Here is a 60,948-nt window from a genome sequence, read left to right on the forward strand (position 1 = left end):
GGAGAGAAGGAAGGGCAGGCGTAGGGAACTGTGACATAAGACACGGATGACGGCGCTTGCGTCCCCTTTCCTCGACATTTCTTCTTTCTACGTTTTTCTTTTTAATTTCTTTATTTACTTCCTCTCTCACTCCGCCGTCACGGCGGGCGTTTTCAAGGGCTTTTCCAGCAAGGCGTTACACGCCGCATCGCTCCACCCACGCGAGTTCCGCGAGCCTCTTCCTTCCTTCCTTCCTTCCGTTGAGAAAAAGTCGTGATGGGAAAGAAAGAGACGATGCGACGTCCCGAGTCACATATATCATCGCGTAAGGTTGCGTGACGAGGCGTCGTGCATAGCGCGCGCGCGCACGCGTTGAAATGGGGTCGCAAACTATTGGGCATGTTTTCTCTATGGAATGCCGCGTGGCCCACAACTCTGAAAGGTATATGCGGATGTGTATTCATCCAGCCCGAGGTCGTTGCGGTTTCATTGACGGCGTGGTGACGTACTTAGGTGACGCCGCCCAGTTGTCCAAGTTCGCTAACTAGCTTCGGCAACATAACTTTAGCTAGCACTGGCGCAGCTGGGGAGGGGTGGGGGGCGCCATCTCTCTTGAAAATTTTCGATTTTGCGTGTGTATGTATACATGCACGCATACAAACGCACGCGTGAACATACATGAAGTATGGTTGAACCTCGCACTACCCCCCCGACTCCTCCCCCCCCCCCCCCCCCCCGAAAAAATTTCTGGTTATGCCCCTGCTAGCTAGCTAGCTAGAGTCGAAGCTAGAGATAGATAGATAGATAGATAGATAGATAGATAGATAGATAGATAGATAGATAGATAGATAGATAGATAGATAGATAGATAGATAGATAGATAGATAGATAGATAGATAGATAGATATCACTAACGATGACTGAGCCCGATTTGCTACCCTATAGGATGGCAGAGAAATGGGAATATACAAATTGTTGGGGTTTAACGTCCCAAAACCACGATATGATTATGAGGAACGCCGTAGTGGAGGGCTCCGGAAATTTCGACCCACCTGGGGTTCTTTAAATAAGTACACGGGCCTCAAGCATTTTCGCCTCCAACGAAAATGCGGCCGCCGCGGCCGAGATTCGATCCCGTGACCTTCGGGTCAGCAGTCGAACAACATACCCACTAGAATACCGCGGCGGGTAGAAATAGGAAGATAAGATAATCAATAAAAATGAGCGGGCAACACGGAGGTCAGGTAAGCTGGAGCAACGGAAGAACTGGAATGGTTATCACTGTTTCACAAGCGGTGATTTAGACAGGCTGTCTTCGGAAACCGCAGCAGCGCTCTCTCGTGACTCATTCCTTCTGCGTTATACATACGAGGCCGCGGTTCAAAGCCCTCGCTCTCGGCGAAAGAGTCTTCGATCTACGCGGCAAGTGGGGCGAGACATGCAAGTCGTTGATCTTCAAAGGAAGCGAAGTCAGTCGGTTGTTGTTCTATTGTTTCTTCTCAACGAACGGCGTAGGGACTCAGCGCTGTAGGCCGTTCTGATCAAGCGTGACTTACCGTTCGTGAATACAACGCCACGGGGCGCAAGCGACTAAGCCGAGTTGCTTCGCATCGTGGAATACTGGGTAACAGGTTCGGTTGCGTCTATGGGTCGAGTGAGTGCAGGTTGACGATCGGTAAAGTCAGGCCAATGGTGTTGTAACAAGGTCATACGATGGGTATGCTAGCTCCGTTACCATACCGCAACTGCCAGTACAACACAGTTGCATCGTAGTAGGTTCATTTGCGTACAGAACGAACGCCTCTGTGTGTACAGCCGCTGCCTGAGGTACCTCCGTACAACCATCGGTCAGATACCAGCATACTCTCAGTACCAGCATACCAAGTATTCCATAGGTCTAGTATGGAATACTTGCTGAATGATAATGTCTTCTAATCTAACGTCAGATATCCCTAGCTTTCTACTTACACCCTTTTTGCTGTACTTGCCATTGTTCTTGATGTTAATCTACTTTGTTCTTACTTTGGTGTACTTGCCTTTGTTTTTTATATGTGTTAACCTACATTGTTCCCACTTTTGCATATGAACCTCCCTACAAAACGCCTCTATGAGGCCTGTGAGATATTGTGAATAAATAAATAAATAAATAAATAAATAAATAAATAAATAAATAAATAAATAAATAAATAATAAATAAATAAATACATTGTCACTATAACACGACAGTGCGACCCTTTCCGATATACTGTTGGGGACGTATCTATAACAGGAGTAGTTGTTAACCAAGAATTCTGGGCGGTCTAGCTGGCATGACATACTACAAGATGTGCGTGCAGAAATTAATTCTTTAATAGATGGCTATCGCATTGCAGAAAGCGTAACATAACCAACTGTCGTTCCAGCATGGAGTGAGCAATGCCTTGCAGCGTGTCATGCGGACATGTTATCTACCCAGCTTCATTGACTCATATGGGAGTGACGGGCGAGTGACACGGAAAAACGATCCGAATTAATGAACATGAAAAAATGCACGCAGTTGCTCTGCTCAATGAAGACATAAGAAAGATCTTGCAGCAGTTTTCTATACAACTTTTTTAGCGACGTGATTCGACGTTGGAGCGAAACAGATTAATATGCTGTGGAGTCGACCCATGAAGCTAAACTTCAGACTTCATCATAGTTTGCCGAGTAATTGCGAGGAACTTCGCTTTACAAAGTTCGAATTTAGCTGCAGCCGTGACCAGTCGTCCCCTGTACGTGTACAATTCGGTGCACTGTATGTACCGACTATGAGCTCGCGGCGCACGATAAGGGCGGTCCGCATTGTTGCTATCGCTTGCCTCCTGTTTTGTGTCCTGATAATAATAAATATTGAGGTTTTACGTCCCAAAACCACGATATCATTACGAGGGACGCCGTAGGAGAAGGCTCCGGAAATTTTGACTATCTGGTGTTCTTTAACGGGCTCGTAAATCTAAGTACACAGGCCTAAAGCAATTCGCCTTCACCGAACTACGGCCGCGCGTCCGGGATTCGATCCCGCGACCTTTTTGGGTCAGCAGTCGAGCACTGTACCCCTAGACCACCGGGGCGGGTTGTTTTGTGCCCTCAAAGGCGTGAACTATCAAGCTTAGAACCCCGGGGAAGCATATACCTTCTTTAGCGACGATTCTTCGTCCACGGTCTTCTCTAACCAGTCTAAAAGGGAATCGCATTTGTGAAATTTCGTTCTTCTCTCTCTCTCTCTCTGTTACTCTTGTTACGTGTGACCTAAATCTGATGTACTGAAATCTTGCACGTATTGGTTAACTTCGTTAAAAGGTTAACCATATTTTTGTACCTAGCCTTTAAGGTCACATCCGCGCCACCTTCGCGCTGTTTCCTATTCGTTTATTCCTACTTACTAATGGTTAACATCCCTGCATTTCCTTTCTCTCCTGTTCCTTTCTTGCTTCCTTCTACTTACTTCATCGTCAGGTAAACACACTTAACATTTTTTAAAAGTAGAATAAACCGTAAATAACTCTTAAACAAGTATCGAAGGGTGGACTGCGGGAAAAAGCGAATGTCAGTTCCTCCAGCCTGATACGCGAGTTGACCGTGATCCACTTTAACCACGCTACGCGGGAGCTATAGATGCAGAGGAATTCGATCTGTTTATAATAAGGTAACTTGCGAAACAGCCACGCAGCCGCTTAAGTCCATACCTGACCTGCAGCTTCTTCTACGACCAGGCCTGATTCTCTCGCCTGGCAAAGTGCCCGAGGGACGTTCGCAACACCGGAATGCACTTTCGCGAATCTGTGCGAAGAAGCAGCAGCTGGCGCAGCGTATAGCGCGCGTAGAGGCCAGCGTTTCCCACCTTGCCGCAATTATTGCATTACAAACAAACAAACGAAGAGCAAGAAAAGTTCCTCAAAAAAAAAAAAACGGTTGCCCACGGTTGCGCAAAAATGACGACACGAAAGGAAAAGTTGCACCGCTTGCTCCACTTTCGCTGAGATTCACTCGAATAAACAAGAAATAACAAACAAGAAAGAAGGAAAAGGAACGTACGTAGAAGGTACCACCGATACGGGAACGTCGACGGCACAGGCATCGGAATCCGCGGAATGAAAGTAACATGACCTCAAACGTCTTTCGTTGAAAGTCGCCCAGAGAAACCAAAGAAAAAAAAAACATAAGGCACGCGGGTAAAAGACGATGCCCGATACGAGCGCCTCAAAGCATAGGCACATCGGAATCTGCGGAATCAAGAGTGACATGACCCAAAACGTTCCTTAGGCGATCTAAACAAACATTGCGAGTATATACCCTCAAAAGACAGGTCAACGACAAGCGGCCTTTATAGGACTTGTCTATATATATAAAAAAAATTCTACTGTCCCACGGTTTTGAGTGGGTGAGGCTACATGCCTCCCGAAAACACGCAGCCGCCACGCCCTCGTCTCCGATAATCCGCTCGAGCTACGCAAGCAATTCGATTAGAGGGGGCGCTGGAAGCTTCGCCCCTGTACAACGCCAGCCGCAGCCGTATCTATTTGTCAACTGTTACCTTATTATCAGTGTATACTGTCCGAATAATCTCTTCCGACACGGGCACTCAACTTTTCCCGAACGAATGGCAACAGGCTTCTTTTAAAGCAGAAGAAAAAAAACTGCGAAGGCGAGCTTTCTCCTGGTTGCTCCAATTTCGGAGTCACGCACTTCCAGTGGCGACGAAGCGGCCACAAATCACTCGCCGAACGGGTCCGTTCGTAATCGCGGACATGACCCGTCACGGTTCACTCCGTATTCGAGCGGTATACGGCTGCCTCTCCCTTTCGGCTGGTACGAAATGATACAAAAACAAGGACCAGCCAAAATTACCCTCCCGTACTTCATCTCTATGGCATGCGCGCGCCGGAGGGGGGTATGGAGAAGGGTGGCGCCCCCCCCCCCCCCCCCAATACCTCGTTTTTTCAATGCGTTCTGATCGTAAGGGCCTCAATGTGAGGCGGAGGGGGTTCGCCGATGAAGCTTCGCCCCCTTCCCCTCCTTTCTAATGGACAGGCCTGCGCACTCCTATGTTCATCTCGACGCTATCTTAGCACCCTCGCAATTAGTGTTCCCGAGTATAAAAACGCCGTGCGCGCGAGTGCCCTTGCAATTGACAATTTCCGTCACTTATCTGCGGAGGTTGCGTCTACCGCAGCGGAGGCAGTGGTGGCAGCGGCATTTGACCGATTATCTAGGCGCTACATACATTCCGCGCCAACTCCGCGCGCCAGTCCACCTCGCACCGTCCGATCACCTGGACACGGACGCGTTTTCACTGTCGTATAATGTCGCCCGCTGGTTCCACCACGTAACGGTTTGACGAGCGTACTTACCAATTTCGACGGTTGATTAAGGTACGGCAAGGATCTCAGGATTCTACTGTCAGCTTCTCGAGCCACTTTACTGAAGATTCCTGCAGGGCAAAAAATATTATTTGTTGGGTTGAGCGTCATTTGATATATTTCTCACTGCAATGACACAAGTACGTGTGGATCAGTTCAATATCCTGAAAAATCTTCTCTGATCGAGAAAATAGAACATGCCAGAATCAATCTTTCCATTAGATTAGATTAAGGCTTGGCCAAGCACGACAATATCTGATGTTTGTAACCAGCTGGAGTTAGAATTACACGAAGGGCCTCACCTGCCTACGCGTCTCCGTTATAACAGCGTGACCAGCATCGTCGGGACGCTGGAAGTTAACAGTCCCATTTATATGCATTGTGAATTCTCGCCTTTCCGACCTAAAGGACTGGTTGACATTAGTAAACACATATATCTGAGTCAGTGGGCTAAACATAATGCGACTAATTACGCAACAGTCGACAATATATTTATTGGGAGACTGTTAACTGCGTCGCGTGTTCGGTCATACATTCTTCCGTCCACGTTTCATAGGCGCGCAATGGTTCACCTCACATTTGTCCGACGTAACTTTCTCTGCAAAAAAAAAAAAAAAAAAAAAAGAGAGAGAGAGAGAGAGAGACATTACAAGACCATGTGCATTCGCTGTTCCAGCTACTCAAGAAAAAGAGGGCTACAGCTTCGACCAGCTATCCTTGACAATGTTATTTTGGCATCCCTCTTCTACACGTAAATAATGACTGTCAATGAAAGAACTGATTTGATAATGCGTCTTTAATGGTCGTTAGCTTAGCGTCAGCTCCACCGCCGTGCCTGTTAGGGCGTGTTGGTGAAACATGATTGAAGCTGAAAGAATAAGTCAAGCCGAGAACCGCAGGACGCGTGTTTCAAGTCTACGTTTCGATGCTCGCTTTGCAAGCTTCAAGTAACCTCTACACCTTCCGGAGCGCTGCACAGTTTCACATAAGGCGAGTCCGTGCTTGAAACCGTATGCACCTTCTCAACGAAGGCCGGCACAATGTGCGGGCTATGCTAAACAAGCGTGACCTTCCAAAAATACACTGCCGAAGCAGAGACGTCAGCGTGCGTCAGCCTCTGTACTCCAATGCCGCAGTCCAGAAAGGAAGTGCTCCCTTTCTTTGTTGAAAAGCTCTACAGGTAGAAATAGAGCGAGATAAAGAGAAGGAAACAAGCGAGGATTGACTTCTGGCCTTGTTGGTTAGACATACTCTTAACACAACCTAATCAAACCAATGGACAATGAAGCTAAAGAATGTATAGAGTATTTCTCGTAAACTTTAATTAATTTCCATTTATGTCATAATTATTAGACTAAAATTAAAACGTACAAGTAATGTCCCCTACAGCTTCCTTAGCTTCAGTGGCTGTTGGTTTGACTAGCTCGTGTCTAACGAAAGAAACGCGCCCTCGATAAAACCTTACGGTGATCGACTGCTGACCCCAAGGTCGCGGGATCGAATTCCGGCCGCGGCGGTCGCATTTAGGTGGACACGAAATACTCAAGACCCGTGTAGTACCTAGATTCAGATGCAAGTTAAAGAACACGTCAGACGGTCAAAATTTCCGGAGCCCTCAATACGGCGTCCCCCATAATCATATCGTGGTTCTGGGACGTAAAAGCCCAACAATTAACATCGATAAATTCCCCCTCTAGCGTTTAGCGCAGAAAATTATGAAGACGGGGACAGCAGGAACAAACGTACGCAAGCGCTTTTGAATGTCAGCACTCGTGTGTGCGTGTTTCTCCTTGTTGCTGTCTATAACTTTCCAGCGCTAAATGCTAAGAAGAAAAATCAGCTTCCCGGTGACGGTGCAGTGCGCGGCGAAGCTCTGCTTTCAACATTTGTTGTCGTCAACAACAAAACGTCGCCTGTCCGGTGGACCGGCCGGTAAGCGGCAACAGCGGCGGCAGCACCATAAGAACCGGGGGCGAAACTGTTTTTCTGCATCGACGGCCTGTTATCGCACAGCTCAATTCAAGGACGCCATTCTGGGTCAGTCAGCGGGGGGAATCGAAGCAGCGAAAAGAAAGAAAGAAAGAAAGAAAGAAAGAAAGAAAGAAAGAAAGAAAGAAAGAAAGAAAGAAAGAAAGAAAGAAAGAAAGAAAGAAAGAAAGAAAGAAAGAAAGAAAGAAGCGTGAAACAAATTTGAATCGATATCCAGTTTCTGGTCTCCGCGTTCTGCTTTCACACCGGTATATCAGAGAAGAATAAAGATAAAAGACGAGGAGGAGGAAGAAATAGCAGGAAAGGAGGGGGAAGCGTCAGCATCACACACGAGTGCACGGGTAAGAACTCTCTGCAAGGGTTGACGCTTGGGCAAGTTGGTGTGGATTCATTTCAAAAAGGTTTACAGCGCAAGAACGATTAGGAAGGGACGAGACAACAGAGGTAAAGAGCGCTGACTTCCAACTAGTCTTTATTTCGATAAGAAGTGCATATATACATGACAAGGGAGAGGGCGCTAGACAAGAAAAGAAAGAAAGGATGTACAGGTGCTGCCATCGTTGCCTCATCATCTCCAATACAGCGCGCATATCACCACGTGTGCCCTAAAACCCAGCCAGGTAATCAATTTCTTGATTTACAAGCGCAATAGAGGGAGCACTAACGCACTTATCTCCTAGCTTATGTATGAAATCAGCTTCAATAACTTCGCGAGTTAGCTGATCCCTATGTCTCGCCATCACTTTGCTCTGATTGAAGCCGGGTGTACACCCGCAGTCACGGCAATGAATGCCGATGTGACCCTGGACCGTGTTGAAGACGTTATTGTGGTGTTCGCGCAAGCGGTCATCTAGGCATCTGCCCGTTTGACCGATATAGCTTTTCCCACACGTCAGTGGGATTGAATAAACAACCCCCACTGCGCAGGAGACGAAACGTGTCCTGTGGTTCACAGAACACACAGGAACCCGTGAGGGCTGAGCGTTCACCATTTTGCACAACTTCTGAAGCTTCTCGGGAGCCGAGAAAGCCACCTGCAAGTTGGCACGCGCTCCAATCTCCTTCAGCCTATGTGACACATTGTGCACGTACGGCAACACAACGAGGCGCTTTTTGTTGGTGTTTTCACGCTCTTTGCGTTTGTCTCCTTGCCGAACCTGCTTCAGTAGCTTTTTAGCGACAGCAGTCAGCAAAGCCTTAGGGTACCCGGCGTCTTCGAGCCGGCGTACTTGCGCTTGAAAACTACGTTGCAAGGCGTCAGGGCAAGACTTTTTCAGAGCACTGGCAAGGCATAGGTTTGCAATGCTGCGCTTGATTAGTTTCGAATGCGCTGAGCTGTAGGGCAAAAGTGGTTTACCATTTCTTGGCCGATACATCCAGCATATATGAGAAGAAAAACATGAAAGTTCCAAATCAAGAAATCTCAATGAATTGTTTACAGGGAACTCGGAAGTCAACTGCAACGGTTGCAGAGAGCTCTGGAAAGTGGCTACAGTTTTTTGCCCTATTTCATGAAAATGTTCTTGTGCACAGTCAACAAGAATTAAGAAATCATCCACAAATCGGCACACTTTGACAACAACGGAATCATCTAGTTCGGATGCTATGACGCGGTCATGATGCGCAAGGTAAATATCGCTCAGGATCGGTGCCAAACATGACCCAATGCAAATCCCGCTCTTTTGGATGAATTTTTGATCATTCCAAGTGACGAAAGTTGATTTCATGTAAAAGTGCAAGAGTTCTAATAATCTGCTATTGTTGATCCCTGAGCAAGTTTGAAACGCCGACGACCCAAACGTGTCGATGCATTCTTCAACGTATAAAAGCAGTTTGTCATGCGGGAGCGAGTAGTATAAGTCTTTAATGTCAATTGATAGTGCTTGAAGCCGTCTATCATTAGTCTTTAAAAATTCAATCACAGTCTGGGAGTTCTTCACCAAAAAAGGGTCGTCTACAATTAGCAAGTTTAGTTTTTCTTGTAAAAACAAGCCGACCGACTTCTGCCAGGTGCCACGTTCGGTGACAATAACTCGTAAAGGACAATCAGTTTTATGGGTCTTGGCGGTGAAAAACATCTCTAAGCAGAGCTTATTGCTTTTGTCAATAGCTTTTGAAAGCTTGTTAAAACCTAGAGCACTGCATAACTTTTTTGCTTGTGATTTGACTTTGTCAACACGCGTAGCATCGTCACGATTAAAAACAGATTGCACTGCCTCTAACTAAACTTGCTAATTGTAGACGACCCTTTTTTGGTGAAGAACTCCCAGACTGTGATTGAATTTTTAAAGACTAATGATAGACGGCTTCAAGCACTATCAATTGACATTAAAGACTTATACTACTCGCTCCCGCATGACAAACTGCTTTTATACGTTGAAGAATGCATCGACACGTTTGGGTCGTCGGCGTTTCAAACTTGCTCAGGGATCAACAATAGCAGATTATTAGAACTCTTGCACTTTTACATGAAATCAACTTTCGTCACTTGGAATGATCAAAAATTCATCCAAAAGAGCGGGATTTGCATTGGGTCATGTTTGGCACCGATCCTGAGCGATATTTACCTTGCGCATCATGACCGCGTCATAGCATCCGAACTAGATGATTCCGTTGTTGTCAAAGTGTGCCGATTTGTGGATGATTTCTTAATTCTTGTTGACTGTGCACAAGAACATTTTCATGAAATAGGGCAAAAAACTGTAGCCACTTTCCAGAGCTCTCTGCAACCGTTGCAGTTGACTTCCGAGTTCCCTGTAAACAATTCATTGAGATTTCTTGATTTGGAACTTTCATGTTTTTCTTCTCATATATGCTGGATGTATCGGCCAAGAAATGGTAAACCACTTTTGCCCTACAGCTCAGCGCATTCGAAACTAATCAAGCGCAGCATTGCAAACCTATGCCTTGCCAGTGCTCTGAAAAAGTCTTGCCCTGACGCCTTGCAACGTAGTTTTCAAGCGCAAGTACGCCGGCTCGAAGACGCCGGGTACCCTAAGGCTTTGCTGACTGCTGTCGCTAAAAAGCTACTGAAGCAGGTTCGGCAAGGAGACAAACGCAAAGAGCGTGAAAACACCAACAAAAAGCGCCTCGTTGTGTTGCCGTACGTGCACAATGTGTCACATAGGCTGAAGAAGATTGGAGCGCGTGCCAACTTGCAGGTGGCTTTCTCGGCTCCCGAGAAGCTTCAGAAGTTGTGCAAAATGGTGAACGCTCAGCCCTCACGGGTTCCTGTGTGTTCTGTGAACCACAGGACACGTTTCGTCTCCTGCGCAGTGGGGGTTGTTTATTCAATCCCACTGACGTGTGGGAAAAGCTATATCGGTCAAACGGGCAGATGCCTAGATGACCGCTTGCGCGAACACCACAATAACGTCTTCAACACGGTCCAGGGTCACATCGGCATTCATTGCCGTGACTGCGGGTGTACACCCGGCTTCAATCAGAGCAAAGTGATGGCGAGACATAGGGATCAGCTAACTCGCGAAGTTATTGAAGCTGATTTCATACATAAGCTAGGAGATAAGTGCGTTAGTGCTCCCTCTATTGCGCTTCTAAATCAAGAAATTGATTACCTGGCTGGGTTTTAGGGCACACGTGGTGATATGCGCGCTGTATTGGAGATGATGAGGCAACGATGGCAGCACCTGTACATCCTTTCTTTCTTTTCTTGTCTAGCGCCCTCTCCCTTGCCATGTATATATGCACTTCTTATCGAAATAAAGACTAGTTGGAAGTCAGCGCTCTTTACCTCTGTTGTCTCGTCCCTTCCTAATCGTTCTTGCGCTGTAAACCTTTTTGATAAGAACTCTCGCTGAACTTTATTCATCGTACCGGCACGGCGGCCCAGTGGTTACGGCGCTCGACTGCTGACCCGAAGGTCGCGGGACCGAATCCCGGCCGCGGCGGCCTCATTTCGACGGAGGCGAAATGTTATAGGCCCATGTATACTTAGATTTAGGAGCACGTTAAAGAAAACCAGACGGTCGAAATTTCCGGAGCCCTCCATAACGACGTCTCTCATAACTATATCGTGCTTTTGGGGCGTAAAACTCCTACAGTTATTACTTTATATTCATCGCTGTTTCTCCTCCCCGGAGCAATAGTATGCGGCGTCGGTACAGAGCAACGATCTCAGTGCGCACAGGCAGCGGAGGGGCACACGCCTCGGCTAATTGGTGCACCAGAAACGGGACTGCCAAACGATTTCCCTCTCTGTTTCAAGGCGAACGCCACGGCGAGGCGTTCGCATAAAGCGGGGAACCCGAATGGACACTGCTAGCGGGGTCCCGGTGAGAGAGGGCAGGTGGGTGAGGGTAAACGGCCACTGGCGGGCAGCAAGAAAAAGTGAAACTACATAATTTCCCTTCTCGCTCCCATTCTTCTTCTGCCGCTCTGGCGGCGATAACAACGTCCTTCGCTCGCTTCTTCTACGCGGGGCGCCGGCTTGCGCAACACGCGTAACACAGCGGTGCCCGGCCAGCGGCCGGTAATGGGCTGAAGTTTACACGTATGCTGTTCCTTGGCGCCCGTCGTGGCAACGTTTCCCAGCGGGACAGTAAGGGCCCGTCGAATCGATTCGAGACGGCCGAGACACGTAATACTATGCGGCCGCACGCAGTTCGAAAAAAAAAAAAAAAAAAGACCGTTTCAACGGCAGTGCTAATTTTTCCACGCTGAAGTAATGCAAAGATGTAAACACCGCGTGTTAACTCCTAAACCGAGGACGCCTCGACAATACACTTTTCTACGGTAAAACAGTACAGATACGCGTAATTTGTACAATTTCAAAAGGAGATTCTGCTGGATTTTTCTTTCTTTGGGGTTTATTTCGCTTAATACATTATTTCTTTACAGCAATTCGTCTTACGCGACGGCTCACAGGTTCTCCGTTGACTATGCATAGAAATGCATGGAAACAGCACAGATTACTTACAGTATATCCGCTATGGGACAGTGGCAAGCTGTCACCTCGGATCATACCATACGAAAAGAGAGCATCGAAGTAAACTGTAGCTGGCATTGCTAACTGAGCCAGAGCGTGAGAGTAACACCAGGATGCACTGTGCGCCAGTATATCCTGGTGCATTACAGCACTCCCATAGTCGAGTACTTATGTACTCGTCTATGGGAGTGCGGTAAACTGTCACTTCGAAAAAACTACATACGAAAAGAAGGCATCGGAGTGCTAACGGAGCGACCTCCGTTTAGAAAAAGTTTATTATATCACAGGCGGTTAACATCGATAACAATTCAACATAACATTTGCTTGCTGCACAAATGTTTACGAGAATGACAAAAACAGACTTCAGTTACGTGGACACAAAACATGAAGTGACACGGAGCGACCTGAACACGGGGAATTTTATTGGGTACTGATAACAACGGTTCACACCACCGTAACCGCATGAGGTAACAAACAATGTGCACTGGACACGCATACATAAACGAATACAGAGGTTCCGTCTGTCTGATTGAACTAAGTGTCACCATGGCAGGTTACCACTGCCTATTCGTGTGTTTCGAACAAGCTGTGAACTCTATGGGAGAGCAAAAAGCTGTCTCGGTACTAGCCAGGGAGGCGAGAACGCTACAAGTTAAATGCACTGCACTTAGAACCATTGCACGCGCTCTCCAATACAAAATATCTTCTTTGCAGCCCCAACAGCGGCGCAAATATTTTCATAACTCTACATCAAAACGAGTAATGCGCACTTAAAAATATTTATACTTTTTTAATATAATGAGTCCACGATCCTCAACGAGCGCGGTACCTTTTATTAAGAAAGTTGTTATTTTGTGATGATGGATGATTACGACGATGATTAGTGGCTTGGAATTTCACCCTTCAAGTTCCTATCATTCGTAGGTGTCCTCCATGTTATATTGCGGGACAATTGCCTCCTGCGGCGGCGAGTCCATGGCACGGTGGTCCATGGTATCGAAATGTGGAGAAAAAGAGAGGGAGAGAGAAATAAGCTCATTTTAACTTAACACTACCGCATCTCAATACAATGCTTTGTCTACACTCGGTTATAACTTTAAAAAACTTCATCTCCGCCCACAGCCATCCCTGTCCCTCCCACAGATAACTTACATAAATGCTCCGTCCAATGGCGCTTACTCATTTTCGTGACGTCAGGCGTTTCTCGAGCGCGTTTCAGATAGTTCGCTTTTCGATACAGACGCACGTTTGTGTAGTCGGTTTTACGTCGGAAACTTGAGCGTCCTGGTAAATTTCTTCGGGGACGCTGTCATCGCTTCACAGTCAAACGTAATGCTTTGGGTAGTAACGAGAAACCCTTAACTACTAATATGCCTAGTATTTACATTGAACGAGAAAAAGTATTTACTGTTCGAGAGGAAGCCAGCTAGCACGACACTCTTTCTCAGGCGAATGGGCGGAGCCTACATTTGTTCTCTTAGCTCGTCACTGAGTATATAATATTAATATTCATTCTCTGAGGCGGTTCACGAATAAGTTCTTCGTTGCGTCTTCGCGAATCGCAACAAATGAATTGCATGTTCCAAATAGAGGAAAGGGGGGGGGGGGGGTGGCTCGGCTTTGTAATTAGCAGAAATTCTTCGATGTTATCGTTATTATTATTATTTGGTCTGGCAAGTTTCACTGAAAGAGCAATATCAAAATAGCAAAAAAAAAAAAAAAGATTGAGCGGCATTTTCCTGAATCGGAACTGTCCAAGATATCCTCCCTTTTTTTAAATTTTCTTCGTTTACCGCGACAATCATTTGAGGGAATTACAGAGGCGAAGGGGGGAGAGAGAGGGGGGGGGGGGGAGAATGCATAAACAGACATATATGATAATTTAAAAAGACATTTAAGAAATCTCCTTCATTATTTAGACAAATGTTCATTCACTATTTCGACCCCGCTGCGCCATCGTCTATCCTCCAAGCCCGCCTCGCGTTCCTTTCGGCTAGTGCAAAATCTGAAACGTTTGAAGCTTTATTTTAACCCTATTTCCAACATTCGATATGCTGAGGGCCGCGGTCAGAAAGTCCCTAATGAGCTTGACTAGGACCGCGACCCCTTACTAATGAGCGGCACAGGCAACATGTTTATTACAATAAAAATCCATAAATTCAGTAAACTATCTTAGTGACAGTTACAACAAATCTAACCAGAGCATAAATATTGAAAAATAATAAATTGAAAAGTTCAAACTGAAACAAATGATCTTAATGACTATTGTATTGTATTGTATTGTGGTTAGGGTGCTGGACCGCTGACCCGAAGGTCGCAGGATCGAATCACGGCAGCGGCGGCCGCATTGTCGGTGGAGGAGAAAAATGTTAGAAGCCCGTGTGCTTAGATTTAGGCGCACGTTAAGGAACCCCAGGTGGTCGAAATTTCCGAAGCCCTCCAATACGGCGTCCCTCATAATCATATCGTAGTTTAGCGACGTAAAACGCCAATTATATCTATTATATCCCTTGTACATACGAAACTAGGCCTTGAGACGGTCGGTCAGGCGCGCCCACTCAACCAGTACCTAATATAACCTCGCTTCTCACTTCTACTTCGTTTTTTTATCGCTTCGCGTTTCCAGACTGCGAAGACGGAGCAGCGACAAAAAAAAAAAAAAAGAGTGCTGTGAGTCGTGCGTTATCGACCAGAATGGGAGTCGAAAATAACTTGAGTAAGGAAGGAGACAAACAGAAGGAAAAACTGAGCGCCCATCCATCTTCTACGCGTGTTCTTTTAGACTCGTCCATGGCGTAGCCAGCATGCTAAGCAACCGCGGTGTGGTATACAATATCCGCCTGTACCAGTGGTCGTGTCGCCGTACACGTGTGTGATGTAGCTATATGAGTGAATACCGAGATTTTCGAATTACAGGCAGCGTGCGCTGCGTAGCAATGTGGGTCCGTTTCGCGAAAAGAAAGAGGCAAATTTAGAATACAAAAGAAACACATTGCTTACGTATCTACGGTGAGATACGTAAGCAATGTAAGATAGGTAAGAACGTAATGTAAGATATGTAAGCAATACGTAAGATAGGTAAGAACTACGGTGGGAATTGAGGACGACGCAGCGAGCAATGGAAAGCAAAATGATAGGTGTAACCTTAAGGGACGAGAAGAGAGCAGAGTTGTTCAGGGAAAAAACGGGTGTTAAGGACATCTTATTCGAAATGAAGAAGAAGAAATGGACATGGGCAGGGCATGTAGCGCGTAGGCAAGATAACCGCTGGTCATTAAGAGTAACTGACTGGACTCCAAGAGAAGGCAAACAAGCGAGGGGAAGACAGAAAGTTAAGTTGGCAGATGAGATTAAGAAGTTTGCAGGTGTAACGTGGCAGCAGAAAGCACAGGACCGGGTTGAATGGCAGAACGTGGGAGAGGCCTTTGCCCTTCAGTGGGTGTGGTCAGGCTGGTGACGATTATGACGACGGTGGGTATGTGCTGAGGTCATCATGCCATCATTTTGTTCCATAGCTAGCACGGTCAGTATCGGCTTATCTCCAGAAGCACAGTGGAAGCAGCGCGCGGCGCTGAATAACGTCGCGTGCGTGACGTCACTTGAATACTCCCGTACTTTCACGAGTGCCGTGAACTCGATATTTGAGCTTGTAAATCAATCATATTCGTAAAATGCCCCGCCCCCAAACATATGTTGCGATGCGAGCGAGTGAGATGTCCCGATGTAGCGTCTTAGGGGTCAATCACCCCAGCGACTCTCGAAGTCACGTGACTAATGGTTTTAATTTAATAATTGTTGGGGTTCTGCGTCCCAGAACCACGACGTGATTATGAGAGACGCCTTAGTGGAGGACCTCGGAAATTTTGACCATATGGTGTTCTTTAACGTGCACCTAAATATAAGTACATGGGCCTCCAGCATTTTCGCCTCCATCGAAAGGCGGCCGCCGCGGCCGGGAATCGAACCCGCGACCTTCGGGTCAGCACTGGAGCACCATAATCACTAGACCGCCAAGGCGGGTTAATTCACAGCTGATATTCCTCGCATATGGACCAATCGTGGGCTCATTTCCTCGTGACGTCACGCGAACTGACTGAAATACAAAAAAAAAAAAAAAAAAAGACGCGTACCACCAAGGAAGGATTCAAGACAGAACAGAAAAGGGCATCCTCTTTCGCTCTGTTTTGAATCCTTCCTTGATGGTAGGCGTCTTTTTTGTATTTTAACAAGCGTGTAACAACTATCCCAACAGCAAGTTTTACTAAGATGAACAGAATGCTGGCGTCACGAACTGCGCCGGAAAGACAGGAAATGCCAGGACAGAACTAACGCGGTCGTTTTTTTTCACTTTCAGATGTTGTTTAAGGGCTCTTTAACGCATTAACGGATTCCCTTAGTCCGACGCCTGGCGTGGGAATCGTGACAACGCCAAGCTATTCAAGTTATGAGCCGACGCTGGTTTCTATGTCTTCGCTTGCTGCATTTAGCCCCCCGGTGATTTTCTCTTCCGCCTTCCCCGGTTCTTTCTTGTCTTCCGAGGTCCGCCTCAGGCAACTCCGGTGGTCCCGTCTCACCACGGCTCGTATTTATGCCACGAGATTTCCAGTAAACACTTTCGCGTCGGCGAGACCTGCTCGTCGTGATCGATGAGTTGGCGCCCGAGCCTATTGTGTTTGAGCTCTCGTTTAGCGCGGCGTACGCCTCGTGCGACCCGCGCATAGACAGCCACCGAGTAAACCCCGCGGGTTATAGAGTATCTTAACCAAAAGCTTCGCTTCAGAAGGAGTAGTCTGCAGTTTTTTTACAGCACAGCTTTTATGCTCGAGGTTGGCCGTGTGTCGTAGATAGAAAAATTATCCTCATCATGAACCGGCACGTCCTCTCTTCTTCATTATCATCTTCTCCTTCGCTCAAAGAACACGTGCGCCGATTTTTCCGGCGTGGGATGCAATAACTAAGATGAGTGAGAGAACGAGTACAAAAAGAGAAAAATAAAGATAGAGAAAGAGAGAAATTCTTGGTGATAAAAACTGCTTGGCGACAGCAAGCGCAGGCATGTATAGTATAGTATAGTATAGTATAGTATAGTAGTATAGTATAGTATAGTATAGTATAGTATAGTATAATATAGTATAGTATAGTATAATATAGTATAGTATAGTATAGTATAGTATAGTATAGTATAGTATAGTATAGTATAGTATAATATAGTATAGTATAGTATAATATAGTATAGTATAGTATAGTATAGTATAATATAGTATAATATAGTATAGTATAGTATAGTATAATATAGTATAATATAGTATAGTATAGTATAGTATAGTATAGTATAGTATAGTATAGTATAGTATAGTATAGTATAGTATAGTATAGTATAGTATAGTATATAGAAAGGGGTGGGAAAGAGATGTTGGAGGGTAATAGCCTAGCCAAGCCAGGACCAGCCAGGTGCGCTTCATTTCTGCTGTAGCCCGGACTTGCGCGACTTAGTGCAAGCTGGGCTCACTTTTAACGATAATTACACTACGAAATGAATTGTCTTAACCTACAAGAGAGAGAGAGAAATGCCCACAACATCACTGTACGCTGTATCTTGATGTTGAAAATAAAAACTGAACTGAACTAAACTAATCTTTTTCTTTTCTCTCTCCCTCCGGACACCTGAATTCGTGTAGCTCTGATTCTAAAACTCCACAGAGAACGGTGCACGAGCGTTGAACTAACGAACGATGCAGTGGTTGACCCTTGCCCCGCTGTAGCTAGTCTTTAAACATGGACGACCGCGAAGCGGTCGCCTGCTCCCAAGCACCGTGGCTATTGACTCGTAGTCTCCACCCCCCGGAATCATTATCAAATCATCGTGCAAAGTCACGGCGTCCCTTCCAAATAACGGGTACACTAAGCCGTCCAGCTCAATCTTGAAAAACAGTGCACGAGGCATCCGCGACGCGATATACAAAACCAAACAATATAACGGAAATCGCTAGGAGAAACCCACTCGCTTAGTTTAGTCGCCAGCAGTCACGTTCAAACGAACGCATTGATCTCGGCGCCCCGGGACGGCCTCGGCTCAGCTGCGGTGCTCATCCGGCTGAGACGTAAGTCGCAGGTTCGATTCCCTCCTACTGTGCACTCGGTTTCTATACTTATCCTCGGTTTCTACGTATCTATATGTGTTACGTGACACCAACAGGCAGAAAAAGAGTGTTCCACACTCGCCGCCATGGCTGCGATCGGCGCCGACTATCGCTCTTAGGCTTACATGCACATATATATGCCCCAAAAAGTGGACGTGAGGATGACCGCAGCCGTAGCTCAGTGGTAGAGCATCGGACGCGTTATTCGAAAGTCGCAGGTTCGGTCCCTGCCGGCGGCAAGTTGTCTTTTCGTCCACTTTACTTTCTTGACATTTATATCCTAATTACTACAAATAGAATCTCCTATACTTTCCTTGGCATTATTGTCCGCTAATTCTCATTACATTTTATAAGAAGTGACCGTTGGTATTGCATAACGCATGTCTTTTCGGTAAAACGACCGGTCAAACGGTCGAATCAGAGGCGAAACGACAGAATCAGAGCGACACAAATTTGATTCCCTCTTACAGCGAACTCAGTTTCTCTAGGTATCCATTTTATAAGAAGTCCGTGTTGGCACTGCATAACGCGCGTTTCTGATGTATACAACCGGTCGCTCGCATGAATTAATTCACTTCGAAGAGCTGTTGTGATCGATTTCGGTTGGTTGGTTTGTTGGGTGTAACGACCCAAAGCGACTCATGCGATGAGGGGACCCCGTAGTGGAGGGCTCAGAATAATTTCGACAAACCGGTGTTTCCTTAACGTGAACTCGCATAGAACAGTACATATATATATATAAAAGGAGTATGTGCTACTTTTTCGCGGTTAAAACTTTTTTTTTGCCACGTATATGACTCTCATTAAAGAGAATGAACGAATGGGAATTGTTAGAGGGGCTCATCTCCTTGTTACACATAACTAATGAAGCCAACATACATTTAGGTATGAGGCCATTAATTGTTGTCTTTAACTGTGGTGTAGTAATAATGACGTAAATTAAAATTAAAGTGGACGAAAAATTACCCTGTCCGTCGGTGGGATCCGCATCCACAACCTTCGAATCACGCGTAATTTGAAGGTTGTGGGTTCGCATCCCACCGACGAACAGGGCGATTACTCGTCCACTTTAATTCGTTGCAATTTCCGTCAGTATTACCACACTACAGTTAGCGACAACAATTAATGCCCCCCATGCTTTCCCTCGATTAAATGTCTGTTGGATTGATTTAGTTGTTAACTTCCATCTGGCTACCACGACTCTCCGACGAGAGTATAGATGATCTCCAAAGAGAGTTTCCGCGTCTTTCCAAAGGGAGTCAAATGGTCTTGGTCATATACGTGGCAAGCCAGGAGTCATAATAAAGGAGTCAAAGGAGTCATTTTTATTTCTTAGAGTGTACAAGGGCCTCTAGCATTCCGCCTCCATTGAAATGTGACCGCCGCAGCGGTGATCGAACCCACGTCCTTCGGGTCAATGATTGATTTCAGCCATCACCCCTGAAAACGGGTAGAGAAGTTGTGTGACCTGGCACGCAATTTGCGTTCGCCTGCTATTCTGCGTCTTCTTAGTTTCATTTATTTTTATTTTTTTTTAAATTTCGAAAGCCTGCCCTCAGGAATAGTACTACGCGGTGTCGTAAATACACATATAAATTTTGCTTCAGCTCTCGAAACACCGATTTGCGTGCAGGTGAGAGAAAGCGATCCAATGCGAGATACGATGCGAGATGTACCTGAATCGTGCGTGACACCTGTGGCTCCACGCTGAACACTATATCTCTATAGCCGGTCTTTCTATTGGATTAACACGATATTCAGCGCTGCATGTTTACCCAAGCATGGTCTTTCTGCATTCGTAAAAATTTCGAGGCCGCGGCAGCAACGGAAGCCACGTTTCGTAGGTGAAACAGATTGCCCGATACGTCTCGCTTATTTCTAATACCGAGTCGACCGCTCAAGAATCTCGATACGCGAAAAACTTTTTAAATTATATGTTGGTTAGGAGAGGTCGGCGCTTTTGTATATCGCCGGCTACTCCTTTTCACAGATGATACTATACGTGAAAATCACACCAAAGAAAAAAAAAACTACATAGAAGAGCAGCGGAATTTATTCTTGCTTTCCTGAAAAGTACACTAAAGTGAAACAATGAATCTGTTTAGATTACTAAGTTGTACTCAGAGAACTGCAACGTCGTTAATTTCACCCTCAAAGGTTTATTATTAAAGGAATGAAATCAAGGTCAAAGTTTCATTTATAAATTTCGCGCCGATATCTCCGCGCGTGACGTCACGGATTTCAAAGAGCATTTTTTTCGTATTTTGGCCGCGTTGGCTCGACGAAATTTTGCGAAACGTGGTACGAAGTCAATGGACCCCTCAGAGGACAATGTACTTCATTTTTACCGATTAGGAACAACGTAGAACCTAGTAGACGCCGTCAGAATCTATGACGTCACGGCATTTGATGCGGCAACTTCAAGGTGGCGTCGCCACCCTCGCTTTCGTTTTGCGCTTTTCTCGCTTGCCAAGCGTCTTCTCGCAGCAAGTGCGGTGATATTGGTGTCGTGAAAGACTAGTTTGTTAATACGTGAACAATCGTTTTTTTCTCTTGACTGTCCCTTTCAGGCGGCTTTTCTAACAGCGCAGGCTGTTCAGCGGCGGCGTTGGTCGATTAAAAACAAACAAAAAAGGGACGCGAAGAGATAAACTAGCGTATCGCCGTTGTTTACCGAAGTGGGTGCTGCTGCTGCCCGAGGGCGTTCGCCGAAAACCTGTGATTTAGCGGGCGGTGCTCGCTTGTCAGTACACCTATCGCGTGGTCTTTTCTTTTCTTTCTTTTTTTATTGCTCGTTTCGTCGGGCCAAGGTTACACGCAACAAAGTGGACGCCGCGTACGTACGCGTGCACTTTCTTCGCGCATAGACTGGAACTATGTTAATCCCGCGCCGGGCTGTTTGCTTTGGAGACCACCACACCGAAACCAAGGACCTGTGTGACCAAGCATAATCTTTTCTTTTCAAGAGAACCGGAGAACACGTGAGCCTATCAGTACAACCGGTGTTGAGTCACTAGTTTTCAAATTAACGCATTTCAAGAAGATGAAAGACGTGGTAAAAGTCATTCCCAACTTTGTTATTTAAACTCGTTCTCTAAGCCTTCAGAGTGTCGCTTGCGTTGCTTTGACGCTTAAGCACATATCTCTGATGTTTATTTCGTTGACTTATTCACGTTTCTGCAGAGCACTGGAGCTTAAAAACATTTGGTAGGCTTATTCTTTCGCCAAGGATAACGGAGAGTAACGGGCCCCTGCTTCATCCTTTCATTCATACCTGCTTAGTCGTCGCGATACTTTCGCCGTTTAAGCGCCTTCAAGTTGCTGACGCTGCGCCGTGTTTGTGCTAGAATTACGATAATCGCGTTAATCACACCACCTTCCTTGTATTTCTGTTCATTATCATAACGTGTTCGTCGTAACTTACAAGTTTTAAAAATCGTTTGTAGATCTTCACGGTGACTCAAACTCGTTTCGCGTGTTCCTTGCAGGAAGGTCATCCACAGCGGATACCCGGCGAGCGCTCCGTGACTGACGAGTTGTTTCCGGAGAGGATCTCGGAGTCTCATGTCTGCCCACGTGGCACAAGGTATGCGCATGCGCGCTGTTCCTGCGTTCTTCCTTCCTTAGCATGAAAGCTATTCTTTGAGAAAGTGTAGTATTTAAGCTTCCGTTGGTAAACGCGTAGTCTCATTACCCCCTGTTAAGACGTGGTCGTCTTATCACTCTATCAAAATAGCAAACATGATTATACTAGAGTAACAAAACACCCGCGCCTCTAGTCTATATACTACTCTACTGAGGGCCGAAGGGGAAAGGAAAATAATCGGAAAGTATAGGAAAGGATGAGGAGTGATGACGGGATGATGCAACGACAATAGATGCACCCCCGTCCGATGTAGTAATCGGTCAGTGACCCTGACAAGGGGCGCAAAATTATACACACTGTAAACATACTAAATGTACGCACACCATAGGTCGGCAAACTCACACATGAGTTAACTCACTCAGGCTCACATCGAGTCGTGAGTCTGAGTCTGAGTGAGTCCGGGTGAGTAATATTTTCGTGAGTTTGAGTCCGAGTGAGTCCGTTTGAGGAAAAGTTTAGTGAGTCTGGGTCCGAGTGAGTCCAGTTGAGGAAAATTTTGGTGAGACCGAGTCTGAATGATCCCTTAGAATAAAATATATTTCTTGAGTGTGGTCTGAGTGAGTTCTATTCGACTTAAGCATTACAGCCTTATGTCGGCTCACGTGTGTACAAACGCTTACTCGCACAAGTTTCAACGCACTAGCGTTCATACGCCAGCTCAATACTTATAGATCAGAGGCGTGAGTTACAGAGGGGGGATTTTGACCTACCCCCGAAAACTTTTTCTCGGGAAGTTATTGATAGAAATATCTCGCGTGAGTCGTGTCTTTCAACAAAAATCTTCTTACTGAATTGCAACCGCTGATAACTCGTACTTGAACGCAACGATCAAAAGTCGTCGCGTCGAACATCGATTATGTGAGATATCGGCGTTAAAGAGCATTGACACCATGATCGGAAAAGCCGATTATACGCTACCGCACTCACGAGTCAACTCACCCAGACTCAGATATAGCCGTGAGTCTGAGCCTGGATGAGTCCACGTCGGTTATATTTTGGCGAGTTCGAGTCCGAGTGAGTCCGGTTGAGGAAATGTTTAGCGGGTCTGAGTCCGAGTGAGCCCTCGGAGCAAAACATATTTCCTGAGTGAGTCTGAGTGAGCTCACTTTTTTTTTTGCCGACCTATGGCGCACACTATATAGTCTATGTAAGCAGTGTCGTTTATCGTATTATTGTTCTTTTTTTTTCTTTCTTTTTTGTAACATCTCTTTTCTATCATCTTTCACTCCCCCTTCCTCTTTCCCCAGCACAGGGTAGCCAGCCGGTCTGAGAACTGGCTAACCTCCCTGTCCTTCCGTTTTTCTTCTCCTCATCCTCCTTCTTCCACACTTGCGAATGAATAAAAGCGCATGCGCACACAAAGTGTCCACATCTGTCATAGTTTCGAGAAGCACAAGTAAGAGCAACCGGTCGGCGGCATTGCATCAACACACCACCGCTGCATATCCAGATAAGCTTCATACAAAAAGTATAAGACAGGTTCTGCTACATGTAGCCCATTCCTGGCATCTTCCCAGGTACGTGTGAGAGCTTTCAGAATAAATAAAAAAAAACAAAGAAAAAACTATAGAGCGTCGAAAGAACACACAGTCGCTTGAAGTATGTTCTGTGAGGTATGCAGATCTGTAGTTCTGTCGTTGACACATTTCAGCTCAGCTAAGCGTAGACTGGAATATAAGCGTTTATGTTCTAATACGAAATGCAACTAAAAAAAATGATGGGAAAGATGCTTGGGTATAAGCTCACGTACGTAATGTAGAAAGTGCTCGTACCGACGAGCTAAAGAATAAGGCGACACTGTAATGGGACACTGATATTATCACAAGTGGGAAGCAGGAAAATTAAATCGAGATGATGTCCGGACACTGATATTGTTACGTAATTCGTGTTACGTCAACGTGACAAAGCGAATACGGCACAATGTTGGGCGCAGGGATTTCGTCAGGCGCGGTGATTTCAAGCGCACACGCGAGGATAGAGGAAAAGCCCGATCGAAAACACTACCAGGACTAGACGATCGATGAGATAATAGAGAAGTCGACGTAACATCCCGTCTGGTCATGCACCGAGTTGCGCAGCCGTAACGTGCACAGTCCAAAGCGGGCAGTTGCGCCGTGTTACCCAACCAGCAGCTGCATAGTAATGTGTCGGCTCAAACAAATGAGATACAAAAACAACAAAAAAGCTTTACCTTTGACGTTTAACCCACTCTACTCCGTGACCTACAGACCTAAATGAAAAGCGCATTCCGCATTCCGCCACCTCCGACCTTGAACTTCCGTAACGACCGCCGAAGGAAAGCAAACAGCCAGGAACGAGAGGGAAAAGGCACGCAGAACCGGGAAACGTTAAAAACTATCAGCCGAAGTCCATCTCTTGTGACGCAATAAGTAACGCAAAGAGAGGAGAGAACCAGTGGGGTAAGGATCGTTCGCTTCACTCAGGGCGAGAGGGACGTCGGAATAGTACGAGAGAGAGAGTTACGTCCTCTGCATTTCGTACACACCTGGCAGACACCAATTAGCGCGGAGGGGTCGCGCTCCTGAAGTACGCACGCGGATGTGCGCGTCTGGTCCGCCTACGCAACGGGGGCACGCGAAGGGGTCAGACGTCTTCGACCCCTACGACGGACAGGCTGCCATCTCGTGCGCGCGTGCCTAATGAGCGGTTGTACGTGTTATAGCGAAGCGCATTCAAGGAGTGGGTTTGCCGCGGTGTTTCCCAAACCGCTGACGTCGAAGTCGCGCGCCGCCTGCCAGAGGGCGTCTGGCACGGGTCCGCGGTCAACCGCGGGGAAGGCGTCAATACCGACGACCGCGTCACTAGCCGTCACTATGCGGAATGATCCTTAGACACGTGCGCGCGGTTTCGCACTTATAACGCAGGTACGCCGAGGGTACGGCGGCCGACGCAGCAGTGCGGAGTTGCGCGGACGGCACTGAGGACCACGACGAGCTACACGTTGGCGGCGCGACGAGAAGTCCGTGCACCGGGCAGGCCTTGACCGTCGGTTTCTCCAAGTGCGCCCTTGAATCGCCGAGGGTTGCGGCGTCGTCGTCTTGAACGTCGAAGCGGTAGCAGCAGACCGCCGTCAGACCAACCTGGCATTGACAGGCCCCGTGCAGTATCATCTTGAGGACGTCGCCGCCTACACTTCGGCTTCGCCCGTCTTCGCAAACTCAACCAACATGCCGTCCATTGCAAGGTGAGTGACACAGTTCTTTCGCGACGGACTGCTTCTCACATCGTTTGTCACTCCCCTCCTCACCTGCCGGCTCCACATACGAGCGTTGGCATCTTCAAGTTACACGCGTAGCGCCTCTTCTTCTTGGGCATGGGCAGGACATGAATCGCGAAGGCATGATAACCGCTGGTCATTAAGAGTGCGTTAATTAAGACTCCAAGGGATGGCAAGCGCGCGAGGGGCAGAGAGATGACATTTAAGAAGTTTGTCGGCATAATGAGGGCGCAGCAAGCACTCAACCGGATTATTTGGAGACACATTGGAGATGACCTTGCTCTGCAGTGGGCGTAACCAGGTTGATGATGATGATGGTGGGTACATCTTGATCTCGCTCAATTACTCCTCGAGCTATGGCGCTAATCTATATATGTACGCGGGGTACAGATCCAGAAGCGGGCCGGTAAAGAATGTATAAGAGACAGAAACCTAAATAAGAAAACAAGACAAGCTAAGGTGAAAATTGTAAAATACATCGATACCGATTAATTGATAACGAGACTGACATTACTGAGAAAGCGAACGTACGGTTTACAAAGGGACAGAAGATTTGGAGGTGAAGCTTGGCAACCCATTGATATGTTAACCTTGACGTATTCGCGTTGGAGCCGTGTCTTTAATCCACTCTGTTTTAGTTACGACCACGCGGCGCTGACTTTTAGTCAACGTATTTTCCCGTTTGTGTTGTTTTTGTTTCGGCATCGTGTTTTCTCGGAGAAGCACGGCGGTCACGCATAGCTTCACGGTGGGCGAGGCACCGTTCATCGTGTTGACAGGCTTTTGTAAAAGAACGCGGTCCGTAACTTTTCTGGCGTGGGCCGCGGGGAAATCGTGGCCTCAATACACGGATCGTATGTGTCCCATATTTAGGCGGCCTCGCTCCGAATTGAGAAAAGAAAGTTCAGTAAACCTTAAGCGTAGCTCTATAGCGTTACGGTAAGTTGCTGCCCTTCGCACACGAATACGCCTAGCCTTCGCTCTTCACGCTGTTCTCTTTATCGCCCTCTGCTGTAAATCCCGAGCAACGAGCGTGAAGAGCAATTACGGGGAAACATTCGTAAATTATCATAGAGAGAAAAACTACGACAAACCACGCATACGAGCTCTCTGTGATCTCTCTTCTCGTGTCTGTTACTAAAGTGAGAGACAAATTAAAAACCACCGACTATCTCGAGATTTCTCGTTCTTTGCGAGAACTGTTTTTATATCTTTTCACACAATAACGCGTACTATCAGAGGATCGGCAGGCGATATGATGGTCGTAACGAACGGCCTTTACCTTTAGGCAGAGGGGAAAGTAGAGATGCATATTTTAACAATGTCCTTAAAATGTTAGCCTGGTTGATCGCTTCGCTTGCTACTCCGGTTAACCCCCTGCATTTACCTTATTTAGCTTCTTCCCCCTCTCTCTCTCTCCTTCAGGTGGCATCGTGATAAGTCTACTTGCGTTGGCTATACCTCCATTGACGTCGGTGTCGGGCGTTGAAGGCAGCAGTCTCGACCTTCATTCGTTGAAGGCTGTAACATTCTATGGTAGTCGACCAGTACATTTTCAAGTATTCTCTCCAACGAAGCATTCGCGAAGGCAAACAGAAGTGATGCTCAGAGGTCTATGAGTAACAGAAATGAATTGCCGCTACGTAGTGCATTTATAGGAAGCACGTGCTGTACAGGCTCAACACTCATATGACTTTACGGGGCCCCTGCGGGGATTGGCATTCGTGCTGCAGGCCGTTAAACGCAATTTTATGCCGCAATTGAGTTCCGGGTATATAAAAACTTCGCGGTACCGGGAAGAAGCGAACGGCCGTCAGCGGGTTCAAAAGGTCATTGCCGGTCATCCGAGGCTGCACGTTCATCATTGCCGGAGGCCCTTTCGTGAGTGCCGCGTGTATCCGTGACTGCGACAATGTGCCAGCAATCCTAGGGCGTATACTATAGCCCAAATGGTCTCCGTTGAATTCGTTGAAGCATCGCTGTCAGTACGAAGCGTTGCAGAACAACAGATAGGTAGGCCAGTTGGCTTGGGTTCATAATGAACGGGCAAAGGGCAGCGCTAGGACTAATACAAAAGACGAGAGGACAGCGCATGTCCTGTCTTCATCTCGTCCTTTGTATTCGTCCTAGTGCAGCTCCCTTGTCCCTTCATTAAGTACGGAGCGTGTTTTTAAAAAGCGCAGTAGCGGAACGTGCGCTCGCCGACACGTGCGGGGGGTCACGTGTTGACGTCGTCGTCGTCGTCGCCGCCGTCGTCGTCGTCGTCGCCGTCGTCGCCGTCATCATCACCATGATCAGCCTGACTGCGCCCACTGCAGGGCCAAGGCCGCTCCCAAGTTTCGCCAGTCAACCCAATCCTGTGCTTGCTGAGGTCACGTTATACCTGCGAACTTCTTAATCTCATCTGCCCACCTAACTTTCTGTCTCCCCCTCGCGCTCTTGCCTTCTCTTGGAATCCAGTCAGTTACTCTTAATGACCAGCAGTTATCTTGCCTTCGTGCTACGTACCCTGCCCATGCCCATTTCTTCCTCCTGATTTCGACTGAGATGTCCTTAACATCCGTCTGTTCCCTGACCCACTCTGCTCTCTTCGTGTCCCCTACGGTTACACCTATCACCATGGCTCGCTGCGTCGTGCTCAATTTAATGGTATGACGTCATACGACCGCCCAAAATTGAATTATAAGACAAAGGTTTTTCCTGGCGTTGCACATGTACCACTGTTTTTCCAGTGTCAATGATCGGTCCGTGTCACTGGCGGGACCAGTAACCTACGCCGTGAGGCTTCACGCTTCTCACTATTTTGCCGGCATCGCTACTGCCAGAACCAGAGTTGACAGCGACGTGCCGCTCTACCATGCGACGTCATACATGACGTTGTTGCTCAGGTCACGTGACGGCGACCGGAAGTTCCGCTACTGCGCTGTTTAGGGTATGGACGCGCGCGCATAGCGAAGTACTGTATGACATGTCGACAGCTATGCAAACAAACCTTCCCTAACAGTATGCCCATCACTCCAATCGCCTTCCTGCCTTACTTTTATGGCTTTTCTCTTTCTTTGCATCATTACAAATTGCTGGCATCTACTTTTAAAAAATATTTAGCGTAAGGACTATTTCGCGACTACTGGCTCACCCAGAAGTTATTACGCTAAAACTGTTCGTACGAGAACGTGGCAGCCAATCGGGATACGGGACATTCAATTATCGACGACGGCTGGCCAATGACAAGTAACACTCACGAACTGAACGCTCTATAAATTCGGCCTCAGCATCGTTTACTCCATCTCTAAGCTCTCCAAATTTCGGCTTACATTTAGTAAACCACTCGGCTGGAGTCAGTCTACGGCAATGTCAATTTGCCTCAGTACTCTGGTACTGTCTACATGTTCGTACCATCTGTGACATTACCTTGATGTTCGGTGGACTGTTACGATGTGACATCTATCCGCCTCCGCACCATAGCAGCCAGGTGTCAGTGCATGTGCAACTGTTTCTTGAAACGAACATCGAATCAGCTACGTTAGCTGCGTTTACCTGAAATCTTGCCCAAATAATCAGTGCCATCGTATTCCGACGAATCTCCTTCCTGCCTGCACGTTATCACCGTCCGCGAGGAGAGCATGATAGGAGACGATAAGAATCGACCGAACGACATCCTTGAATTCTGTTCGGCCCTGTCGGGATCCAACTTTCTTTGTCGGCACGCAAGCAGCCACGCGCGGTGCAACAGGTTTTCAGTGTGTTACACACACCGTGGTATTGCTGCTAGGCCCGCTCAATTCTCATGCCGGGTAGCACGCAGACTGTGTCTCCACATGTCGCACTGTGTGTGCCTGAGCGTGTGTATTGCAAGCGGGACCTTGTCGCAAACCTGACGCGGAGGCGAGCACACGTTGCCTCGGGCCCGAGTATACGCAGAACGAATTCAATTACGGGAGAGGCGACCAGTCTTGTGTGCAGACGCAACGTGAGCTTCGCGGACGCCCTTCCAGCAAAGACGACCTTGACGCGCGAATGAGGACTACACGCATTAATGATAGGTGGCTCTTCGTTGGTGACCTTATGGCACCCACCGCTGTGTGCGATGAGCACCCGTGGCATACCACGCGCTATAGTAACAAGTTCGCTGGTTCGATTGCCGCCTGTGATAGCCGCCATTCTACGAGAGGGGGGGGGGGGGGTATGCATGCAGGAAAGCCACTTCACGTGCCCGATAAGGAAGCCTTCGTCACACGCCGTGGTAGTCTTGTCGTTATGGTACTCGTGTGCTGACCCGAAGGCCGCGGGATCGAATATCAGCCGCGGCGGCCCCATTTCGAAGAAGGCGACATGCTAGAGGCCCGTGTACTTGGATTTAGGTGCACGTTAAAGATGCCCAGGTGGTCGAAATTTCCGGAGCTCTCCACTAAGCCGTCCCTACTAATCATTAGAACGTTTAACTGGGCAAGTTGGTGTGATTCCATCTTGAATGAATAAAACGCGCAAAGGAACGAAGACGAACAGAAGAAACAACAGACCACGGCGCTGGTCCACAACAGACCACGATACTAATCATATCGTGGTTTTAGGAAGTAAAATCCTGACTATTACCGTTAAGGAAGCCCCCGTCATGAAATGTAACCGGCATCCTCCAACTGATATACCCCTTAAGCTAGCTAAGCCTCGTTGAAAAGAACACTTACAAGCTCCTTCCCAGGCTCCCTTGATTTCAATAAGCTATTGCTCCAGCGCGAACCGGCCGGACGGTAGTTACTGGAGAAAGCTTTTTGTCTTTTGTGCGTCCGTGTAAGTTCTTCTAAACGCGCTAGAGAGCTTCCATTTCAAAAGCCCGTTCGTAGATTTGATAAGTGATGACGAGAACGCCCGTCGAAGAAAATAAAGGTTTAGCAACGCCATAACTCTATCATCCGAAACGTTCACATTACTAAATATCTTGTGCTCGATGCTTGCGTTCATTCTTTATCACGTTCCGTCCCGACCAGACGGGATTCGCTCATGTACTCAATCTCAGACACAGCTTATGGGACGTAAGGACTCTTGAACTAGCCGCTAGCACAACGTACGCATAAAGTGGAACGACCTGTTTTTCTTGCTTCGAATTAACGTGTTCCGTGGGGCAGGTGGCATACCCTCGAAACGTATTCGTGCGAGAATTCGTTTCCAGCGTCCCAAAGCTACTCTAGATCTATCAAACACGTCGAAGATTGGAATGTAAAAGACCGCACCAGACCGTTACGGGGTATTTTCTTTCGCATGCATCCAATAAGCATCGAACGAGTCGCATTCGCATTCAGTGTGTGATGTGGTTGGGAATCGAGACCTCTATATGCACCCCGCGTTCAGTAGTGGGACACCTTAGCCATTGAACCACAGAAACCGATTAGAAGATAGGGTAGGCTACGGGGAGTAGTTATTGCTCTACAAAAAAAAAAAGCGGCGCCGTTTTCTGCAACCCTTCAGGGAGCATGGCTCAACGTCACAGGGGAGATAGAGTAGGGGAGTAAGATACAAGAGAAGAGGAGAAAGGAATTGCTGGTGACGCGGTATCACGCATGTCGAAGCTGGACGCCTCCTTTTGTTCGGCCAGGCGGAAACTGAAGCGCGCTCGCGCTCGAAGGCCGTACCCCTGACAGAATTCCTCTCTGACAGCCGCGCCAATCTAATTGTTTGCTCGAGCGAGGAAAATTGCAGCACGCGCACGATCACGCGTGCTACCTGCGCAGCGCGTTGTTTCCATCTGAAAAGCCCCCGTCGGAGGCGCTTTGACCATAGGCCTCCACTACCAAAGATGATGAAGACTGAATTGACCATCGGACGGTAAGGACGACAAAGAAGGCAAGAAATTCCTGAGGCCCTTCGCCGTCGCTTGCTAAAGAGTCGACGCGAAGATTCACCTCGCGTCGACTAAATAGACTTCCAAAATAAAGGAAAGTGCGTTACAAAAGTCGCAAGCGGAGCTCGTCAATGTAAGCGCCGGTGCGCATCCGGGAGTGGACGTTTGTATCTCGAGGCGGCAGACGCGTAATGACGTCACTTTGCGAAGTCCGGCGCAAGTGAGTCAATGCCACGGATTGACCTTGTGTACTACAGTGATCGAGCACCTAGCTTCCGAAAGAGACTGCGGGATTCAAAGAATTTGTAGACAGATATGTTCTTATACGCATAGCCCCCGGGCGTTCACAACTCGACAAGGTCTTGCGTAAATACTTGAGGGAGCCGAAGCGAACGGCTCGACGATAAACTACCAAGTCTTAAGCCTCTGAATACCGTCTGTGGGTGCTTTAGTTTACCGCTTACTTCGACTTGCACATCACTCGTTCCCTCTGTACCCCTTTCCAAGCTCCTTCGCTATATATTATCTCCCACCACTCACCCACCCCCGGACAATAAGGACAACCGGAACCCTACTTGTGGTTGACATTCCTGAGTTTCTAAACATTCTCTATTTTTCTGCATTTCGACTCGCAAGCCGTTAGTTTCACGCACAGTTACGCAATTACGCAACCCGCAAGTATATAGGCAGCGAAGTATAAGAAATAATCGCCGTTCGCAGCAACATAAAGCTTGCTATAACTCACAGGGCAAACTGCGTGCCTGACTGCTTTGGAAGTCCAAGACGATCGAGCTCTTCAATACTAAGGGTTGAGCAGTTTACCGTTGGTCTCAAAAGCCTCGCCACGATCTCCAACAACGTTTTTTCGTAAGAGGTGCGAATGACGCGTGTACACGACTTGTGATGACCATTGGCATTTATTCCTGTTGAAGAAAACGTTGTTCGGTGCGTCACATCTGATTGCAAACAGCCATCCTTTGTCGAACGGGAATGACTCCATCGGATATTTAAGCAGTACTACTTGAGGTACCGTCGCGTCGATGGAGGGGTGGATGCAAAACCTTATTGTAAGTCCTGATGTGCGAGACTTAGCGCGCAGCGGGCCGCTCCTCCCACGTTCGGACAGTCAGGCCAAGCCCGACTGCCGCATCGCGGGCCCTCTGGACAGCCCATAGTTGAGCCCAGGCATCGGGGTTCCCAATAGCAGATAGCCACTACTTGTCCTCCATGGTTGATATGGTCCGTGCTCGTAATGAGGGGCAACGCCAGAGCATGTGGTCTAGGCTGGCGAAGTCGTTGCAGCGCGTGCAAGAGCTACTGGTATAAGTGTCGGAATAAATCTCGTGTAATAAAGCCGGGCTGGAATACGAGCCCGTATGCAATAATCTCAGAGTCAATGCCCACGCTCTAACTTCTTGCGAGGAAGCGGAAAGTCTCTCCTGCTGAGATAAAAGTGCTGAGCGATTTCGTTATATGTGGTCGATAAACAAGAAATACATGCACACACACATTCATCGGGCCATGGTATATTATAGCCACCCATGTGGCGCAAGTTAAGTACATGTATTGACACAAAGCTTCAAGCTCGAGAAAAAACGATACGGTCATCGTATACGCCACATAAATTTTTTTCTCGACTGCGTCGCGATACTTTGCCCGACCGCTAAGGCAGTGTTGTTCCAGACAACGAGCTTTCGGCTGCAGATGACCACTGTGCACCGGTGCAGTGCTTATCGGTTCGATTTTAACTGCGTGCCACGGGGTGACGCCCATTCGAACGCGAGAGAGTCGTAGGCTTTGTAGCACAGTTGCACCACAACGTTCGAGCGTAGGCCTCTCTCCGTTCCCTGCACTCCACCCCACCTCCACCGATTCACGCATTGTTTTTTTTTTTACTGCTACACCGTAAACTGTTTGTCTGCCGCCGATAGCGCCGGACGAATGCAGTGGACACAGGCGGACTGACCACGCGGCCCGGCATACTGCGATAATGGGCCATTGTTCGAATAGGTTGTCCGCGAAGCGTACTTACGACCGTATTCGGAATGGAGTGACAAAATATCACGAGCTATTGTATAGTGCGGACTGCGGAGAGAGGATGTCTTCATACGGCTGTTGCATGAACGCATTCTGACAAGTGGTTTGTCCGGTCTCTTGTTGGTTTAGTGTCAATGCCCTGTACCGCACAAAAATGACGAAGGACTATTAGAAATGCGCTATAGAAGTAATTCCCGTCTTCGTATAACTATGCCATAGCGCAATATTTGCACGAAATTGTGCGAATAAAGGCATTTATACTTTAAAAAAAATTTCATGCCCGACACGTGTTTGTACGAGCAGCCGCTGGCCAATCGTTGTGTTACGCCTATCGTTAGCGAAGGCGGCCTCCACTAACCAATGGGAAGCCACACGAGTTCGACGTCGCGGGTTTGATTCACGAAGGTTTTTCATTCGTTAGTGATTTTGCAATCGACCAGCCGCCTTAACACAAGTTTGGCTCGCATATGCTGCAATGAAACTTTGTTATAAGAGACTTTCTGTCATACGAGGGTCTGGGATTCGAGCTCATAAAGCTTTTCTTGCCATTGGGCTGTAGGTTGTCTTTGTTAATACGTTCAACACCATGGTTGGCTTAAATTTTCCTTTCCGAACAAACTATTTTGTAAGAGGCTTTTACCAGTAAGCGCCTAATTTACGGCAATAATCAAGAGGCGAGGTGCCCTCACGCTACAGTCAGGGCGGATGACAAGTTTTCATAACTAGCACAGGAATAGCCAACCGGTACAACCTACGTCCATGGGTCAACCACGTGGTTAACTGTGCGTACTATGGATATATGTGATCACTAGATAGATACACATCGTAGTCATCGCATGGCAACTGCAGTAGCACGCCAGACGATAAACCAGGCTGATATCTTCTGTTATTCATTATGAACTCCTGGTAGCGAAGCCACCTTACTACACATCTTCTGCGACTGTCCTGGCTACAACGTTCATAAGCGATAACCCCAAATCGCTCTAACTTGCTTCAACCACTAAACGATGCCGGTAGCAGCCATTCTGGAACGTCGTCCTGAGATGTCATCACAGCTGGGGGGCGACGAAGGCATTGCTGATTTTTTTTAAGACAACAGGCTTGCACAAGCAGTGGCTGTAAACGCATAGTGATGTTGTACACTGCCCAAGACTGACTACCTGACCATGGCGTTGTGAACGTGCTCTCTCTCTCCTTACAACTTTAACTTTCAAAGTACTCCCTTCATTTCCTCAGTGTAGGGTAGCATATCGGCTATTCTAAACTGGTTAACCTCCCTCCCTCCCTCCCTCCCTCCCTCCCTCCCTCCCTCCCTCCCTCCCTCCCTCCCTCCCTCCCTCTCTCTCTCCACCTATATGGAAGAAAAGACAGGGTGGCCTACCATGTGGTCAGCCGTCCTTGTATTTCCTTCCTGTGCCTATTTCTTTCTCTGGTGTTTTCTCTGACACAGTAAAACCTCATTATAACGAAGCCACATCTGACACAGAAATATATTCGTTATGTCCGAAAATTCGTAACAAATGTATCTTAATAACACTGTATGAATGACAACGGAATTCCTCATATACTTCGCTGTACACAAAGTAGTGACGCAACGCAAGAAATAGGAGGCGCAGGAAAAAGAAAAGAGCGTACAGGCAAGAGCGTTTTACAGGAAAGAGCGTTTCTTCGCCTTGCGCCGCGTCATTACCTTTTGCACAGTATGAACCAACTAGCCCAACAGCACGTTTTATTCGTTATAACCAATAATGCCCTATATCCAAATTTGTTATATCGTGGTTTGGCCGTACACGGCGGCCTCGCCTGACGTAGTACGTAACAACGTCATCTTCGTTCCTTGCAGCCACCTGCTCCCCGTGCTCGCCGCGGTGATGCTTCTCGTGCCTTCCACAACGGCCCAGCGGGGTCCCGGAGGGCGTCCCCTGTGGCGTCCTCGCATCTCGTTCCCGCTGGACCCGAGCTCGCCCACGGTGTCCCGAGTGCCCGTCGACATGCTCGACGACGCGGCCAGGGAGGCGCACCGCATCATCGTCAAGCAGAAGGCCGTCGAGAAGAGCCACGCCGCCAAAGGTGACACAAGTCTCGAGTGTGCGACTCCTAATAGAGTCCTTCACGTACTCTCTTCCGCTCGCAGCAAGGCGGAGAAGTATCCAATGAGATGTACGTTCTAGAATACGGAGCTTAAAACAAGAGTACATATATAGTCGGATCAAACTTTAGAAGTCCACGGCGTTTCCTCCTCAAAGGCGGATAAATGCGAGCCCGCACCAGTGGGCGTGAACTCAAGACTGAATTCATGAGCCGCACGGCCTGTGACTCCGCCGTCCGGCTTATGAGTGGAACTATTTGTTTAGTCGCGGAGGAAATTGGCCTTCGCTTTTTGGTCGTCTGGGCGGGGCTTCTCCAGACTTCTCAAGTTGTATCCGACTATAAAATAATTTTGCTAAAACACCGCGGACGAGAACATAAATAAAAGCATTGAGATCTTTCTTTGCACTTTATTCTCATAAGTGCATTCTACGGCTGATACACCTTATATTCACCCAACTACCATGCTTGTTGTAATTTTAAAACCCAGCAACCACCACTAAGATGCAAATACGCTTCATCTTCGGACGGTGGTGCGCTCAAAAAAGAACGAAAGCACAAGAAGAAGGAACACGGACACAGCTTAAGGACATCTTCATGTTTGTCTCCGAGCTTTCGTTTAATCTAGTCGTTCGGATATAATCGGAGAAGTATACCAACTCCGAGTTCGTGCCTCTGACGTTAAACTGTCGTGTTCGTATCGTGAGCCGGTAGTTGACACCCGTCCTGTCAATCTGTTTTTTTTTTTCTTCTGTCTCTCATAGTTGTTGGCTCCCACATACTCGTACCACAAAATTCGTCCACTTTCCGTATTCTCTCTGGTCCGATTATGCTATATGCGGGCAATCATCCCAACTAAGTTTATACCCATCTTTAAAGAAAGGAGAAGCCAAAACTCGCACAATGTGTGGTTATTAGGCCAACACAGTGTTGGGTCATGTGCACTTTTGCGGACGCACAAGCCGGGGTCACGGCAATAGCCCAAGAGGTCGCCTTCAGCACAGACTGAGGGCCATCTGGTGGCGTCGTAGAACCCACCGCTCCCAGTACCGATATTTTTAAGCTTTGTACTACAACCAGCAATGCCACGTTTGTGCATCAGGGACTTAGCCAATTATGTTTAAAATAGCTAAAAATAAGACGAACAGCCCCTTGGCTAAGGTTATCTGGGACACTCCGCATTACAGTGAGCTAACTCTGTCATCTCCGTGGTTCTTCGTTGCAGGTCTTCGGGTGTCGCCCGTGCCGCTGTGCCCGGCGTCGGCACGCCATATGCAAACCAGGGTGGCTAAGGACAAAGCGATAGCAATGGACGAGATGGCACACCTCTTCGAGGAGACCACGCGCATCCTGTCGCACAAGTGAGTTTTATCACAAACAGACTAAGAACAATCGCAGTTGGTTGCTGCAGGTGTTAAACATGTGTAAAATGATTGCGCCCTACTAAACGTGATTCGTTTCCTTCAACGCTACTGAGTTATTTCTCATGCGACGCGGCTAATGAAGACAACGCGTCGCCCAAGCATATATATATATATATATATATATATATATATATATATATATATATATATATATATATATATATATATATATATATATATATATATATTGTAGTGGAGCAGATGCACGACCGAGTATGCGCCTGTGAAGGAGGACGAGAAACGACCCGCGTTCTGATTGCGCGAGAGCCTGTGCCGCTTTTTGCCAGCCTTGCACTGTGTCAGTGTACGGTCCCTTTTCGTCGCGACTTCATTACACCAATAAACCTCATCACATTTGGTGGAGGTGCTGGGTAGTGACTGCGTCAGTCATGTTGTCCGGTGGTCGCTCGGCCAACTTGCGAGAGCGGAGCTCTCGCAAGTTGGCCCCAAAGTGCTCACAACGGCGCCCTGAAAACCTACGAAAGGCTGCGTCAGCGATATTACTGGCGAGGAATGTATCGCTTTGTGCAGAAATACGTTCAGTCTTGCCCTACATGCCAACAAAGCAAGACACCTCCGCGACACCTTACTGGCACGTTGCAGCCGCTCCCGTGCCCGGCTCGCCCATTTGACCGCGTGGGTATCGACCTCTACGGCCCCCTCCCGTATAGTGGCTCTGGAAACCGGTGGATTATTGTCGGCGTCGATCATCTGACGCGCTACGCTGAGACTGCAGCTCTCCCGGCAGCGACCGCCCGCGAAGTTGCACTCTTCATTCTTCGCAGCTTCATTCTACGCCACGGTGCTCCGCGGGAACTACTCAGTGATAGGGGTCGCGTGTTCCTGTCGGAGGTCATCCAAGCCCTCCTCGCTGAATGCAACATCGTTCACCGGAAATCCACCGCCTACCATCCACAGACAAATGGTCTCACCGAACGGTTCAACCGCACACTCGGCGACATGTTGAGGATGTATACATCCTCAGACCACACCAACTGGGACACTGTACTACCTTTTGTTACGTTCGCTTACAACACCGCGACGCAAGCGACTACCGGCTTTTCCCCGTTCTTTCTCTTGTACGGCCGCGAACCTTCCCACCCACTGGACACCATACTCCCGTACCGACCTGATGCCTCTGAGTGCACTCCAGTTTCTGAAGTCGCCAGATACGCCGAAGACTGCCGTCAGTTGGCTCGTTCCCTGACAGGTGAAGCACAAGGTCGACAAAAGACGCGACATGACGACGTTCATCACCCAGCGCCTACGTTTTCTCCTGGCTCCCTTGTTTGGCTTTGGGTACCCCCCCACGTCCCTGGCCTCTCCTCTAAACTTCTGGCGCGGTACCATGGTCCCTACCGTATCATTCGTGCCACCTCGCCGGTGAACTACCTCGTCGAGCCCCTCACACAATCGCCAGATTTGCGCTGTCGAGGACGCGAGACCGTACACGTTGACCGTCTCAAGCCCTACTACGACCCCATCATTCTACGTACTCCCTGAGTCGCCAGGATGGCTACGCTTCACCCCGGGGGCATTGTAGTGGAGCAGATGCACGACCGAGTATGCGCCTGTGAAGGAGGACGAGAAACGACCCGCGTTCTGATTGCGCGAGAGCCTGTGCCGCTTTTTGCCAGCCTTGCACTGTGTCAGTGTACGGTCCCTTTTCGTCGCGACTTCATTACACCAATAAACCTCATCACAATATATATATATATATATATATATATATATATATATATATATATATATATATATGCTTGGGCGACGCGTTGTCTTCATTAGCCGCGTCGCATGAGAATATATGTGTGTATATATATAGAGAGAGAAAATGAAAAAAAAAACAAACAGAATGCGATAACTTACTTCATTTCTTATGCAAAGGGCACTTTCCAAAATGTCCCTCAAGATCCTGGCCGTTTTCGACTTTGTACCTACTTGTCTTGGCTTCATGTACGAAGCAGGTGGCGGATCACATTCGTTAAGCCTTGGTAGTGCTTTCATCAGAGAGCTGCACGCTTGGAGCACTGCCATCCAGAGCCAACTGAAGAGAACTCACAGGGTCGCTTGTGCATTCACCTAATACGACTCGAAGGCGAAAGCCATCTTCTTTTTCTTCTCAGTCGCTGTATTGATCATGCCCCGCCACCCATAGATTTTCCTAATAATACACTAGAGGGAAATCTGGCGCTAGTGTCTATGGGAGCTGCAACGCATTAAGCTTCAGCGAGCATTGGTAGCATGAGCATGATGGGTAGTACATGGATTTGTCTAAGCTTCGTTCATTCTGCTCCGTTTGGTTCCGTGTGGTCTGCAGCCGCTTTGTCGCAAGACGAAGTTAAGCAAACGTTCAGTAGTTTCACATCAACACCTTGACCATGTTAGGCTCATCAATTCAAATCGGGTCGCGAAGTCGCGAACAACCAATGCTTTTATCCGAAACAAACGCCAAAACACAACAATAAACAAAGCCACAAGTGCGTTCGAAGCCGCAAGCACGAAGATCAGGCAAATCCGTGCACTACGCAGCATTCCCATGGTTGCTGAACGATCGCAGTGACAGATTTCCCTCTGTTAAATATTGTAGGAAACTCTATGCCGCCACCGACCAAAAGCTTTCCGCACCTAATGAGGTCCTGCAATGCCTCCAGGATCGGAGGCGTTGCAAGCTTTCTGCACCTCGCATGGTTTTGTACTGCCTCCTTGACCGGCCCACCTTTTATAAAGCGATGATCTCATCTGATGACGTCATCACGTGACGTAATACTGATGTGAATTTCTGGCGATTTGTGACGTCATGACGCCATACGATGACATCATCATGTAATGATTAGTTTTTGCATCCCTCGTGTTGGCGGCGACGCCGCGGGACGCCAACGCCGCTGACGCGGAGCGCCAATTTCGCGTTTGATAAGGTATGTAAGGCCTTCGCCCTAATGAAACGCAGCGACCGGCGCTGTTATTAGAGTTCCGCGGCGCCTTTGGCTTCGTAGGCTCTATGCGAAATCGACAAGAGATGACTTATATAACGACTGCTCTATCTCCCTCTCTGTTATCCTTATCCCGCTTGAAGGATGAAGATGTTCTGGGAGGACGAGTTCCACGGCCTGGTGCGCACAGACCTGGCCGGCTCGCGACTGGAGCTGGTGCGCGAGCGCTGCCAGCGGCTCAGCAACCACGTGTGCCGGCCGGGACCGTTCCGCGAGTTGGACGGCTCGTGCAACAACCTCGAGCACTCGGACTGGGGCGCCGCCTTCTCCTGCATGCGCCGCCTGCTGCCGCCCAGATACGCCGACGGTGAGTCTATACGGTTAACTGTCTTGCTCCTCTCACAAACCTCGAAAAAATCACTTCTCCACACTAAGACATCGTTTCTGTACACTATACGCTTCCCGCTTCCTTCCTATCGTACTTTCCCGCTAGCGCAGCGAGGATGAGGAGTCCTAAACCTAGAGTGTGTGTGTGAATGCAGTGCGGTTGAGGTGTTCTCAACCGTGAGAGAGGAAGTGGGTGTGTGTGTGTGTGTGTGTGTGTGTGTGTGTGTGTGTGTGTGCGTGTGTGTGTGTGTGTGTGTGTGTGTGTGTGTGTGTGTGTGTGTGTGTGTGTGTGTGTGTGTGTGTGTGTGTGCGTGCGTGCGTGCGTGCGTGCGTGCGCGCGCGCGCGCGCGAATTCAGTGCGGTTGAGGTGCCCTCAACCGAGAGACAGAGAAAGAGTTGCTGTGCGCACTTCAACCTCCTTTCTCTCTAACACCAACTAAAATCACACACTAAAACGCTACAAATGATAGCCGTGGTCATTGACATCCTTGCATGGCCTCATAAAACAAAGCGCATGTTTACGTTAATCGCACACTGCTTGCGGTGACGAATACGAATAAGAATGTTAAGAAACGACTGTACAGGAAAGAACATTGACAAACAGCGTAGACAAGTACCATTGCGAAGAAACAAAGATTGCCTATACTATGTGAACATAAGCAGAACGGCAAATCTAGGATGCGAAGGCTTCATTAAAAATACAGGGAAAGGGAAAGCAGAAGCAGCGGAAGCTCCCTGTGCCCTCAATTTCTTTTTCACGCTCTTTTCCGTCCGACCGACCTCTCACGTGGTTTCGCATCTTCTCCCACTGTTAGAAGGACCATCATAACAAGACCAGCAGCAAGTGAAAAAGTTAGGTTCAAACACTGGTAATGACCCCTTAATGTTACCTAACAGCCTTCGCGCGAAAGGCAAGCTAAGAACCGCGCTCAGGTGACCTGCTGCTGTGTCTTCGTGGGCGACACCGTGAGATCTTGGATGCTTCCCATGCAGGCGTGTCGGCGCCTCGCATCTCAGAGACGGGCGCCGAGCTGCCCAACCCTCGCATGGTGTCCACCACGGTGCACGTGGACCTGGACCGGCCGTCGCGGGACACCACGCACATGCTCATGCAGTGGGGGCAGTTCCTGGACCACGACTTCGCGCTGGCCCCCATCTCGAGCGTGCCCGGAGAGATCGTCGATCTCGGAAGTGAGTATGAATGCTGCAGCGCATTAGAGCTTAGGACAGCGTAGCCCAGCACACGCTAATTGATGCTTACATAAAGTACACATCGGTACACGTATTCTGGTACAGACGGTAACGTGTACTGTGTTCCGCAGATCCGAACGACGTGATCGACTGCTGCTCGACGGAGACGCGCAGCTCTCCTCGCTGCTTCTCGTTCGACATCCCGCCGACGGACCACTTCTTCGGCAAGTACGGCGAGCACTGCATGAACTTCCCCCGCTCGGCCAGGTGCCCGCTGTGCAGCCTCGGTGAGTGACGCCCACCGTTATTGGGTCCGCATTCACAAGAAGCTTCTCGTGCTACAGAAGCCACAAACGTAATGATGGAAGGGTATCGGCTTGGGCTAGTTGGTATGTCATGACGAATTGTATAGCGCAAACGGGGTACTTGGACAGACAGAGAAAACGAGGACAGGCGCTAACTTCCAGCTGATTTTATTAAGCAGAATCGAACATTTATATATGGCACAAAATGCAAAAGATGAACATGTGACAGAGGATGCGCTAAGCGAAAAAACGTTAAGGCAGACGCTGCGCAATCAAAACAAACAAAACAAAACAAACAAAATCATGAAAACCGGTCAGTGCGTGCGTGTGCCAGTGCTTCCTAGGAAACTTAATTCCTTGTCAGAGAGGGCTACGGATGGCTTACTAACACACATGTCATGCTCGCTTGCCATCTGCGCAGCCTCAACAATCATTCGGGTGCGATCATTCCTGTGTTTATACACAGTGACTGTGTGCTCAAAAAGGGGTGAACATTTACAAGACGTGCAGTGTTGTGCCAGAAACCCGTCTTTGCCATTTTTTACGTTGTGCAGTGTTGTGCCAGAAACCCGTCTTTGCCATTTTTTACGTTGTTAGCGTGTTCCCTTATCCGGTCATTAATACACCTACCCGTCTGACCGATGTAGCATGCACCACAGGAGAGAGGAACCTTGTACACAACTTCACGTGCGCATTGCACGTACCTGGTCCTGTGCTTCACGCCACATGCGGCAGACGACTGTTGCCTCAGAGGGCTAGTGAATTTCGCGAGACTGATTAGCTTAAAGGGGGCAGAAAAACTATACGAATGCCAGCGCGTTTTCCAATCTTTTCAAGCCTGTGGGATATTTGATGCTTATACGGAACAACAGCTATCTTTTCCCGCTGTTGAGTTGTGCTACCCGCGGCCAGCGCTTGCTCCCTCCCCCGTCCTGCCTTACTGGTCCGGTAGATGGATTCTGCTACCGAGGCGATGAATGCCTCTGGAAAGCCTGAAGCCTTGAGCCGGGCTACCTGCGCATTGAAGCTTGTAGACATTTTATGTTGGCAAGATTTGTGCAACGCGTTTTGGAGGCAAGTGCTTGCTATGCCTCTCTTCACTATCTTGCTGTGCGCAGAAGAAAAAGGAAGTAGAGATTTCTGCGCACGCGGTTCGTAGGACCAGCAAATTTGATGCTCTCCAAAAAACAGCCTCAAATCTAAAAATCTTAATGTGTCATGCTCGGGCATCTCATGTGTCAGCACTAGAGGCTTGAGACACAGTTCGAACAAACCTAGTGTCTGTGCCGATAGCCGGGGGAACATGCCAGAGTTACACTGAAGAAGAACCAGAAAATCATCAGCGTATCTGAATACATTGATTACAGGAGTACCGACTAACTTTTCTTTCAATGACCTGCCCATTTTAGCCAACAACAAATCGCTCAGTAATGGAGCTATGCATGAACCAATTGACACTCCATTTTTCTGTAGATAAACCCGATAATACCACGTACGTAGACGTGAGATACAGCGAAACCAAGTCTAGGAAGCTTTGTGCTCTAATGCCCGTTTTTAACTGAAAATTCAACTGCCCAAAGGAATCTATGTTATCCGTTATGCATTCTAATAACTCTTCGTGCGGCAGGGAGTAATATAGATCCTTAATGTCGACAGAAAACGCGTGCACATCAGCATGATCCGCCCGTTCCAGAAATTCAGTCAGTGCCTGCGAACTCTGGATCAGAAAGGGGTCATCAACCGTAAAACACTTCAGACTGTCTTGAATAAACAAGCCAAGCAAACAAGCGCCTGTCCTCGTTTTCTCTGTCTGTCCAAGTACCCCGCTTGCGCTATACAATTCGTAATGATGGACGAACGAAACAAGTGGATTGATCGAGGACTCGTTTCTTTGTTAAGCAACCAACAGGCAATGAAGCTAAGGAAGGTATTGGAGACATTACTTGTATGTTTTAACTGATAGTATAGTAATTATGACATTAATGGAAATTAATTAAAGTGGATGAAAAATCAACATGCAGGTAGGGACCAAACCTACAACCTTCGGATAGCGCGTCCTATGCTCTACCAATTGAGCTATTCGCAGAACTTCATTGTGGTCCAGTAGGTCGCTGCTAGTTTCCTAGTCCGAAGCGGGCCGCTCCCACGTTGGGACCTAAAGGCTAGGGAGCTTTGAGGGCCCGTTGGACTGCTCATAGCTGTCCCTCTAATGTGACACTCTGTAGAGCTGCGTCCCACCGCTCTTCGGTGCTGTCCGGGTCGTTGCGTAACGCGGAGTATTTAGCGAGTCAAGCTAGCCAACAATGAAAAAAGCGCTAACGAAACAGAAGAGGCAGAAGTTCAGGATAAGATGTAAGCTTGACGAGCTTAACAATTCTTGAGCATGGAATACCACTGGAGCCAGTGTTTCCACAAGCGGTCTTGTCTTCTTCAAGGCTGCCTACATTAGCACGCGTATACTTCGTATCCTTTCCTCCAACCCAAAAGGGAGGAAAGAGCAAGTGAAAAAAGTCACAGTTTCACCGCAAGGGCGAAGCAATGAATGCGATAGCAACAAATTGTAGTGTTACACGAAGTGAGGTTAGCAGCTAACCGTTTTGTATCCGATCTCGCGTAACTACAAAACGCTGGTGTAAGAGAATGCGGCCGCTCCAGGGAGCGATGCTCTCCGCATAGTCATTTCGCGTTGAGAGCGCAGCACGTAGAAGGGTATACGAGCCGCCCGCTGTGATGGCTTTTCGAGATAGCGCGCGCGCCAGCGATCGCCGACCGCGCCCTTGGATTCAAAGTTCAAACTTGCTCCTCGAGCGACACTCCCCTCCCCCTCTCGTGTTCGCGTCTTTTAAGGCTCGTTAAAGACGGGCGGGGCGTTCCCTGTCTGCTTCGACGGCAGGCCTCCCGAGCGGGGTGATGTTATCGCATGCACCCTCCGAGCGACGGGAATGGGCCGGCTCCTTTGAACTCTGCTTCGGCCGCGTTCGTCGCCCCCGCTCGCGCGCTTTTACCCGCGGTAGAACATACAATGCGCGGGGGGAATCTAGTCAATTTGGACTTCATACCTGAAGGACATGACGGCGACGGCAACGGCAAAAACCCGTCGAGACTGTCCATATAATTGAATAAAAACAGGGCTGGGGGTGGGGAAAAAGGAGGGGCCGGCGTGCCGAGTGGGCCGAGTCAAAAGGAAAGAGGAAACAGTCAGTAATTTTTTAAAATAAAAAGAATGCGAGGAGTGGTTGTGGGGGATTCGTGTTGAAATGGTACAAGGGGAGGTAGGCGTTTCGCTGTATTGGGGTTGTCAAAAATTCTCGCACTTGCGCTTCAATCCTCTGTTTGTTTGGGTTGGAGGAGAGGGTACGAAGGATATACACATAAAAGCGCTGAGGTAGGCAGTTGCAGCTTTGAAGAAGACAAGATCGGTTGTCGAAACGGCTCCACAACACTCCGTGTTCAAGAACTTTTCATCTAACGAATACAAAGCTTTAGGAATTTGGTCCCAATCCTCTATTTATTTATCCGTTACAGAAGTATGCATTGACATTCACTAATATATTTAAGAAGAACACGAAAACTGACGTCACCATCCAAAATAGAGAGAAGGAGAAAAAGTTAAAATGCAGGCCTCATCAACGTCGGCCAGGCAGCCAGCGTCGCCTACAATTGTGATTAGGTGGGTTTGGGAATAAGGGAACCGCCGGATTATGTCGGCACCCCCGGATATGGTGACACAATGTGTATGGTAACAAACGCGCTTTTTCTCGTGAGCGCGCAACCTTGTATGACATTACCTGCTGGTGTAGCCTTGAAGCGGATACTCGGCCATTGGGATGGCGCGTTTAAGCCTTTGAACTAGGCACTTAACAGCAGCTTCAGAATAAGCAGTAAGGAAAAATATTGTTCCGCAACGTTTTCGTTTTGTTTTATTTTTGCGTGTTTACTACAAATCTTAGACTAAAGGTAATATTCCATTGACGAAGAGTCTATAGAAGTTATGTACGTTTTTAACCAGTATTTTACGTTCACAGCAAATGCATAGTCAAAGCGACGTGCGTTACCCGAATGACAGTACAGGCTACGTAAGATGGGAGTGCATTACAGTCTAAAACGTGTAACCCGTGGAAAAATTTTGATCTTGCACTTGTGTCTATTTGGTTGCCTGCGTACAGCCACGGCCGCTACATGCCATATTAGATTCCAAAGTACAGTCAAGGGTCGGTTTCTTCGTATACCTCCTATAGGACGCGAAATTCAAACGCTCCGCCGACGCAAGCGCCGACAGCGCCGAGAGCGCTATTGAGTTACGCTCCTTGCAGAAGGCCGCCAAGCTCAAAGGGCGATGACGTACCGATTACGTTGCTTACGTCGTCAGGGCAACAGTAGCAACAGCCGCTCGCCTCCACCCCCTCTTCCTCCCTCTCCGCGCGCCGTTTTCTTTCTATTTTTTTTTGTGCGCTTGCTTTTCCTCCTCTCCCATGCCGCGCACCGTTTTTTTTTTGTACGCTTGCTTTTCTCCTCTCCTATGCACCGCGCCGGGACTTTTTTTTTTTTTTGTTCGCGTGCGCTCGCGCACGTGCTGTGCTAGGCCGCGCATTCGCGTTTGCCCGCAGCCAGCATGTGCTAGAGCATAAATGATGAATCCACCTACAACATTTCTGTTACCTCTTTTTATTGTTCTGTTTCCCAAACTCAAGATTTGCATGTAATGGGGCACGATACAAGTTCAGGAGAAGAACAGAAGGGAAGAATTCACAGTGTGTGCATGACTAAACACAAAAGTTCATTGTAAAATTTAGAAATTAAAAAAACGAACACATTGGAAAGTGTAGGCCCTTTGACGTACACACATATAAGAAACACGGTTTTCATTTGGTGCAATACCGAGCAAAGTGAAAAGGAGCCTCTGATGAGAGGTAATCATGTAGTTTAAAGAAATGTCAGTGCATGACAAAAACATAACGAAGCGCAAAATATGTAAATATGAAATAATATTGCAATGATTTACTTATTAAACATTGAAATGATACGAAACACAAAACAACCACTTACATATTTGCTCAGATTTTGCACAAATATACATGAAATGCTGGACACCTTCACCAGATAAACAAAATGAAAAAGATAAGATTTAGCACAGTAAGTACTACATTGCGCTAAAAAGAGCAAGACACAATATATGGTACTTGAACACTACTTGAAAGTTAGTTGGTGGCAAGGGGATGCAGGCCATGGTCAGTTTATGCAGCAGCACATGACATTCGAAGAAAAGCGTATTACTCAACGACCAGGTGAAATAAGCCTATACGCAGCTTTTCTTTCACCGCGAATACAATGCCTAGCTAAATATAACGCCACTGAAGGGAGGACGTCATGTTGGGTACACTGAGCACTTCATTGTGATAAACACAAACAGTAAAATTCTGCATACAGGACATGTCTCATGCCTACACATGAATCCTTAGTGCGGTTTTTCCATAGGCAATAACAGAGACAATATATAAACACACAAACTACTTCTTCAGCCGTAAGTACATAGCATATTCACGCACCGAGAAGAAGCACTGGGAGCAGTGTAGAAAGCTGGTCCACTTGAGTTGCGGATCGAGACTTCGCAGAGCGCTGATTCTACAGCTGCTAACTCCTCCTTGGGCAAACGCATCAGTTCTTGCTTTCTCGAATACTCCGAAAACGTTTCCGTCCTGAAATAAAGCAATTGAAAACTATTAATTCCAACGATACAAATTACGCAGTCGCATGAGGCAAACGTAGTCTCGTCGTCTCGGCTCAGTGCAAGCTGCGATACATTAGGCAGTTTTAGAATAGCGTACGCTATTTTAGCGTTTGCGGCTCGCTATTTCCGTCACTACGGGAGCCCGCAAGCGGTTAGCGTACGACGCATGACAGTTGCGCGAAAAGCCAACGCAAAGCTTTTCGTACGCTATTCTAAAACTGCCTATTGAGTCTCAGGAACGCGTATTTAAACGATGGCGAGTGATAAACAGGCAAAAAAAGCAAAACGCACTTCTATCACGCAGTTCTGTCATAGACGCAAAAGTTTAACTATGAGCCTCAAGTTCTTTAACTTCATTCCTTCTAGGAACAGTGATATTAACTGCAACATCGTGCTTTTCACGATTCAGCCGTAATTAAAAAAACAATAACTGTGTTGTCCAACTGCAATTCGTAAATGTGTGGCTGCGAACGCAAGCCGCATGCTCACCTTTAGTTTTTCGGAACCTCGAAGAATCTTGCGGAACTCGGTCGGTCTTGAAGTATCCGTGCACCGTTCCATGATGTACGAATGGTGCGTGCCGTTAACCACCACGGCGGCAAGAGCGCACAACACGCAAACACCAAGAAAACTCCACACGCCGGCCAAAGCTCGCTTCATGTAACGGAACATCACGAAACTTAGGACGGGCTCCTGTATGGCGGCGACGGAGCACGGCTGACATAACGACCACTCCGATAAGTCTCAAGAGCGAACAATGACCCGCTAACCACAACGGAAGACTTGCAGGTGTCCGCCAAGCATAGCCTCCCTGCACGGCCAGCCTGGTGCCCGCTCTCAGCATTCGCTTCATGCTACAACGGAACTTTCGAGGAATTCAAAACTAGCGTCAGCTAGCGTCGCGGCGCGCGCGCGGCCTCCGCGGCCGGCGCGGGGTGCACGGCTTTGCCGGCACGGCGGCAGGCTGCCATTGGCTGCTTTAATTTTGAATCTCCATGAACACTAGCGCCAATTTCACCTTCAGTTACGGCCCCTTTTAAAAGGCCGCCGAACTAGCAAATTATTCAAGATGGTGTCGGTGACGTCATCATGACGTAATTCTTTGGGACGCTGGAGCGGCAGTGTTTCCGGGCATTGGTACAGTCGCAGTCATACTTGTCTAGAGCGGTCGAGCGCGTGGCTTTGAACGCTGGCGCAGTCAGCAGGTACTATGCTACCGTGCATGCCTGAATTATAGCATGTGGTACAACTACGTCTGATATCATCACAGCGTCGGTCTCTGCATATTTCTGCAAAGCGGCCAACTGGCCGCTCTAGCCCTTTCGGCCCTGTCGGGGTCAAACGGCACCATCGCGCAACATATCCTAGAAATTCGAAAACTAAACCAAAACTCATAATAACCCACACTGGCTCATGAGGCGAAAAATGCGACGCCTGGCGTCCATCGACACGACTCACGGCACACTCAGTCACGCGACGGCGTCAACGCGAACGGCACACCTAGTGATGTGACGGCGGCGTGGTAGGCGTCATGGAAAACTTTCCCAAAGCGGCGGCGCCGGCGTGTGAATAAAAAAAGGAGGGGAGGGGGGGTCTTCCCATATGCAGACAGCTGATAGCCGGCGCCCGATGGATTAAGGGGTAATGGAAAGCGCTCTAAGGAGGACGCTGTAGCCATTCTTCAGTGGCTTTAAAGGTTCTTACCTTCAAATCTTGTATAATCAAATCTTCTTGCTCAAATCTTCTCGTGTAAGAGACCCCGCAGATCTTTTTATTGCGATAGCAATTATATGGACCCTCTCGGCGGATTTTTGCCGTCACCGTTGCCGTCGCCGTCATGTCTCATATATGTATATGTATGTATATATACATAAAAACCACAAATACAAATAACTCAGAAGAAAAGAATTCCGAACCGCTCGACCAAGGATTCGAACCTGCGAGCCCTCGCTCCGCAGCACGCTGCCTAGACGATTGCGCCATACGTCATTCGTTCTCCAGGATACTAACGGCAGAATACAAACGCACGCGGCGTTGGGTGAAACGCACGGGATGCCACACGTGGCGAAATTAAAATTATGCGAGACGCGGGCCATGCTGCAACGTTGCCCGCGCTGCGTTTGCGTCGTATCGCTGGTGACCCACGCTAGTTTTCCATTTTGGGGTTGTAGCGCCGCGCCACACGTGGCCAGTCGGCCAGGGAAAAAGAAGAGCGCCCCGTGGCTCGTGGTGGCGCGAGCTAGTGGAAACGCTTTGGCTCTTGTAGGCTTATGCCACAGGAGGGAAGTAACGAGACGGCTGAACCAGATAGATGTAGATGTAGATGTAGATGTAGATCCTGTGCTGCTGGCTCACACCCACTCAGGGGAATTGGCCAAGAATCGGGTAGCTTAGGAAAGATATTTAAAAACTAGAAATCAGAATAATTTCTTACTTTGTATAACAAAAAGATTTCTTAAAAGGATATTTTGCGAGAATAATAATTAAAAAAAGGAAGTATGGTGTGCAATTGATTCTCATCAAATAAGAAATAAATTAATATAGAAAAGAATCTTGCTGATTTTGATTTTGGTTAACTATGGAACTTTGCATGGAACTGTGGTTATTGTGTAAATCTCTTTGATTGTTCTATGAAATCTTGCATGGCCTCGCATACTTTCCCGCTGCTGTGCCCAAGGATAAGTGCGCCTAGAGAGAGTAAATTTGAAGTTGTCAACTCTAATCCCATGATGCGTAACGGCGTTTCTAGGAATGTCTTTCGTAATGTAGAAAACTTTTGACAAGAGATGAGAAAGTGTACTATTGTTTCCTCTTCCCTACAATAAGAACAAAGAGGTGATGGTGCCAAGCCGGCTCTGTATAAATAAAAATTTAATGATGGAATACGACAACGCAACTTCGTAATTATGTGTCAGTGACCAGAATCGACGCCAGCACGGGAACGCGAGCTGTGGCTTCACGTGCCACGGTCAAGCGCCGTTTTTCTTTCCTTCTGTTGAGGCCGTGCGCTCTCCGGTTTTGTTAGCCGCCCAGAGGAGGGCGGCTACCAAAGCCGCACGGTCTTGGGACAAAGTAATGGGGCAATGCGAGCGCAAGAGTCCGAGAGTGGCTTGCGTTGTGCGCATGCGACCTGGCGGTTCGCGAATTTCTTGGGTCCCCTAGCTCCTTGGGTTCCCAATTCTAAAACTCTATAGTGCTTCGCCGGAGTTTGGATGTGCGCCTCCGACTTGTACTTTGACATACCGGACATAGTCGACCGTTCTCGCACGCTTATCTCTTGAAGGCGAGGTTTGTACGTCTTGTGCTTTCACAGCAAAGTTTGCGTTCAATCTATAGACCGCACGAAGGTCACTTCTCTCGCTGCAGCGGCCCCGTTTGCGAAAGGAGTGAGCTGCTAGCTAGAAGAGCCAAAGTATGGGCTAGTTGAAGTAACGTCTGTGACAGTTCGCGCTGGTCCTGTGTATACCTGTGCGTTCTTTTAGTGCGTCCGTCTTTGTGCCTGGGCAGCATGCTGCAAGTGCCGAGCTTTGACAATTGTTAGTGTGCACTCGCCCTGTGTGTGTTGTTCTCCTGCGTCCTTTGTGTTTGAACAGCGCGCAGCAAGTTTCGAGCTGCCTGCCGTTCCTCGTGTGCCATTCCAATTTGTCGCTATCGAATTCAGTGCTTCGCCCTTGAGGCGAAACAGTGACTTTTTTACAGCGAAAGCTGTTATGAGATCATTTCACCGGCCGTTTTTGGTGCCGTAGTTGTCCGCCGCCGCCGCCGCCGCCGCCGGTATCCGTAACCAGTATCGCTCGAAATAAGAAAAAAAAAACTAAATAAGAAAAAAATTCCAGGATGGAACGAGGTTCGAACCTGGGCCCTCTGCGTGGGAGCCCAGTATTCAACCTCTGAGCCATGCCGGTGCTTGAAACTGCTTTGCAAAAAGGTCCTATACAGGCTTCATGTCGGGAAGGAACCACATTAGCATATGCAATATAGCGTGGTAAAAGAGTAGAATAAGCACCAAGCGTCGCACAACGCGAATTCTGTAACCAGACGTCACACAATGCGAATTGCGCAACGAGTAGGTTGTTGAATGCTTCCAACCCATTACAAAGAGCTCTGCCATAATTCTTCATCGTCATCACGCACAACATCAACAAAGTGCGCATAATGCCTTATATGCGTTTAGCAGGTACCACGGCTGTCTGTAGAATGACGAAAAATGGCACAGTGCCTACTGCCCTACTTCTGAAAAATTACAATGATTTATAGCGTAGTGGGTTCCTCGCAAGTGCACTTCTGTTGGTTGCCAAGGAAGCCCATAAGGCTCCCATGATCCATTTCCTCAGGGTCTCAATAAAGTCAATTCTCTCTCTCTCTCTCTCGCTCTACGTTTCTCCGGTTAAAGTGTGTTATAAAGCGTGGTGGGACAGTTAAATAACGACCGGGCGTCACACAATATGCATTACGTAACTAGTGGGTCGTTTAAAGCTTCCAACCCATTACAAAGGGCGCAACCATAATTATTCATCGTCATCAACCGTCGCATCAACAAACTGCACATAATCGCTTACATATGGTACCTCGCTTCTCCGCAGAACAACGAATAATGTCGTGCTGGGTGCTTCCCAACTTCCCAAAAATTACGCTTTGTTGCGTAGTGGGTACGTTGCTAATGTACCTGTATTAGTAGCCACAGGAGAGTTTATAACGGGCTCTAGAAATGCCGCTCTTCCAGCTTTCGCTGTGACTGTGCTGCGCTTTCCGCGCAGGCCTGGCGTTTTTTCGGAACACGGTTTCACCTAAAATACCTAAGTTCGCTTGATCTACGCCACAATCTTTTTCTTTTTCTAAAATCTACCGCGTATCGTAATCTCTACGCGCTTGAATACACGGCGGAATGCCGGAGATACGTCGCAAATGGCTCCATGTTTTCATTTCTTTTTTTTTTTTCATTTAATGACGTTCGTTTTTTATGCAGGCCCACGGCAACAGATGGACTCTCTGACATCATTCATAGACGGGTCCCAGGTCTACGGTAGTTCGCTTGACGACAGCCTCAAACTTCGAACGCTGCAGGGTGACGGTAAGTTCAAGGGCTAATATTTCAGTTCGAAGTGCTCCTCTTCTCTTCCCCTCAGTCATGTATTTGTGTACGCGTGTATAGAATAGAGACTCGCACTCAGGTAGAATCTTTCGCGATAAACTTCTTTTTTCATTAATCAAACAGCGCGCGTAAACGACCACGACACAGAACGGGAACACACGACAGAACCGTTCTATATCCTGGTCGTTTGCGTGCGCTGTTTGATTTATAATGCTACACCAACAAGCGCAAGTTCTCAGTATTCTTTTCTTATTTACAGGACGGCTGAAGTTCGACGTGGGACGTCGCGGCGACATGATCCTGCCGGCCAGCTTCCACCCGACCGAGGACAAGTGCAGCCGTCCCGAGCTGGGAGACCTGTGCTTCCGCGCTGGCGACGAGCGCGTCAACGAGCAGCCCGGCCTGACGGCCATGCACACCCTCTGGCTGCGCCAGCACAACCTGCTCGCCATGCGCCTTTCGCGCATCAACCCGCACTGGGACGACGAGCGTATCTACCAGGAGGCGCGCCGCATCGTCATCGGACAGATGCAGATGATCACCTACAACGAGTTCCTGCCGCTCGTCGTGGGCAAGGCGTTCCACCGAGAGTTCGGACTCGAGGTGCTCCCCTACGGCTACACCACCTACAACCGACAGATCGACCCGTCCATGCTGAACGAGTTTGCGGGCGCCGCGTTCCGCTTCGGACACACCATACTCAACGGGGACTTCATGCAGATAGACGCCAGGGGTCGCATCGCCCGCATCGCACTCCAGGTAAGATATTGCCACCTCCGTTCAGTTCTCTGTAGCCGTAGCGTTAAAGTGACAGTATTTATTGTGCCTATACATGACCGAACCATCCAGGATACAAGCTCCGCATACTTTCTACGGGTCCGCCGCGGTGGTGTACGGTGCTCGGCTGCTGACCTGAAGGTAGCGGGTTCGATACCGGCTGCGGCGGTCGCATTTCGATGGAGGCGAAATACTAGAGGCCCGTGTATTGTGCGATGTCAGTGCACGTTAAGGTACACCAGATGGTCGAAATTTCCGGAGCCCTCCACTACGGCGTGCCTCGTAATCATATGTGGTTTTGGCACGTAAAACCCCAAATATTATCATACTTTCAATGGGCCCATCGTATCAGGCAGGGAAATCCTATAAGCCCTGGCTGTTTTTAAGCGGCGCGCCGCTGCTACGGATGTATGAGGTCAGCATGTCAGGCACGGCAAGCAAATGATTCACCTGGGCGCCGCTACGAGATCTTTCATAAGAATACGTCACCATCACTTCAGTCTCTTGCAGAAAAGTCACTGAGGTGCGTTCTGTTTGTTGCAATGTATTCGCGGGCTTTCCAATAAAGAAAAAAACTAACAGCTTTGCACGTTCATGAAGAACGTAGCAGTATTTACTAAAAACGATTGCGCCAGAAATGTTCGCAGGAGCCACTTCCAGCCAGCCCTGCTGCTGGGTACAACTTAAGCCGCCACGGCGAGCTTCCCATGGGAAAGGACACGCTAGCACCTAAAACTTCGTGTTTTCGCTCCCAGAGATGCGCATTGTTGATGACATTGCACGATCGAAAAGCAGCACCGCTAACTAAACATCCGGGCACATCGCTGCCAGTCAGAAGCACCGCTAACGAAACATCCGGCCACCTCGATGCCAATCACAACTTCGTCCACCACAACCTTGCTACGCGCAGGAACACTTCTTCCGACCGTTCGAGTTCCGCGACGGCCTGATGGAGCGCGTGATCCGTGGACTGGCGCGCCAAAGTTCTCAGCGCTTCGACAACTTCATCACGGACGACGTGACGAACCACCTGTACCGGCTGAACAACGAGTCGTTCGGCCTGGACCTCATCTCGCTCAACATCCAGCGAGGCAGGGACCACGGGATCCGCGGCTACACCGACTACCTCAAGGGATGCTTCGGACTCCGGGTCACCAAGTTCGAGCATCTGGACAGCGCCATGCCCAGACCGGTCCGGGAGCGTCTGCAGAGGCTCTACGCGTAAGTAACTGAACATCAGTCCAACCGAAGGTGCGGATACCGCATCAAAGTGTTAACTCGCGTCTTCGTAGACTCCTCGCGCAATGTCCATGTCATTTCTGAACCGATGCCAACAGTACAAGACGGTGATGCGGTCTAGTTGGTTGCTGGAACTGGCAGTCATGTTTGAAGCGCAAAATACAAACACACAGACACAAGAGAAGACACCAAGACAGGACGGGCGCTGGCTACACAAGGGTGGTGGCCGTACAGGACGGGCTCTGGCTGAGACAGGACAAGCGCCCATCCTGTCTTCGTGTCTTCTCTTGTGTCTGTGTGTTTACATCTTGCGCTGCAAGCATGATTGCCAACAATACAGCACCTCAGGCGCATTCTATTTCTCTTTACCAATTCCGCAGCGTACGTTAGCGAACTGGACGCTCTCCTGGTTAACCTTCTTGCCTTCTGCCTTTCTGTTCGCTTGGAAGCAAGCGCAAACTATGATCAACAGTGCACTGGCGCGCGTGCAATCTCGACTGAGATCAGTAGACGGCTCGTACAGTGGTACGCGCTGTACTCTCGCCGCCTACTTCGCGTTGGAGCGACAAGCAGTACGAAGACCACTTCGTTCCCTGGAGCGGCCGTATTCTCTTACGCCAGCGGTTTGTTGAGCTAAGCCAGATTAGATCATAAAGGAGTTATCTCTTAGCCTTAGTTCGTATAACATTTCAACCTGTTGCTATAGCATTCATTGATTCGCCCTTGCAGTGAACTTGTGACTTGCTTTACAGCGAAGCTATCTTAGTCTAGCATGTGCTGTCTTCTGTCTTGGTCCTCCTCGTCATCGTAGTAGTAGTAGCAGTAGTAGTAGTAGTAGTAGTAGTAGTAGTAGTAGTAGTAGTAGTAGTAGTAGTAGTAGTAGTAGTAGTAGTAGTAGTACGCGTCCTACCGGTCACGTAACCAGGGGGAGGAGTTAATAAATGAATAAAATGAAACGATTATGATGATACTCGAAATGTTTGTGATGCTGATGACGCTCGAAGTGCTCATTATGCCGATGATAAATGAGTACGATGACGCTTGAAATGTGTAAGCGCGCGCATTGCAAAGCTACCGGCGTACTTACGACACCACGTGACCTCCGCTAGCCAATCACATAAACTCACGCGCTTACAGCTTCGCAGTCCAACAGTTTCCACGGCGTGAAACCGACCGAACATTTTTGCGCGTGTTTATCATTTCAGGCACGTCAACGACATCGACCTGTTCACGGGCGGCGTGTCGGAGTACTCGCTTCCGGGCGGTGTGGTGGGGCCCACCTTCGGCTGCATCCTGGGCATCCAGTTCTGGCGGCTCAAGTACGGAGACCGCTTCTACTTCGAGCACGGGGGTCAAGCCGGAAGCTTCACGCCGGGTAAGCGTCCTGCCTTCTCCAACGAGACCTCCAAGTAACGTACTTCGCTGCGTCGCATAAACACCGCACGCGTACATCCGATAAACGCAAGTGCTGCGCTGGCTCGCAGCTAAGGAGCTTGTTAGAAAAGAAAGCATACGTTGCAGGCACAACTAAAGTGCCTCACCGTTTACGTAACTACACAAGCCCGTCGCCGTACCTGATATTCTGTTAATTCTTCCCAAGGCCGGTACGTTGTCATTGGGATAAATGTGCTTGGTAGCTCGCTTATAAGTGGTATAAGTGGTACGAGTGAGTCAAAATCGAAATGTCCCCCTGCGTCTACATGCTGTCTAGAGCTACGTTCGAATGGCCTCCGAATTTCCGGATTTCCACATAAGAAATAAGAAACGTAAAACACACACACACCTCGAAAATGCAAGAAACGTGTGATAAGCAATGCAAAAGGGGCAAGCAGGCTGAAAGAACACAGAAACAAAAAATTCGTATAGAGTAGGGCGACAGCATATGCTACACAAATGACCATATCCTTTTAAGTGCATTCGCTTGCAATCTATGAATCTAGATTCAAAACAGAAGCAAGAACCAAACATGACCGATAGCCGGTGTAATATCTGTCTCTTTTAAGAGTTGGGAGAGCGAGCTGCGCTGTTTGCAGTAATGTGTGCTTCGAGTTGTCAACTAATTCGCCCTAGAGCTCATAATTGTTAATATCCCCGTTGGCTCAATTGGTAGAACGCCCACCCCACAAAGGTTGTTCCCGGGTTCTATCCCCGGACCAGGACGAATTTTTCTTCACTAAGAAGCTTTCCTTTCTGAGAAGTCCGTATATATTTACTTGTAGTTTTGTACTACAAACGGGTAGTTGTCAATTCTGCCTTTCACGACAAGCATTTTTTTCCCTTTTCAGCCCAGCTGACTGAGCTGCGGAGGACGACACTGTCCAAGATCATCTGCGACAACAGCATAGGCCACGAGACAGCGCAGAGGGAAGTGCTAAGGACGGTGTCTGAAAGGTTCGTTGTTCGTTCTCCATAACACGATCATAATATTAATGAGAACTAACAGACAATGATGACAAGGAATATATAAGGGACGTTGTTTGTAGTAATTAGGATATAAATGTGAAGAAAGTAAAGTGGATGAAAAGATAACTTGCTGCCGGCAGGGAACGAACCTGCGACCTTCGAACAACGCGTCCGATGCTCTGCCACTGAGCTACGGCGGCGGTCATCTTCCCGTCCACTTTATGGGGTATATATGTGCAATTAAACCTAGGAGCGTTAGGCAGCGCCGATAGCAGCCATGGCGGCGAGTGTGGAACACTCTTTTTCTGCCTGTTGGCGTCACGTAGCACGTGATCTTTTTACGAGCTGGCAGCTGACCAATAATGGCACTTACGGTTTGATGCACACATGTACGAGCTAGCCCAATATGGTTGTTACATCGAACCAGAGGCGTCAGTTACAGATGCCACACTGTTATCGTTAGTTCTTAATAAAAAAATGTTTGTGCAGGACACTTTCATTTTCGAAAGGAAAAAAAAAACACTGCTTTGCAAGCGTGCTATAATTACAAGTGAAGGGAGTGTTTTCGTTGCTGTAAACTTTATAGATTGTATATAAGTCATACTTGGCGGTAATTAAGCTACAGTAGTTAAGTTACTTTTTTCTCTAATGAATATAGTAATGAGTAACTTCGAGCGAGTAATATTAAGAGAATTACTCATTGCTTTTCCGATTACTTCCGACTGAAATGTGGCATGCCCGCTTCCCCAATGGCATTAAAAAGTGACCAAGAAAGCAAGGAAAACTAGCAAAGACAAGATAATCTTTGGGCCAGACTTCAACAATGGGAACGAGGCAGGCCCACGGGAAAACCACGTTGCATTCGAACTCGAAGCCTTGAATAACGTTGTTTGAATAACTTTTGTAAAAGTAATTTCTAACTAGTTTTATTACGTTTCAAAAGTTATATTAATCTATTGTCGTTACTATCGACCAGCTGTAATTTGTAATTAAATTTAATTACATTTTAAAAAAATTGTAAAAAGTTATTAGTACTGTAACTTAATTACTTTTTAGGAAGAGATTAATTCTGTCAAATCTGATGCAAGTACACATCCGTACATCTCGGCATCAGGGCTGGGCAGAGATACTCAGAAAAGTATTCCGGAATACAGATATCGAAATACATGAACTGGAAGCCTAAAATACAGATACTGAGATGCATTTGCCTTTAACGTAACGGGATATTTCGGAGATACTTTTGCAATAAGACGAAAAAAGTATTCCGGAATACAGTTACAGCGATACAGATACTGGAATGCTTTTTTTATTTGAAGGATGCTCATACTACGCAAAGACACTTATTAGTGCAGCATAATGCTGTAACTAAAGTTACAGCGCATCGAAACGTTCAGTTCATTTATTTATTTATTATAGTACCCTCAGCGCCATTAAGACATTGCAGGGGAGGAGGGTGGACAAAGTACATAATTAGTAATAATAACATAAATACAAGTATCAATTGCAATAAAAATACACTATTTCACAGCAACAGTAACAAGGATTGGACACCGAAATCGACATACTTGGCGAACTAAGCTACGCTAGAAATAGCACACTTGAAGCAAATCACTCGAATCACTAATGAACACCAGTGAATAGAGAAAAAGCACGCATTTATTTTGAAGATCTGCTTTGCTGAGAAGGTTGCTGTGTAGGCTTCTCAAATAGGCTGTCTTCTAGCAGCGTCGGTTCAGCCTCAGCACATGACTCACGAAAGAAAGAAAGTCTGCCTACCGCTGAAGGCGAGCACACATTCGTGTTATAGTGAATAAATATCGCCTTCATAGCCGGATTGCCCTGCAGCGTGGCGATATCTCTTCTCCGGTCATCTAGATATCGAAACGCTTCCGCCCTCACTTGGGTTGTTCTGGCTGTTCAGAATCCGAAGTCTGTCCCCATCTTCGGAATCCTAAGCCGTCTGACCCTGTCGGCTTCAATAAAGCTGTCACCACCACCGACGCTACCAGCAACCATTTCAGAAAGCCGCAACAGGCGAAGTCGGCTCCGGCGGTGGGGGAGCCTGCTACCACAAAGACCATTTCACGCACGTAATCAGTTAGGAACGCACCCTGACATTGGAGAGGTGGCTGAAAGCGCGTCAAAGATAGCCATCTTCTAGTCACTTCCGCCGCGACTACGAGAACTGCTTTTGGAAGTGCCGCCGCTTTGAGAACTGAACGCACGCGAAGCATTGCAAAGCCTGTTCCAAGGCGGTATCCGCGTGGGGGGTCGCGAAGTAATAGCTTGCCACCCGAAAAAAATTAGGCGTGCTGCACTGACCTTGAGAGACAGTGACTTTCGTCGGCAGAGGCCGACAACACTTCCCCCGCGATTCTGCCTTCTGCGGCGTCGCGCGCTTTACCACATGGACCATTCTGTGCTTGAGGGGAAGCCATCGCCGCCCTATCTGTCGGCGACCGGCGGCGCGCCTTTGCTTGTCTTGGCACAAAAAAGAAAAAAATCGTCATTCCCCCATTGGAAACACGCCTCAACTCATTTCCGACACAAAAAAAAACAATGTAACGAGATACCCGTGTCCTGCATAGTATCGCGATACAGGCGATACATCGTAAATGTATTTCACTACTGAGATACAAATACATTTTTCAAATGTATCTCGATACAGAAATACAGATACTCAAAAGTATCTCTGAAATACTATCGCGATACTCTTGTATCGCGATACTGCCCAGCCCTGCTCGGCATTACTGGTGCGCGCCTGTAAAGGGTGCTTCGCCGCATATACTGTGTTGATGAGGCGGAGCCAACTTTAGATTCCCTAACGCTGCCTCCTTGTTTCCCTAATGCCACTAACCAACTCACCCAGATTTCAGCGGTAGTATAAGCTGATCGAGATTCAACGAAGCATCCACGTGTATTAAAGCCGTTTCTCCCTCGCAGCAATCCCGAGGTTCCATGCGCCACCCTACGGGGTCTAAACATGGACGCCTGGATCGAGGTGCCGCCCGGAGTTACCACGTAGCCGGGGCCCGGGGCTGTTTAGGCGGCCGCCGCCGCTGGACGGCCTGTCCGCCTCCATTATGTCTCCCCTATGACGACCGTGCCGTCCCCTGTCGCTGGTGCCATACCGCCTGCCGCTACACAGACGTCACTTCTCGCCTGCCCCTTGATACGGACATCATAAAGTGCGCGCTGCGCCTCCAACCCCGCGAACCACGTGACCTTGTCCAAGCCCCGGATGACGACGGTGCGCGGGACCACGTGACAGCGCCACCTTTGTAGGGGAAAGGGACGTGCCACGTGATACACTGTGCGCCGTGAGTGTGTCTTGGTGTGTGCGTGTGTTTTGTGTCTGTTACGTGAACGCTGCGGCCGGCTACGTGTTTGGCAAGCTTTGTGCGCGTCACTCGAAGGAGAAACTGCATGCGTTCAGATGAAAAGACGGTGGTTTCGGTGAGGTGAACGACACGCATTCTTTTAAAGTGCGCGGTTGAACTTATCTCTCGTATTCGTTCCCCCTCAGCAGCTCATTTCAGGATTCGAGACAGTCGTTTTTTTTTTACTTTTTCTTGGCTCAGTACGAGGCATAGGTATTATTCGTCTGGAATGTTCGAGGGACACAAACTGCCGTGTGATGTGTTGAGAAGACGTGCCTAAGTGACTTTATTACATGACGTACATGGGGGACACCGTCACGAACTGTCACGCACAGTGCGGATTACGCGAACAAACCCTCATGGACGACTTCTCCCCATGCCGTGGCACGACGTGAAGACACTACAAGCCCTTGTGATAGACGGGTGGAAAACTGTTAACCAATACTGCGCGCATCGAACGACAACGTGACCACGACAATCACGATTACCGGGCACAGATGATGGGAGTTTGCCACTGTCTCCACAATTTTTGTATTTTTTTTTCTTCTAAAGTACGCGCCTGCATTCAGTGCTGACATTAGGGCAGGGAGAAAAGAAGAAGACGCAAAAAAGTCAGCCCCCGATTCCCTTCTCATGTGCACGGGGCATACGTGCATGCTACACGAATAAACTGGTCTGTGTGGAAGCCGTACGCTCAAATGAAATGACACTTTCGCCAACTGAACACATCAAGTAATTGCGTTCGGCTTGCGCTTTTAACTATACCGAACCAGCTAAGCCATGAACTTTACAGCAACGTCAACGGTGGCCACT

The 60,948-nt window shown here is 48.1% G+C and overlaps 1 protein-coding gene across 1 annotated transcript; it reads left to right on the forward strand.

Moving 5' to 3' along the window:
• Positions 1-25,127: 25,127 nt before the first annotated feature.
• LOC119371809 (peroxidase) lies at positions 25,128-60,526 on the forward strand. The gene is made up of 12 exons (XM_037642266.2): positions 25,128-25,285; positions 35,035-35,261; positions 36,505-36,640; positions 39,777-40,000; positions 41,014-41,211; positions 41,343-41,498; positions 52,211-52,315; positions 52,596-53,095; positions 54,024-54,334; positions 55,558-55,727; positions 56,638-56,743; positions 59,699-60,526. The coding sequence occupies exons 1-12, from the start codon at positions 25,269-25,271 to the stop codon at positions 59,778-59,780; spliced, it is 2,232 nt and encodes a 743-aa protein (XP_037498194.1). The 5' UTR covers positions 25,128-25,268; the 3' UTR covers positions 59,781-60,526.
• The last annotated feature ends 422 nt before the right edge of the window (positions 60,527-60,948 follow it).

The sequence above is a fragment of the Rhipicephalus sanguineus genome, chromosome 10 (genome assembly GCF_013339695.2).
Source record: "Rhipicephalus sanguineus isolate Rsan-2018 chromosome 10, BIME_Rsan_1.4, whole genome shotgun sequence".
Lineage (NCBI taxonomy): Eukaryota > Metazoa > Arthropoda > Arachnida > Ixodida > Ixodidae > Rhipicephalus > Rhipicephalus sanguineus.

Coding starts and splice junctions, on each gene's coding strand:
- LOC119371809 (XM_037642266.2), top strand. Junction 35,262..36,504: donor GAAGAGCCACGCCGCCAAAG/GTGACACAAGTC, acceptor TCTTCGTTGCAG/GTCTTCGGGTGTCGCCCGTG. Junction 40,001..41,013: donor GCCGCCCAGATACGCCGACG/GTGAGTCTATAC, acceptor CTTCCCATGCAG/GCGTGTCGGCGCCTCGCATC.